Genomic DNA, 70,893 nt, shown 5'->3' with positions numbered 1-70,893 from the left:
TACTCAGCTAACCCAGGATCACCTCTCTATTTTAAGGTCAGCCTGTTAGTAACCACAATTCCATCTGCAAATTCCTTACTTAGAATTCTGCTCAGTACCAGCGGTCAGGCCCAGCTCGGCTATTCCTGCCCCACAACGGCCACTGCTTAGCAAGAGCTGAGCTGGGTCTCCAGGGAGAGCGAACCCTTGCCTGGCACCCTCCACAGCAGACCAGGGTGACAGTAACACCTGGGCATGGTCCCAGTCAGAGCATCTGGAAGCTGGTGGGAGTTAGGTTTCCCCTGTAGCCCTCTGGCTGCAGGACATGGGATGCTCTTGTTGAATGTCCTCTGAGGGCCTGGCTTGGGACAGGGGGATGACCTGCGCAGAAAGCCCAGGGAAATTTTCCCTTTTGGCCGGATTCGTGGATTTGCTCACGTCAGCTTCTTCACAAGGAAGCCACAGCCCACCTGGCCCTTGTGCCAGCCTCATTGCCCACCATTACCCCTTGGTCCCAGTCTCTAAATGAAGAGCACGCTGTCACCTCTACAATAGCCTCCTCCCATCTCCCTGCTTCCCCCACTGCCAGCACACACACACCAGTGTGGTAGTGTGCCCGTGGGCATGGACTTGAGTCACCCCAGCCCCAGGTGCGAGTCCAGGCTCTGTGACCTTGACAGATGACTTAGTTTCCAGCCCCGATCTGTGAAATGGAGATAACTTCCCAAAACTGTGACGGCAAAAGGAAACAATGAAGGAAACGTACAATGCCTCCATTATTTTCCCCCAGTGGTGGCAGTTAACTGCCTCTCAGCAGCAGATTGTGTGTCCCCTCCCTCGGGTCCCACAGGGTATCATCCTGTTTGCTCATCTGACTCTCTGGACTCCCTGTGACTTTCTCAAGGACAGGGACCCATCTCTTATCTCTGTGTTAGCAGTTTCCAGCACAGGTTCGTACTCGGTAAGTGATTCTGGAAAGTGCATGCGGGCAGGAAGACAGGAGCTGATGTGACATCTCCTGTGGGCTGAGCAGCAGAGCATGGGAACCTTCCTGAGACAAAGCAGCTTGTCTGAAGCTCACAGGTCCCAGTGTTACAGGGAGGTGCTGCTGGGCTCGCATGAGGACCTTCTGGAGCGTGACAGCCCCTCACGCTCGCACATGGCTTAATATTTCAAAGCACGATATCATCTGGAGCTCACTTCAGAGACAGAGGTGGCAAAGCACTAACCTCATTTGACAGATGGGGAAACAGGCCCAAGACCCACAACCGTGGTTCTCTGCTAACTCTGCAGCTGCAGACTTTCCACAGGGCCCTGCTGTTGGCCAGGTGGGCGTCTCTGCCCTGTTTATCAGCTCAGTCCAGTGAGAATGGCTCCCTGAAGAGCCAGACTCTGGCTGGGACCCCTTGAGACTTAGGCTCCTGTTTTAGCAGCTTTTTCCTTCCTTAACCCGTGTATTAATTTAACAAATACATATTAGGCATCTTCCCTGTGCCCCAGGCCCTTGTCCTGGGTACACACGTAGCAGTGAACTCTTCAGGTGGCTTCTCCTGTGCTGGTCCCTTCTCAGTTCAGGTATCACCCCCTTCAGGGTCACCTCTCTGACCACCCCACCCAAAGTCATTGTCTCACTTGCGTCTCATTTCTCCTTTTCTTATATGGTCACTTTAGAAAAAGCTGGAAAACGCAGACTCATTTAAAGAAAGACAATGCTGTAGTCTAGCACCTACAGAAGATCACTGTGAACATTTTACTGTGTTTTTCCTTCCAGTTGGTCTACTCAGCAAAGAGTTGTCATCCTCCACATACCCATTTGATTCTGCTTTTTTACTTATGGTTAATTCTAAAACTCACTTCACATTTTAACGTCTCTGGATCCTGCACTGTACAGTGGCTGATGTTTTACAGGCACTGTCAGCTGGTGTTAACATTCATCTCTTTCTAGAGGAGGTTGTATTCGTTTCTGCCAGTCACCTGGGGCACTGCCAACTTGACATAACCTTAAACAAATTCAGTTACAGCATTTGCTTGAGGTGTTTCCAGACCATATGTTTGTGCAAATTCAGACTCAAACCAGCGTGAGTACTGGCTTGTGCACGTCCTCAGGGGCAGTTTTGTTCCCTCCCTGCATCCGGGTCCGTGGTTGGGACACTGGCTCTTTCTGCCTGACGAGGCTGCTTATCATTCTCCTCACACCAAAGAAATAGCCCTTTAGGATCCCAGCTTTACTTAGACGTCCCTTATTAGACAACCATTCTGAGTATTTTTTTCTTCCTTAAAGGTACGTGAAATGGTGGTGTGTTCTCTAATCAACAGTGTCTTAAATGTGATGAAATGCCATAGATAGAAACACTTCTCAGATTTCCATAAACATGTGAGCATCTTTTCAATGGCCCCACAATATTACATTGAAAGTAGTGCAATACTTTACTCACCCATTGCCTTGTGTATTTGAGTTAGTTTCGTTCTTTTATGAAATGAAGGGACTGTGCTCTATCTCACGGCTTCTTTGCATCCAGATTGTTTTTAAGGGTAGATTCTCAGATACAGACACGCCATGGTGAAGGAATGAATACAGTAGTCCCCCCTTATCTGAGGTTTATCTTTCCAAGTTTTCATTTACCTGCAGTACACCAAGGTTTGAAAATATTAAATGGAAAATTTCAGAAATAACTCCTAAATTTTAAATGGCACTCTGTTCTGAGTAGCGTGACAAAATCTTGCTCCATCTAGCCTGGGACGCGACCCCTCTCTTTGTCCAGCATCTTCACACCGGGCGTGCTCCCTGGGCGATCACATCAGCTGCCGCCAGATCGCTGTTCTTCTGTTCAGGTCACCCTTGTTGACTTAATAATGGCTCCAAAGCACAAGAGTACTGTGCCTAATTTACAAATTAAACTCTATCGTAGGTGTGTATGCACAGGGAAATACATAGTGTATATAGGGGTTTGGTACTATCTGTGGCTTTGGGCATCTACTGGGGGTCTTGGAACATATCCCCTATGGATAAGGGGGGACAACTTCATTCTAAAGACCCTTGACACATAAAGCCTAGTGTATCTTTTTTTTTTTTTTTTTTTTTGAGATGGAGTCGCTCTGTCACCCAGGCTGGAGTGCTGTGGCCCGATCTTGGCTCACTGCAACCTCCACTTCCTGAGTTCAAGCAATTCTCCTGCCTCAGCCTCCTGAGTAGCTGGGTGGTACAGGTGCACCACTATGCCTAGCTAATTTTTGTATTTTTAGTAGAGATGGGGTTTCACCATCTTGGCCAGGCTGGTCTCAAACTCCTGACCTCAGGTGATCTGCCGGCCTCGGCTTCCCAAAGTGCTGAGATTCCAGGTGTGAGCCACTGTGCCCGGCCTTTTATTCTGTTTTCTGTGTTATCTTTGAGGAAATGGAGTCAGTGCCACCCCGAGTTGGGGTGTGAATCTGCCTGTATTGATAGCAGCTGGCAGAGCTTATTTAGAAAACTCCACAGGGTTGAAGAATTAAAGAGGCTGCAATCAAAGGTAGACTCAAGTATAGGGCTGTATAATATTAAAAGTCAACTAAAAATAGGGCCAGTGTTGACCTGTTTGTGAGTGTGCACATGCAGAGGTCGGGGTTTTCCGGGTCAGATCACAGCCTTCAAATGTTATGAACAACACAGTGAGCACTGGGATCATTTAATTTGAGGCATTCAAATATAATTTAATTAATTCAAACTAATATTTTGTGGAGGTGAGTGGGAAGCTTCCTGAATTATGGAATTAGGCAATCCAGGTATCAATTGTACTTAAGTTGACATTACTAAAATATTTTCAGAAGTTTTCATGTACAATTTAAGTTTTTTCCCCAGTCTCATTTGCACTCAATTTACTCAGCAAAACATTTTTTTTCTTGGACAAAGGTCATTCCCAGCCCGGCTCTCACCTGGCTTTGTCATAAATTCCAAGAGAGTGTGATGTGGACAAATGATGTGCTTCCTGCGTCAGAAACAGACGTTTGTAAAATTGTAATCCTAATTTCACTCTGGGTTGCCTTTCATTCTTCCATTGCCTGGTGCAAAGCAGCAAAAAAATAAAATAAATGCCTCTGCACGCCACTGAGAGCCAGGCACTGGAGTTACCCCATGAACAGTGTGGGGTTCCTGACTTGAAGGAGCATCTAGCAGTAGAGGAAGCAGCACAGCCTGGTGACTCAGGGGCCACAGGAGCATGGCCCTCCCCTGTCAAAGCTGACTTCTCATTTCTCAGGACAAAATCCATACACTTTACCATGCCCTTCAAGGCCCTGGCTGACTGGCCGTGGCCCATCTCTCTGGCCTCACCTCACTGCCCGCTGGGCTCCTGTGGCCGCATCAGCTTCTTTCTGCTCCTCAGACTCCCAGACTAGAGCTGTTGCTGCCTCAGGGTGTTGTTTTATGTGTTTTCACAGATGCCTTTAGGGGAGATAGACTTAAAAGAGTCTGGGCAACATGCGCAGCCTCCAAGCAGTTCACTCATCACTCAGCTACTATGGCCAGATTGCCTGCTAGTGCCTGGTATGTGCCAGGCCCTGGGGAAGGAAGCAATGCCCTGTGGCCCTTGTTCCCAAGGACCAAGCACTTTTCCATGCAGTTAAGGTGCACAAACACGAAACACTGAATAACCCTGAAAGAGCCAAAGAGAGGACCAGAGGTCACTGGGCTGAATATGATGAAAAGTCAACTAAAAACCAGAAAAAAAAAACATCGAAAATAAGCTATAGGGCAGCGATCAGGGGAGAAGCTTGTGTTCTCGGCTGCAACAGAACCCCGAGGAGACCACTGCCGAGAAGGTGCCCTGGTGTAGTTAAGCATGGGCCAAAGAAGGGACCACCTGGGTTCAAACTTGGCCTCGTCATTTCAGCAGCTGTGTGTCCTTGACCAAATGGCTCAGCCTCTTTGAGTCTAGGTTTTCTCATCTGTACAATGGGGATAATAATATCTACTTCACAGGACAAAGGTGAGATAATAGAGATACAGGCCTGGCACATTCAGTAGATGCCCGCATGGACACGTACTCCCCTCCCACACCCCACCCTGTGCTGCTATAGAGGAGAGTGCCCAGGAAGATCTGTGCTCAAGTCAGCTGGGCATAACTAAGGACACCTTAAATTGTGTAACCAGGTGACAGGCACCTCATTCATTCTCCACCCTGGGGCTGTTTCTGCTTTATAAATTAAGGGGGCCAGGGTGGCCCAGAGGTCCCCAGATGCAGGTCCAAGTGCAGCATTGCTGGCTACACACAGGCAGATTCTGGGGCCTCACCCCGAGAATCTTGGTGATTCAGACTCACCAAGTCAGAATCCTTGCAGGTGAGGCTCAGAAACCATTTTTATAAGTCTTCCCAGGTGATTCCAAGTACAGCCAGGTCTTCGCACCCACACAGCCAGACGGCCCCTGAAAAGCTTTCTCAGCCTTTTTCTGGCCCCATCAAATGTGCTGAGCAGTGTGGGTTTGGTTCAGTGTTCATCCCCCACTTTCATCAGAGACAGGGGGGTTCTCTTGGTCCTCACTCATGGGAGGAAGCTGCAAGCGGAGACAACTAAGTGGAGAAATAAATCTCTAGCAGCTGCCTGCTGCCCTGCTCTGGAGGTTGTCTGCGAGGAAGGGAAACAGCTAACTTCCAAGAACTGGGGTGCTTTCTCCCCGCCTATCAGCTGAATCGAAACTGAAAATATGCGTCCGAGGCTGGAGATCCGTGACAGGATTGAAACCTTGACAAGCAATCCCTTCTCATGCGGCTGCTTTCCACATAAGAAAGAAAATGAAACTCCTCGGAGTTCCTGCTGGTCTTAGATTTTTCTCTGGTAAAAACAAAAATTATTTACTGTCACTGAGGTTCTTTCCAGATTACCCCAAACAGCCGTAACTTTCCCAGCTTTATCTGGGGGGATATTTGGGGTGGTGAATTGCTGTTCGCATAGTGAATTCCTAATGCAGATCCAGCGTTACTAGATTTCCCCCGTGAAGACAGGTCATCTCTTGAGCTCTGAGTGCTCTTACAGAGCAGGGGGGTTGAAGAAAGAGGTTCTCCCTGATGGTTTCTAAGTGGGTGCTTTAAAAAGCTCAGTAAGCGCCTGGCACAGTGGCTCACGCCTGTAATCCCAGCACTTTGGGAGGCCGAGGTGGGCAGATCACCTGAGGTCAGGAGTTCGAGACGAGCCTGGCCAACATGGTGAAACCCCGTCTCTACTAAAAATACAAAAACGAGTTTGGCGTGGTGGTGCATGCCTATAATGCCAGTTACTCAGGAGGCTGAGGCTGGAGAATCACTGGAACCTGGGAGGCAGAGGTTGCAGTGAGCCAAAATTGCGCCATTGTACTCCAGCATGAGCAAAAAGAGTGAAACACTATCTAAAACAAAAAAACAAAAAAACAAACAAAAAAAACACCTCAGTAAGAGTGGAAGTGGTTTACGACTATTGATGCCACAACAACAGATGCATCAGCAAAAGGGAACTTCAGGAACAATATGGTCGGGATGGAGGTGTTGGAGGTTGTTTTTCTTTTAATTAACAAAAAAACAGGAACACATTTAGAAGTAGAGGGCCCAATTTTCTCTTTTTGGTCTGAAAGGGGCTTCAAAAAATTGTTTTCAGTGTTAAATAGAATAACAATGGCAATGAAGATAGTGAGAAGCGCCACCATCTGTTTAGCATGATGTCCCCGTTGGGACTGGGGGAGAGATTTGCTCCCGTTACGGGGGAGACTGAGGCTCAGAAGGGTCAAGTGCCTGGCCCAGGCACCTCGTCCTGTTAGAGGAGGGCACAGCTGCCTGTCGCCGCTCCTTCCCCATCTCTGCCTCTCTAATCTTCCTTGAGGAAGATTCCATCAGAGGTTTTAGTTACATATTCCTACCCCATGCCTGGAACATAGTAGGTAGTCAATAAATCCAACTTTTCCTGAGTTAATGGTGAGGAAAAGCTGGACTCAGGATTAGGCTGCCTACGAAGCCTGGCCTGTAGCTTGCCAGCTGTCCCAGCCTCAGGGTCCTCACACCCAGACGTGTGCGCAGTAGCAGAGCACTTTTTGCCTGCAACAGGGCCTGGTTCCCAGTGTATGCCAGTTGAGTGATCCATATTATTATTTTATCTTAAGAGGACTTCCAGCCTCCAGAACTGTTGACAAATAAATGTTTGCTGTTTAAGCTACCAGTGTGTGATACTTTGTTATGGCAGCTTGAACAGACCAGGATATTCAGAAAATAATTATTTAAAAAGAACTTTTTTTTTTTGAGATGGAGTCTCGCTCTGTTGCCCAGGCTGGAGTGCAGTGGCGCAATCTCAGCTCACTGCAAGCTCTGCCTCCCTGGTTCACGCCATTCTCCTGTCTCAGCCTCCCAAGTGGCTGGGACTACAGGTGCATGCCACCACGCCCGGCTAATTTTGTTTTTGTATTTTTAGTAGAGACGGGGTTTCACTGTGTTAGCCAGGATGGTCTCGATCTCCTGACCTTGTGATCTGCCTGCCTCGGCCTCCCCAAAGTGCTGGGATTACAGGCGTGAGCCACCGCGCCCAGCCTAAAAAGAACTTCTAAGCAGACATTTGATAGAGCACTGACGTGGGTGGACACTCATTCTGTCCCATCCCTGCGCTGCGGTGGAGGCGGGCTGCTCCGGGAATGGCCATGTGCAGGATTGCTGATGCCCGGGGTGGAGTGCCCTCCTGTTTAGAGAGGGGTGGTGTTACAGCAGTCAGGCTGTCTTTGATCTTTACCCATTGGTTCTGCAGACTCCTTGTGAACCTTAGCAATGCTTCGGCATCTTATCTGCCCCCTTTCTTTCTTGGATTAAAAAAAGGCCGTAGGCAATACCATTCAGGACATAGGCATGGGCAAAGACTTCATGACTAAAACACCAAAAGCAATGGCCACAAAAGCCAAAATTGACAAATGGGATCTAATTAAACTAAAGAGCTTCTGCACAGCAAAAGAAACTATCATCAGAGTGAACAGGCAACATACAGAATGGGAGAAAATTTTTGCAATCTATCCATCTGACAAAGGGCTAATATCCAGAATCTATAAGGAACTTAAGTTTATAAGAAGAAAGCAACCCCACTCAAAAAATGGGCAAAAGATATGAATGGACACTTCTCAAAAGAAGACATTTATGCAGCCAACAAACATATGAAAAAAAGCTCATCATTAGAGAAATGGTCATCAGAGAAATGCAAATCAAAACCACAATGAGATACCATCTCATGCTAGTTAGAATGGTGATCATTAAAAAGTCAGGAAACAACAGATGCTGGAGAGGATGTGGAAAAATAGGAATGCTTTTACACTGTTGGTGGGAGTGTAAACTAGTTCAGCCATTGTGGAAGACAGTGTGGCGATTCCTCAAGGATCTAGAACAAGAAATACCATTTGACCCAGCAATGCCATTACTGGGTATATAACAAAAGGATTATAAATTATTCTACTATAAAGACACATGCACACGTATGTTTATTGCAGCACTGTTCACAATAACAAAGACTTGGAACCAACCCAAATGCCCATCAATGATAGACTGGATAAAGAAAACATGGCACATATACACCATGGAATACTATACAGCCATCAAAAAGGATGACTTCATGTCCTTTGCAGGGACATGGATGAAGCTGGAAACCATTCTCAGCAAACTAACACAGGAACAGAAAACCAAACACTGCTTGTTCTCCTTCATAAGTGGGAGTTGAACAGTGAGAGCACATGAACACAGGGAGGGGAACATCACACACTGGGGCCTGCCCGGGGGTTGGGGGTTGGGGAGGGATAGCATTAGGAGAAATATGTAATGTAGATGACGGGTTGATGGGTGCAGCAAACCACCATGGCTCTTGTATACCTATGTAACAAACCTGCATGTTCTGCATATGTATCCCGGAACTTAAAGTATAATAATAAAAAAAAAAAAAGAAGGGAGGAAAAAAAAAAAAGAAAGAGGCCTTCTGGAAGTTGTGTTCTAACCCCTGTCAAGATCAGTGTTTTGCATGTAGCTTTGGAGATGGGATGGGAGTGTGAAAAATCACTTACTGTTTGGGTCTGTGCTAAGAGCCCACCCACTTCGTGCCAGTGGAGCACCTCCTGCAGTGTTCCACAAGGAGTGCCATCTCTAGATAGCATGTGAGAGGGTGGGCAGCACACATCAGGGTGGAGAACCAGGTGCCATGTCCCCACCTGCAAGACTGAATTCTAGCTTTTATTTTGTCCCAACCCCTCATTTGGACACAGCTGGATTCCTCTCTTAAGATAAAATAATACGGATCACTTAACTGGCATACACTGTGAACCAGGCACTGTTGCAGGCGAGAAGTGCTCTGTTGCTGCACACACGTCTGGGTGTGAGGACCCTGAGGCTGGGACAGCTGGCAGGCTACAGGCCAGACTTCACAGGCAGCCTGATCCTGAGTCCAGCTTTCCCTCACCACTAACTCAGGAAAAGTTGGATTTATTGAGTACCTACTATGTTCCAGGCATGGTGTAGGAATATGTAACTAAAACCTCTGATGGAATCTTCCTCAAGGAAGATTAGAGAGGCAGAGATGGGGAAGGAGGGGCGGCAGGCAGCTGTGCCCTCTCTATCAGAACGAGGGGCTGTCGGGCCAGGTTGAGGAGGACAGAGGCTGCAGAACCCCAGAGAGTCTTGGCACTCCAGCTCAAGTGCAGCTGCCCCTTGGGCAGACAGCCTGGAACACATCCGCTCATTAGTGGCCTACCCAGGCAGCTGGCCGAGCGCCTGTCCCTGAAGGCCTCCCTGAGCTCAGAGGCTCACCAGCCCTGGCACCGAGGGTGCAATCCCCAGAGCTGCTTTCCCAGGCTTGTTGCACAGGCAGGTGCAGCCCAGGTGTCTGACAACTTTGGCTTCAGCGTCATGGCCTCCACATCTAAGCCCTTGTGGGACACCCAGGAGTTTGAGCTCAGCAGTGAGCTCGGAGCTTGAGCTTGGGTTGCAGAATCCAAAAATCAATTAATGTGGGGCTTGGGGGGAAATCTGTCTGACTGGTGGTTTGGCAAAATCTTCAATCACTGTGAGACAGAAGATGTGTGCTGCATGCTGTGGCTATGGCGTGCATGGCTGCAGCTCCTGCCAAATAGAAAAGGCCCCCACAGTGTCTCCATCCCCCAGCCCTGCCTTTCCTCCCAAGTGCAGTGCAGGTGTCTTGAGTCAAGGGGCTCTCTAGGCACTCTGCCTCCTCCATAGTCCTCCAGACCCCGTTTACTTGAAGACTAAGCAACTAGCCCTTTGGCGGTCGGTTCTAAGGGTGAGGGGCCTGAAGTGTCAGGAAGGGTCAGAGCCAGGCGCCTGGCAGAGGCTTGAGGGGCAGAGGCAATGGTGATGGGAGCCAGTGAGGCCAGAGCATGAGCCAAATCTCCCCTCTGATCATTTTGGACCAAGTGCAGTGAGCATGAGTTGGAGGTGTCCCCAAATTGCAATCATCTGGGGTCTTCCTCTGTCTCTTCTTTTCGGGTTAGTTTGGCAGTGGATGTGAGGAAGGTGCTCTTCATCAGTCACTGGGTTCATGAATGATCCTCATTTCCTGAATCCTTCTGGATCGTTCTCTGACTTCAGCAGGGGCATGTCTCCCTGGGCTGACGGGTGGGGCTCCAGGTGCATCTGGCTGTAGCAGTCTGGGAGGGGGCCCGAGGTGCATGCAGATCTTGAGTGAGTCTCAGAGAAAGAGACACATAGGCCCCACATGCGTGTGCACATGCACACATGGGCATGAATGTGGGTACGAGGCATGTGTGCTCCACACACTGACTTCACTGGGAACACTGACCCCAGCTGCAGAGAGACCAGAGCAAGGGTTGAGGGAGGCTGAGTGAAGGAGCGCTCAGCACTGGGAGGGCGCCTGGGAGGAGAAGTGAGTCATCGACCAGTGGTCATGGTGGGTTTGCTTTGCGGAGCCATCTCTGGAGTCTGAGGTCACAGGGTCTCTAGCGCTGGCCCTTCAAGTTCCTGGGAAGGGTTTTGACAGGGAAGTTGTCCTCAAGAGCTTTCCCCCGCTGGAACACTGCCTAGCCTGCTCAGAAACGCCCCATGTATGTGGCAGGCTTGGTGTTCCTCCTGCCATTCCAGACTTTCTGCTGCCCCTCCCCTCCCTTTCCTTTCCTTTCCTTTTTTTAAATAGAGGTGGGGTCTCCTTATGTTTTCCAAACTGGTTTCAAATTCCTGGGCTCAAGCAGTCGTCCCACCTTGGCCTCCCAAAGTGCTGGGATTACAGGTGTGAGTCACCGTGCCCAGTAATTTGTGTAAGCATACCTCGGATTCTCTACTAAACCGCCTATTCTTGCCAGTCACTTCCTGGTTTTTCCTGCCTCCTGGCCTTCCTTTATCTCAGTCCCCGGCTGCCTGGAATGCTCTAGTTCTCTCTCTTTCTCTCCCTCTTTTGTGTTTGTCAGAATCCTCATTGTTTTTTAAGCTCACTCAAGCTCCACCTCTCCCAGGAAACATGGGGGCCTACTTTACTCGAAGAAGACTCCTAGCTCTGAAGTTCTTTGAAATCATCTCTTCCCCTGAGGCTTCAGTTTCCTTACCTGTAAAAATGAGACAATACCATGTCATGGTTTGTTGTGAACATTCCCTGTGATGACCTTCATAACAGTGGCCAGCACGCAGTAGGTGTTCAGTGAAATCCTCATTCCTTTCCTGCTTTACGCCAGGCACAAAAATACAGATGTGAGATGCAGCTCTTGGCCTCTCAGGAGGGAGCAGGGCTGGGGTGGAGGAGGCCTGGGCGAGGGGTTCCATACCTACCCAGGGAAGGGAAGGGATGGCAGGAAGCCTTTGAGAGGAACTGCTACTGGGTTGGGTTTGAAGAACAGTTAGAGGCCATCGGGAGCACCCGAGGAGCAGGAGTACGGTGAGGCAGTGGGGCAGGAGGAGGACAGGCTGGGAGGATGGGAGACAGGTGGTGGGAAGGGCTGGGTGCGGGGCACTGTCGGGGGCAGCGGGAGAGAAGACGAGAGCCTGGACTTTATGAAGAGGTGAGGAAGTCACTGAAGGAGTTGAGGATGGGGGCAACAAGTGGGAGAGCCTGAGCCAGGAGAGGCGGCTCAGTGGCCTGCAAGGGTGGGTGTGGACCAGTGGAAGGCAGCCCTGACTCAGGCTTAGTCAGAGATCCTGGTCCAAGGTCCCCTGCCCGCTCCCCGCTGCAGCCTCACAGCGCCCTTCCTGGAATAAAAGGCGGAAAATGCGAGTTTGCTGTTTGGGGCTGCTGTTCAGCTTGCGTGGGCAGGGAGGATGGTGGCCCTTCCTGAGGGCCGCCCGTGTCCACGGCCCTGCTCAATCCCCATCTCCTTGCACCCACTGTGGTAACCAAGCTCTCCATCCTGACAGCTGGCTTGCCTTTCCTGGGGCGGTTTGTCCCTCAGGGACTTCGCTCCTCTGTTCAGCCTCTGCCGTTTGCACAGCCTCTCAGCTGAGTCGGTTTCAAGTAAGCAGAGCACACAGGGGATTCGAACACCAGCCATGCGGGGCTGGGGAGGAGGGCAAGGAGGAGGACCACGCGCTCCACGTGTTCCTCTGGATGCCCCCCCCACCCCCTCCTGGCGCCCTGTGAGGGTCTGTGTTGGTCCCTGTTGTGCCCTGATCCCCAGCACCATGCCTGGGGAACCGTTAAATGGATGCTTATTGAACGCCAGGGTCGCTGTCTCCAAGTCCCAGGTGTATCGCGGGTGCACAGTACCTGCCTCGGCCTTGGATGCCCCTCCCCCACCGCAGTAGTATAATTGCCCAGGATGTGGGGCAGGGACAGAGCGACAAGGGTGGGGGAGATGACCCTCTCCGCTCTCCCCTCAGCAAGGCCCTCTGCCAGAGTCTCACTCTGTCCTCCTCCGTGCATTCCGAGAGGTAAGCGCGACTGGGAGTGTGGGCCCAGGTGACCTACGACTGTTCGCGGGGCATGGGGCAGTCAGGAGGGGCGTGGCCTCCACTCCATGCCTCTGAAATGTGCTGGCCTCTGTCTGGAAATTGCTCATTTTTCTTACCACTGAGCTTGGCAGCCATTGGGGAATTTCTGGAGGGAGGGGGGATCCTGGAAGGAAACCACCTTGGGACCTGTTGTTTCCCCAGAAGCCCAAACACAAAGAGAGGATGGAGTGGAGGTGGTGCTGCAGAGGGGGCTGTTTTTTCCCTTAAGAACAAGCCGCCTCCTGTCGGAAAAAGGAAGGCAGTTATCCTTTCATCTCATGTTTTTTTCCTCCAACCCCGGGTCTCTGTGTGGGATTTCAGCAGCGGGAGAGCGGGTGGCAGGAGGAGGTCTCTGCATAAAACAGCGGCAGTCAGGTGGTTGCCAGCCCTCGGTGTGGATTGCACTTCGAAAGCCCCACAGTGACCTTGTAACTTGCCTGTTGTTATCCTCATTTGCCAAAGGAAGCTCAGAGAGGTAAACAGACTTGCCTGTGGTCACACAGCATGTACTCATGGAGCTGCTACTTTTTTTTTTTTTTTTTTGAGACAGGGTCTCCCTCTGTCACCCAGGCTGGAGTGCAGTGGCGTGATCTTGGTTCACTCCAACCTCCACCTCCCAGATTCAAGTGGTCCTCTCACCTCAGTCTCGTGAGTAGCTGGGACTACAGGTGCATGCCACCACATCTGGCTATTTTTGTGTGTGTGTGTGTATTTTGTAGACACAGGGTTTCACCATGTTGCTCAGGCTGGTCTCGAACTCCTGGGCTCAAGGATCCGCCTGCCTTGGCCTCCCAAAGTGCTGGGATCACAGGTGTGAGCCACTGCACCTGGCAGGAGCTGCTATTTGAACCCAGGTCTGTGTGGTGCCAAAGTCATGTTAAAGCTTCCCCCTGGATGAGAAGAATGGCAGGCCTACACAGGCCTGCTATCACCAGTCTTATTCTAGATCATTCCAGGCCTTCTCTCCATCAGAGCTTACTGTTTCCATGACCTCGTGGCTGTCTTTCCTGTCATGCCTTCTCCTGCATGTGCTGCTGAGTCAGTGTGAGGTTGGCTTCTGGGCACCTGGGTGAGTGTGTGGGGACTTGGGGAGACAGCATCTGGTGGGATTTCAGGCTGCCACACACTCACACTCAGCCTTTGGGTGGACAGAGACAGCTGGGTTTGGGGGGACAGGAAGCCTATTGCTAGGAACTGGGAACAGAAGCAAAGTCGGTGCCCACAGTTGGAAAGGAGGCAGCAGTCACAAGGACTCCAGATCCACTGTCACGGGGTGTGCGTTTGTCCTTAGTCTTGTGGGAGCTGACGGGCGGTTTAACTTGGATGCACCAGCAGAAAGCCACAAGTCTGAGACTGCCCAGTGGCGAGAATCATGCACCATGTGTCTGGGCCCCTGCCTCCCACTCTCCCAGAAGGGCTCATCCTCGAGCCTGCCCAAGGGGAGAACAGAGGTGGCCCTGGCTGTAAATAATCCCCAAGAGCCACAAGGCCCAAGGTCCCCTGCAGGGAGAGAAACAGCCTGTTTGCCTCCTAAGACCAGAAGACCAGGGGAGAAAGCTCAGGAATCTAGTTCACAGGGTGAAGATCCATGGAGTGCCTGCTATGAGCGGGGCTCAAAGGTGTGTGGGTCCAAAGAGGAAGGAAGCAGCCTCCTCACACCCTCAGGATGGCTGCTATTAAAAGAGCAGAAAGGGCCAGTCATGGTGGCTCATGCCTATAATCCCAGTACTTTGGGAGGCCAAGGTGGGCAGATCACCTGAGGTCAGGAGTTCGAGACCATCCTGGCCAACATGGCAAAACCCCACTGCTACTAAAATATAAAAATTAGCTGGGCGTGGTGGTGTGCACCTGTAATCCCAGCTACTTGGCAGGCTGAGGCAGGAGAATCGCTTGAACCCAGGAAGTGGAGGTTGCAGTGAGCTGAGATTGTGCCATTGTACTCCGGCCTGGGCAACAAGAGCGAAACTCCATCTCAAAAAAAAAAAAAAAAAAAAAAAAAGCAGAGAAAAAAGCAGAGAAGAGCAAGTGTTGGAGGACATGGAGAAATTGGAACCTTTGTGCACTGCGGGTGGGAATGTGTAATGGTGCAGTTGCTATGGAAAACAGTATGATGGTTCCTCAAAAAATGAAGCAGAATTAACATAAGATCTGGCAGTTCCACTTCTTAGTGTATACCCGACAGAATTGAAAGCAGGGTCTCAGAGATATTTGCACACCCACATTCACAGCAACATTCTCACACTAGGCCAGAGGTGGAAGCAACCCCAGTGTCCATGGGCAAGTGAGTGGATAAACAGAGTGTGGCACATGCGATGGAATGATCCCTCAGCTTCAACAAGGAAGGAAGGACAGGCCATGACACAGGTGAACCTTGAGGACATTATGCTAAGTGGAATAAGCCAGTCATGAAAAGACAAATACTGTATGATTCCACTGCAACCTGGTACCTGGAGTTGTCAAATTCACAGAGACAGAAAGTAGATTGGTGGTTGCCAGGGGCTGGGGGCACAGGAGGGAAGGGGAGTGAGTGTTCAATGGGTGTAGAGTTTAGAGTTCTGGGGATGGATGGTGACGATGGCTGCATGACACTGGAAATTTACTTCATACCACTGAACTATACACTTAACAGCTAAGATGGTGACTTTCATATCATGTATATTTTACCACAATTAAAAATAATTTTAGGCCAGGTGCGGTGGCTCACGCCAATAATCCCAGCACTTTGGGAGGCTGAAGCGGGTGGATCATGAGGTCAGGAGATCGAGACCATCCTGGTTAATGTGGTGAAACCCCGTCTCTACTAAAAATACAAAAACAAAATTAGCCGGGTGTGGTGGCGGGCGCCTGTTGTCCCAGCAACTTGGGAGGCTGAGTTGGGAGAATGGCCTGAACCTGGGAGGTGGAGCTTGCAGTGAGCTGAGATCGCACCACTGCACTCCAGCTTGGACGACAGAGCAAGACTCCATCTCAAAAAAATAATAATAATAATAATAATTTTAAAATTAAAACAAAACAAAAAATAAAGTGGCCTGGTGTAGTGGCTCATGCCTGTAATCCCAGCACTATGGGAGGCTGAGGTGGGAGGATCACTTGAGGCCATGAGTTCGACACTAGCCTGGGCAACACAGCAAGACCCCCATCTCTGTTTTTTTAAAAAGTAAATAAAAAAATAAACAAAATGGACGTAGACTAACTGGCTTCCAGGGGCCAAATTGGCATGGTGCCCTTGGCATCGTATTATGTAATCTTCCCATCAACCTCTGTGAGAGAGAGCTCCCTTCATTCAGATGCAGAAACCGACGCTCAGAGGCATGCCTTTTCTCGCCCAAGGCTTTCGCTGGTCTTTATGTCTCAGGTGAGTGCTGATTTGGTGCATTGTGCTGGGCTGTAGCATTGGCACTCCATCTGCCAGGGCTTCTGATTTCAGCTGGGGGCCCTCATGCACTCAAAACAAGAGAAGAGGACAAGGGCCAAGTAATTGGTTGTGAAAATGTGTGGACAGATCAGGGAGGCCTGAGTCATCAAGAAGGCTTCTTAGAGGAGGAAGTGGGAGAAGTCCAGAGGCTATGGCTGGGCCACCACTCTTGCCCTTACCAGGGCCACCACCCAGCCCTTACCAGGACTCTGCTGGGTGGGAACAGGCTGTGTGGGATTCCTCAGGAGAAGGGCACATGCCACTGGAGCCATGGGGAGGAGCAGGGCCTGGGGAGCACCTCCCTCCATCCTCCTGGTGCAGGAGAGCTGCCGCACACTGTCTTACTGGAGTCCCCAGCTGTCCTCACTGGGGGATCTTTTCATACCTGGGGAGGGAGTCCCTCTGCCTGAGAGCCGTTTCTTGGGCTTGCCACTCTGGCCTCCCCTCTCAGCAGCTGGGGGATTTGACGCTGTTGGTGGGTGTGGGCCCCTGAGATTTGCCCACCTGGAGATTCCTGGGCTTGGGTAGGGTTGTCAGATTTTGCAAATAAAAATACAACATGCCCAGTTAAATTTGAATTTCAGATATAAAAATGCATCATTCTTCATGTAAGTATGGCCCCTGTATTGCATGGGTGTTTCATGTGGCAACTCTAGTCTTAGGGCTGTGTCCACTAGAAAAGGGGCAGTGGATGATGCTCTGGGTGTTCCAGGGCCTGCCACAGACATTGGCTGTATTAGTCTGTTCTCACACTACTGTAAAGAACTACCCAAGACTGGGTAATTTATGAAGAAAAGAGGTTTAATTGACTTGCAGTTCCACAGGCTGTACAGGAGCTATGGCTGGGGAGGCCTTGGGAAACTTACAATCATGGCAGGAGGTGAAGGGGAAGCAGGCACATCTTCGCATGGCAACAGGAGAGAGAGAGAAAAGGGGGAAGAGACACACACTTGGAAACAACCAGATCTTGTGAGAACTCACTATCTTGAGAACAGCAAGGGGGAAATCTGCACCCATGATTCAATCACCTCCTACCAGATCCCAACCCCAATATTGGAGATTGCAATTCCACACGAGATTTGGGTGGGGACACAGAGCCAAACCATATCATTGGACATCCAGGCTCAGGCCCAGGCCCAGCCTGTCCCGGCTCTGCTGAGACACCTGAGGCAGCCTTGGTTGGAGCTGCCGCTCAGTGGGAGCTGACCAGGCAGGTAGCAGGGGCTCATCATTACCTGCCGTGATGGCTCTCAGCCTCTGTTCCTGCCAGTGTGCTGTGTGTCTCGCAGAGCCTCAGCAGGAGACTAGCACTGTCAGTAAGCTGGGGTCAGTAAGCTGAGCTCTGCATGGGCCTCCCCCATCTCCTGCCTGTGTCACCTAGCCCTCCTGAATAGCACCCCTTTATCCTTGAGTCTCCTAATCACCCTTCTAGCCATTCCCTCATCCATCCATCCATCCATCCATCCATCCATCCATTTATCTGTCCATCCGTCCATGGACAGATATTTGTTAAGACCTACTGTGGGCCAGATGCTGTGGCAGCCACTTTGATGTATAACACCCCAGCTGCTAGGAGGGATGAAAAGAATTCATAGATATGACCTCTGGTTAGCCAGAGGACCCAATTTCCCATGCTCAGGCATCAGGTGATCTGGGGAGAGATTGTCCAGAGGCAACCTTTAGACACCAGCCACTCTAGGAATGTTCCTGGAGGTGGCTTCAGGCTATGATCCAGTGGGAGCAGGAACACTGGGAGGCCAGGAGTCCCAAAAGTCAGGGAGCTGAGCTGGTTCTGCCAAAGGTGTGTGAAGTGCTTCCCCCGGTGTTCTCTGTCTCTTTCATGCGCCCTGGTGCCGAGCGCCCACTCAGGAAGAGGGAGAGCCGTGGGACCTTCAAGTCACACTTTTCTGGCCGCTGGTGCCTGGCACAGCTCATGCCGATAGCAGAGGCTCAGCATGGGCTTGTTGACTGATTGTCACTTTATAGATGAGAACACAAAGGTCCAGAGAGTGGAGGTCACCTGTTAGAGGTCACACAGCTTTGCAGCATGGGTGGGAAGGTGGTGGACTGGGGCAGGGAGCATGGATATGGTTGTCAGGCACGCTTGCTTTCAGGCTTGGTCTGCCTCTCACCAGCTGTGTGATTTTGGAAAGACATTGAACTCTCAACCTGATAGGCCTCACCTGTAAAGAGGACATCACAGCTCCCTCAGGCTGTGAGATCCTGAACTGCTGAGGGGAGGGGTGGAGTGCTCTGCAGTGTCACTTGAGAGAGTCCCCATGGCCACACCTGCCCTAAACAAGTCCCTCAGGGCCTGCCGAGCCCTGGGCCTCTTCTCCTACCTGTCTGGGGTCAAGGCAGGGAGCAGTGGGCCCCAGCAGCAGACAGCAGGAATTGGACCTCCTGCTAGTTGGCCTTCCTGGCGCCCTGCAGGAACCAGGAGGCCTTGCTCCAGGGTGTGCACAGCTGCCTGGAGAGCTTTCTGTGATTTATGGCCCAAGTGCCAAGACTGGATTTACTGCCTGCACGGGTTGTGCAAGGAGGCCCCTCCCCCGGGGCAGGGTGTGGAGGGGAGGGAGCCCTGAGCCCCTGCATCTGGAGCTTTCCCAGTGGGGACCAGGCCTTGGTGGGGACCTGCCAGAGGTGCTGCCTTCCCGCTGTGGAGCCCACCCCAATGTCATTGCTGCTTTATTTTTGTTCCTGTCTGCCAGAGTTCTTCTTAGCCATTGTGAAAAATTAAAACCCGATAGAAAATAGGGAATCACCCTTTGATCCCCACCCCAGAGATGTGCATTTTAATGGTTTGGTGGTCTTACCTCCTGGTGGAGCGAGGGTCTGGGGCCTTCTCAGGTATGTCCTTTTACCCCCCACACCACCCTGCACTCCTCAAGCCTCTGACCCTTTGGCCTTGCCCTGCTCTCGAGCAGATGCAGGGAGGGAATGGGGCTGTCTATAAAAAAAACCACAGTTTAAAAAATGCTGCTGATAAAAATTCACCAGGGCGGGGTTTGGCATTTGTGGGTGGGACAGAGTGACAGAGGCTGCATGGTGCTTTGGTGAGGGGCCAGTCCCAGTCCTGGGGTGGCCCATGGCACTGACCCTCCTGAGGGCTGGAGGAGGAAGGGGGATGGGCGTGGGAGACAGAGGGGCATCCACTTTCCCTTTGAAGTGCACGCCACCCCTCCCCCCATCCTAGAATCAGCCTCCAGCAGTAAGCAGTGACTAAAGGGCCCTGAGGCCTCTGTGACCTCTTGACTCTCTGAGACCCGGGGTCTCCTCTATGAAGTGAGGATTGCTGTGAGGGGCCAGGAGAGCACAGCTGAACGTCTAACAGTGCCAAGCCCAACACCAACATCCTTTCCTTCCTCCTCCCCCTTCCTAACTTGGGTCTTCATGTCCTCTTTGTCTGTCTGTCCAGCCGTCCAGAGCTGGTTGGCTGCTAGCGTCATGTGCATCTGCAGATCAGGAGCACCCCTGGGCCAAGGACCTGGATCCGCCTGGGTGCCGTCAGCATGTAGGATAGGTGGGCTGCAGGTGTGGCTGTGGTTCCCCAGGGAAGGGCAGGTGTCTGTGACTGGACCCTCAGGTGCTCTGACGTTTAAAGGGCAGCAGAGGTCACGGGGAGTGTGAGGGAGATCCTGTGGCTAAGTGCAGTCCCCGCTGCATCTGGTGTCGAGGCAGCATCCAGGGAAGCCCTTGTGATGCTGTCAAGAGGACAGCTTAGCTGGGGAGGGAGGGAGGGGCCGAGCAGGGTCCTGTCATGCTCTTGGATGAGGTTGGCTTCCTGGTAGGCTGCAAATCATATTTCACTTTGGAAAGAGCTCAGCACGGAATCTAGACACTTGAATCTCATTTTATCTCGCAATGGAGTACTTCGCAGCTGTCACCCCATGGCGGCTTTTATCTGGTTACCTGGAGGTCGGTACCAGATCTGCAGTGGTTGTTCCTGTGCAGGTTGTGGGAAGCGCATTGCATGCGTCTGCGGGAAGAGGGAAGGGGGAGGACACGAGAGGACATGCAGTGGGGATGAGCAACAGTGAGGAAGGCGTATGTCTCAGTTACAAGACAGACTTGACTTCACTTCTAGGAGATAAGTCTTTGTAAACTATGACAGCAGAAAGATAAGTCCAGCTAATTAAATAATTTAAAATTGAAATTGAAATGCATGAGTTTTTTTCCTAATGTGTTTCCCAAGTAGCTTTGTTCCTGTTGGAAGATGAAAGCTTCTCCTTTAGCAAATGACTTGGGCCTCTGACTTTCTAAGAGAGCAATTCCCAGGAACATCTGGTGAGTGCTTGCTGGCTGGTTGGGCTGTAGGGACCACCTTGAGAGATGGTGATGGGGAAAGAGAAGCCCACAATACCACACTTAGGGAAAAGTGGTTTTTAAAGTCCCTAATAAGTCTGTTATAGTGGCAATGACTAAACTGAGAAACAGAGTCAAGCATTTGAATATGTTTGGGAATCAGTAAAGGGCAAGAGCTTTTTTTGGTAGCTGCCTGCAAAAGGCTGCAAGGAAAGGAAGGCTCAGGACTACTGCTCAGGCTCTCCACGAGGGTTCCCGCGATGCATTGCCCTTACCTGGTGCTTTGCATGAGAACTCAGGAGTCTGAGCTTTTTTTGGATGAGGGGTAGATCCCTCCATCCTAGTGATGTGAATTAAAGATCTTAGGTCCTCCTCTAAAGACCTCCCACAGCCTAGAACTTCAGGTTTTCATCAAGTGCCCAGGACGGAGTGGGAATGGAGCTGTAACTAACCATTTATTCCTGCATGTGAATGAGCCTGTGCAACCCGTGCCTGAGAACGGACCAGACAGCAGGAAGTGAGGCGAGAACATCCGGGCACTGAGGGGTAGCGAAACACAGAGGGGAAAGCTGAGAGAAGGGACGAGGGCAAGCTCCTCTTCCTGTGGCTGCTTGGAATAGTGTCTGTCCAGAATCATCAGCAGGTGAGAATGGCTGTTCCCCCATCTGTAGATTGGCAGCCTTTTTTCTTTTCTAATTGATGCAGTCACCAAAGATCAAATACCCACAGGGATGCCCACAGAAGCTTGCCGGGCCTCTTTCTAATAATACCGTCTATGTATACACTCCTGCCAGCTCATGGAAGCAAGTCTCCACTGCTGGCTGATGTTCTGGGAAATCCATACCCTCCCCCATTTCCTTCCTGGCTTTTGAGTACCCATGTCCCTGGTGTCAAAGCACCTCTAGGGATCTAAACTTCAAAACTTGCCTCTGGTTCCTCTGGGGTTTGGCAGGAAGACTGTTCTGTTTGGTCTTCAGCTCTCTTCAGCTCTCTTGCTCCCTTCCTCCTGCAATCTCTCCAAATCTGTGATCTGAGAGCTGATTACCATGTCTAGCCCTCTGCACCCCACTGTGTGTGGACCCCCGGAACAGCATCCTAACCTTGGTTCCACATCCACCCCTCACAGCCCAATCTCCCCACCACAGCCAGAGTAATATTTTTTCTTTTTTCTGACAGCTTCTTGCTGGGTCGTCCAGGCTAGGGTGCAGTGGCACGATCTCAGCTCATTGCAACCTCTGCCTCCTGGGCTCAGCCTCCACCTCCTGGACTCACTCAACCTCCTACCTCAGCCTCCCTGGTAGCTGGCACCACAGGTGTTCACCACTGTCTGGCTAATTTTTTAATTTTTTTTAGAAATGGGGTCTCGCCATGTTGCCCAGGCTGTTCTTGAACTCCTAACCCCAGGAGATTCACCCTCCTTGGTCTCTCAAAATGCTGGGATTATAGGCATGAGTTACCATGCCTGACCCAGAGTAATCTTTTTAAAACCAAAATCAAAGCATGTCAGCCTCCTGGTTTCAACCTCGTGTTATCCTTTTTTTTTTTTTTTAAGACGGAGTCTTGCTCTGTTGCCCAGGCTGGAGTGCAGTGGCATGATCTTGGCTCACTGCAATTTCTGCCTCCTGGGTTCAAGCAATTCTGTCTCAGCCTCCTGAGTAGCTGGGATTACAGGCATCCGCCACCAGGCCTGGCTAATTTTTTTGTAATTTTAGTAGAGTTGGGGTTTCACCATGTTGGCCAGGCTGGTCTCGAACTCCTGACCTCATGATCCACCCACCTTGGCCTCCCAAAGTGCTGGGATTACAGGCGTGAGCCATTGCGCCTGTCCGTGTTAGTCCATTTTGTGTTGCTATAAAGAAATACCTGAGACTGGGTAATTGATAAAGAAAAGAGGCTTAATTATTAATTAGCTCATGTTTCTGCAGGCTGTACAGGAGGCACTGGCATCTGCTCCTGGGGAGGCTTCAGGAAGCTTCCAGTCATGGCAGAAGGCATAGTGGGAGCAGGCGCATCATATACTGAGAGCGGGGATGAGAATAGACAGGGAGGTGCCACGCACTCTTAAACAACCAGACCTCGTGTGAACTCAGAGCAAGAACTCACTCATTGCCAAGGGGTAGCACTAAGCCATTCATGAGGGATCTGTCCCCATGATCAAAACAGCCCCCCACCAGGCCCCGCCTCCAACAGTGGGGATTACATTTCAACATGAGGTTTGGAGGGGACACACATCCAAACCATATCAAACCTCTTCAGCAGTTTCTACCGCACTAGGAGTAAATTTCAAACCCCTCTGTATAACCAAGAAGCCCCTGCATCATCTGGCTCTTGCCTCCCCTTCCAGCCCTGTGTGACTCACTTTCCGCTGCTCACCATTCCAGGCCTCCTGGCCATTCTCAGCAGTACCAAGCTTTCTTCTGCCTCAGGACTTTGCACAGGCTTATGCCTCTGCCTGAATTACTCTCCTGTCCTTCCTCCCACCCCCACCTTTTGCTAAGATTGGTTTTTCTCATCCTTGAGGTCCTAGCTTAAATGTCACTTCCCAAGAGAGACCTTTTTGATCACCCAGTCTAAAATAATTTGTAATGACATAATTTGTAATTATCGGGGAGCTTGTCTGTTTACTGGCCTCTTCTCTGTCCTTTTGTGTGAGTTGTTCATCTTGCATCAGTCAGAGCAGGCTAAGCTATGTGCAGTAACAAACAACTCCCACATCGTAGTGTCTTCAAACCATAAGGGCTTATTTCTCAGTCATTCTAAATGTCCATCACAGGTTGGTAGGGGGCCTGTGCTCATTGTAGAAACCCTGGCTGATGGAGCAGTCACATTTCCTAACATTCTCAGTAGCCATACCAAGGACAAGAGACCTCTGGAGGGTCTTATATTGGCAATTAATTTCTCCAGCCTAGAAATGATTATGTGTCATTTCTGCTCACAAGTGATCGGTTAGAGCTAGTCACATGGCTCCACCCAACTACAGGGCTAGGAAGTTCCCAGTGCTCAGAAAAGAGGAGTAGAAATGTTTGTCAGACAGCACTAAAGACTCCCACAGTAATCAATAAATACTTTAGAAGGATGGAGTGTCTAGAATGCTCTTTCCATGGCTGCAGTCGTTTACAGCATCCTTAAGGAGTCCTGCTGGGGATCTTGTATTCCTGCTGCTTAAGCCCCTGGCTCTGCTGGGGGTCAGAGTTCTGGTAGGGAAACTCAGCAGACAAAAGGTCCCCTGAGACCTGGAGTGAACCACCTTAGAGGCAGCCGAGGCTGGTGGCCTCTTGGTTCCCTTCTCCCATTGGGACACGTTTCCCCTATTGGTGTCCTGTGTGAGACAGCCCCACCAAAAGGGTCCTGCCACTCCACTCTGAATATACTACACAGCTCAGGGTCTGGCATGTCCAGGATCTGAACAGATGATCCTGCTGGAGGAGTCCCAGTAGGACCCCTCCGAGTTCTAGGCAGGCAGAGAATGAATGCAGCATTTCTCAGGAAGCCCTGTGCATCCTGTTACCAATGCAAAGGAATGGCACTTCAGCACCCCAGAAAAGGTGGGGAAACCTCCTGCATCTGCTGTGGGTCCTAGGGGATGGGGGGCAGGTGGGAACAGGAGAATCCTGGCCTGTGGCCTGATTTCTGACCCTGTTCCCTCAACTACCATACCCTTTTCACTTGAGTAGGCTGCTGCAGCTTCTCTCCTCTCTATACTTGCATTTGACAAAGGCTACCACCACAGCAGGCCCTTTCCACCAGGCGGCACGCGGTCACACTTGATACAGATGGGCTTTGGGAGATAAGGCTGTGCCAGATTGGTGATCACGCACTTGACTGTACATCATGGCCTCTGGTGGCAATCACTATGTAAGCTCACATTCCTGAGGCACTCACCAAGTTCCTAGCACTGTACTGAGAGCTCTACGTGGACTTTCATGTACATCTTCATACCTATAGCATGGAGGTGCTGCTATTGGGCAGCTGGCGAAACTAAAGCCCACAGAAGTAGTTTCCTAATTAAGTAATTGCTAGTCATAAGGTAGAGCCCTCCTTTAATCCTATGCTTCCAGACTCCAAACCTGTGCACTTAATTGTTACTCCGTAAGAAAAGGTTTGGGTCTGATTCCTCTTCTAGGTTATAAATACTACGGAGCTTCCTCTTTGAGAAGCCTCCTACCCCATCTCCTTACTGTACCTAGCAAAGTGTCTGTCATACAATTAGCACTCAATAAAAGTTTTAAATGTGAATGAGAATGGTAAAAGCAGAATACTTAAAATAGTAGGCTAACACTAGGATATTCTTCTGATTGCACGTTTTTTGTTAAGTTGGTCACTTAAGACTAAGGTAAAGCTTCTGTGCTTTTTGATATAGATGCTGATGGAGGGACTGGATCTGGTAGATACATAGCAATCTAATCATGGCCCAAAGCCTCCAATATAGTACACATGCATCCTAACTTATAATGATCAACAATGAAAGAATTAATTACACTGTGCTAGCAGCCATGGATATCACATTGCATAAGAGATAGTTCCCTCCCTTAGAGATAAGAGAGGCAGACATTTAAACTGTCAGTTGCGATGGCTTGTGACTCTCCTGAGGTCTGCGTAAGGGTCAGCACGGTCACAAAACCTGTGGAGGCAGAGATGGTTAGGAAGGAAAAATCCACCGAGATGAAGCTGTATTGGATACAAAATCACACGTTCCTGGGCTTTGGCAGGAGAAAACCTGTTGGCCGGGAGCTTGCCCACTGCACTTCCTGCCTCGAAGGCTATGGCTGGGGTGGGATTCTGGCCCTTGTAGGCGGCCTGGGTCCAGTCACCGCGATGCACTCAGTAACTCCATTACTGCTAATGGGATGTCACCAGCGAAGCGAGTGGTGGCCGCAGGTGGAGTCCCGCCCCAAGACCCCCTGGCGGCGTCCCCATCGCCGCGCTCAAGCACTCTTCGCCACCTCGTAATTTTCTTCTGTTTCTGTATGATCAGGTCTGTCCTTCGCTTTTGCTTTCCATTACTTCGTCCTGGCCCTGGCCTGAATCCCACAACTGGCGCCCCACCTTGCGCGTCCGCACCCGCCCTCAGTACCGGCGGGCAACTCCTCCACCGCCGCAGGGTTACCAGCTGCGTGTCCGGGGGGCAGAAAAGGAAACAGAGGGGGGCGGGGCAGGCGTGCCGGGCCCGCCCCCCCGTGCCTGGGGCAGCTTCTCATTGGTGAAACCTCTTCCCCGGCCGCCCGCTGCTTGGAAAATCCGCCTCGGATTGGCTGACAGCCCCTCGACGGGCGTGGCTTCCGAGGAGACGGCAAGAACGGAAGCGAGGGCGCGCTCTCGAGAGGAGGGGTTGCCTAGGCGACGCCGTGGGCGCGCTCGGGGGGTGGGAAAGCGAGCCCAGCTGCTCAATGACAAATCGGCGGAGGACGGCTGGGGTCTGGCCCCGGGAGGGGGCGGGGCGCATTTAAGAGCTGCGGGCCGGGTGAGGACGGCGGAGGCGGCGGGACTGGTCCCTGGTAAGGGTGCGGCGCCCGCGGGCCCCGGGCGGGGTGGGGCGCGGGCTGGGGAGTGGGGTACGCCGCGCGCCCGCAGCCTCTTTCTCCGTGCCGGGCTGTGACCGGGTGGCGGCAGGACACGTCGCGCCCCGAGGCCGGCGGAGGGCGATGCCCCGGCAGCGGCCCCGCTTCGCTCGGGGGGACTCCCTGGGGGAGTCTCGGCCTCCCGGGCTGCCTGGGGCTGAGGAAGTGGGGGCGGCCTCCGCCTCTCCCTTGTCGCCGCGGTTCCTTCCCTATCCCGCAGATGGCTCTGCTTCCACTTCCTGCTGCGGGCCTCCCGCCCGGGACCGTCCACTTCCTCAGTCCTCTGGCCGCGGCTTGGGCAGGGTCAGGGCTTGGGAAGTGTTGCAAAAACTTACTGCCCTCGGAACTTGCGCGCGCCGTGAACTGGGCGGTGTTCCTAAAGGGCTTCGGTTTGCTGATTTTGTTTTGGTTCTGTCTTGCAAATGAGCATAAAGTTGTTTCTCCCCCAGCTTCCTCTCCTTTCCTTTCTGATAGGGACCAGCGGCGAAGGGGCTTCTAAGGGGAAGCGCCTGGACTGGGCATCGCCTCCCCGGTTCTCGCCGCCTGTGGGGGTGTGAGGTTAACCGTGCTTTGTGCAGGGTTGCGGGGCGCGGAGCTTGCTGCGTCCACACTGCTTGTGTGAGCAGTGTCCTCTCTGTGCTCATTTCCAACGAGAAACGTTGGAACTTTGGTGTTCTTATCAGGTGAGTCTTCGGGAGAGAAGTGCTTGTGCCTGGCGGACTGAGTGAATTGGCCGTGGAAGAGACTTGGCTGATTGCTCATCTGGGTTACCTGTGACTCGTCTTCAGCCCTTGTAGAACAGTGCACTTTCTGCTCTGTCCTGGTTTCCTAACCTCATTTCTTCTGAAGTTTTGGGGATGGATGGTGGGCATGGAGTATCAGAGGGGATAGTGAATCTTTTAGAGGTGCCAATGACTGATATTCCAAGCAGAGCCATAAGATTGTTGGATGTCAAAGCTCAGAACCGGTCAAGGCTCAGAATGCTCCTTAAACCTGGAGCAATAGAAGCACAGTATCGAAGTTCCCAGAAATGGGGCGACCATGAAAGGTAGCACTGCATATTGGGAAAAACAGGAGGGGTGAGTTTGAAGACCTGGGTTTGATGCAGGTTCTGAGAGTTTACCGATGTTGTGATGTGGAGCACGGTCTTTCCCCCTCTGAGCTCCTTAAACCTCAGAAATAGGAGCGGGGGAGAAGGCCAGGGAGACACATCCTTTGTGCGTGGCTTTAGTTGTCAGCCGGTCTGCTTTATTCTGACCACATCTGGGGCTTTCCTTCCTTGCCCATTCACATTGCTTCCCATTGGAAACAGCACTCTTATCGGAGATCTCAGCCAGATTTCCCTCTGCCCGAGGGGTAGAACATTTTCCCAGGATTGTGTGTGGAAAATAGTGTACGTTATTAGATATCTTTTGGGAACTTGGGACCTGGACCATAAGGATAAACAGGATTTAGAGTCTTTTACGGCATATGAAGAGATTTTGGTAGGAGATGAGAGTAGAAAAGTTCTAAATTCTTGCCTTGGCTGAAGATGGCTTGAGATTCCATGAAAAATTTTAAGCCTGAGAACTGAGATAATCCTTTTTTTTTTTTTTTTTTTTTTTGGAGGCAGGGTCTTGCGCTATTTCCCAGGCTGGAGTGGAGTGGTGTGATCACCGCTCACTGCAGCCCCCACCTCCCAGGCTCAGGTGATTCTCCCACCTCAGCCTCCCGAGTAGCTGGGACTACAGGCTTGAACCACCATGCCAAGCTAATTTTTGTATTTTTTGTAGAGATGGGGTTTCACCATGTTGCCCAGGCTGGTCTCGAACTCCTGGGCTCAAGCCATCCTCCCACCTTGGCCTCTCAAAGTGCTGGGGATCACAGGTGTGAGCCACCCCGTCTGGCAGGGATAATCCTTTGTTCCAAATCACGTAATCCTACTATGCCTCTTTGCATTTAGTTGCTAAATTCTTACCCCCCTCATGTAATTCATGGAAGTTAGAAACATCATTAGAGACCTTTCTTGAAAGCTAAATTTGGGGACAATGTAAGACTAGAGTGCGAAGAGATCTAGGTGAACTCTGTAGTTTTCCAGTGTAACTTGTCTCCAGATGGTATACAGGAGTCCCACTTTTCCTTGGCTCCAGTTACTGCTAAACAGTCCCTGCTCTAGACATGCAAGACACTTGGTTTTTTTTTCGTTTTGTTTTTTTAAATGAATGCATGTTGTTCTGAATGTTTTCGCAAAGAGAGCCGAGCACAGAGGAAAAGGAACTCTTTCTTCATCACATGGCGGAGTAGTTAAGGAGGAGAGAAACTAACAGTTAACTGAGCATCAGCTGTCTGCTTGGCACAGACCACTGATCCAAGCCATACCAGTTAAATATGTGGCCTTGGAGATTTGACCATGGGCTGTCTCCTTTAGCTCCTCAGTTCTTTTGGCACCTAGGAATATAAATATTGGTGTATGTGTACACATATTCTTAGATATTCCAAAAAGCAGAGGGGCCAGTAGGCAAGAGGGTTAATGAGCCTTGGATAGGTGACAGTGGAAAGAAAGATGAAGAGGATGTGGAAGTGAGTGTCAAAGAGGGACGGTATATGTGCTTACTACAGCAATTGCAAAATTCCAACCAGGTCTCAATTTCAAGTTTGTCACTTTAAAAAAAGTAGCTGCTTATAATTTTCCTTAGTGTTCTCCTGGCTGTTTTTGTTTTTGGTGGTGGTGGCTAGTTGTTTTTTAGTTGAAATCTAAATGCAGAAAAGTAAAATGCCATTAATTGATAATTACCAATATACTGTTTTCATTCTTGCTTTTGTCAGTGCTTTGTGGGCGTTTTTTATATATAGCATTGTTCCAAGCTATGTGATTTTACTGAGTATACGGCATGAGTTGAAGGAAATATAGTAGTTTGGTCCTGCATGCCTGGCTGCCTGTAAAGTTTGCCTACCTTTTGAATGAGTTTTCTGTTGCTGCATAACAAATTTCCCCAAACTTAGCAGCTTAAAACAACAGACATTTATGATCTCACACAGTTTCTGAAGTTCTGGAATCTGGGGACAGCTTGGCTGGGTGCTTCTGGCTCATGGTCTCTCCTGAGGTTGCAGTCATCTGAAGCTCGACTGGGACCAGAGGATCTGTTTCCAAAATGGCACACTCACATGGTTGTTGGCTGGAGGCCTCAGTTCTACACCATGTGGGCCTATCCACAGGGCTTTTCACAACATAGCTTTTCTCCCCAGAGCAAGTGATCTGAGCGGGGTGGGGAGAGAGGGAGAGAATGAATATGATAATGATCAAGATGGAAGCAGCAGTATATTCGTGGCTGATACGGTTTGGCTGTGTCCCCACCCAAATCTCACCTTGAATTGTAATCCCCATAATCCCCATACGTTGTGGGAGGGACTCGGTGGGAGGTAATTGAATCATGAGGGCAGTTTCCCCCATACTGTTCTCCTGATAGTGAGTTCTCACATGATCTGATGGTTTTACAAGCGTCTGGCATTTCCCCTGCTGGCACTCCTTCTCTCTCCTGCTGCCCTGTGAAGTGGTTCCTTCTGCCATGATTGTAAGTTTCCTGAGGCCTCCCCAGCCCTGCGGAACTGTGAGTCAATTAAATCCCTTTCCTTTATAAATTACCCAGTCTCGGATATTTCTTCATAGCAGCATGAGAACAGACTAATCCAGTGTCTCATCTTGGAGGTGGCATACCATCCCTTCTACCAGCATTCAGACCAGACCTGGCACAATGTGGGAAAGGACTACAAGAGGGGAGGTCAGGGCACATCAGTATTCTTGGAGGCTAGCCACCACAACTTTTTTAAGGTTTAGTCCAGACATCATTGAGAAAATCTTTCTTTCAGATGTTTACTGAAGGATACTGTAGGAGATGGAAACACAGCTGAGGTCTTTACTATTGTAGAAGCTTTAATACTATATGTGAAACTTTTATGTTCTTTCTTCTGGTTCTTTGTTAGATGCTGGAATTAGCCAAGTATACAGTAGCTTTGGAAATTAGAAATTCAGATCTTGCTGGTCCCTAAACCAAAAGGAACATCTGAATTTTTTTCTTTAACCCCAAAACAAGTTGGTAAAAAAATATTGCCAAAATAATCTCCTTTGATGAATGGCTTAAAATTAGTCGTCATTCATTATCTGTGTGTTTTTTTTTTTTTTTTTTTTTTTTTAATTTATGAAGTATTTATTGATGATTCTTGGGTGTTTCTCAGAGAGGGGGATATGGGAGGGTCATAGGATAATAGTGGAGAGAAGGTCAGGAGATAAACACATGAACAAAGGTCTCTGGTTTTCCTAGGCAGAGGACCCTGCGGCCTTCTGCAGTGTTTGTGCCCCTGGGTACTGGAGATCAGGGAGTGGTGATGACTCTTAAAGAGCATGCTGCCTTCAAGCATCTGTTTAACAAAGTACATCTTGCACCGCCCTTAATCCATTTAACCCTGAGTTGACACAGCATATGTTTCAGAGAGCATGGGGCTGGGGGAAAGGCCATAGATCAACAGCATCCCAAGGCAGAAGAATTTCTCCTAGTCAGAACAAAATGGAATCTCCTATGCCCACCCCTTTCTACACAGACACAGCAAGTTGGTAAAAAAATATTGCCAAAATAATCTCCTTTGATGAATGGCTTAAAATTAGTCGTCATTCATTATCTGTGTGTTCTTAAAAATAAAACTCATTGGCAAAGTAGCTGAAAAATTTTGGGGAACCTAAACCCTCTTACTCCTCCCCATTATTTTAAAACTTTGGATGCTGCTTGTTTGCCTAGCAGTTCTTCAGTTCACTTTTGAGACCCTTATACATTTTGATTATTCACTTGGATAGAAGGGTGCCATTCTTTTAGCTCCAGATGAAATCTTTCTGAAGTGCCTATAGGTGGGGAGAAGAGTTTCTGAATCCTGAGCCTGAGCCTGGCTAAGTGACCTCTAAGTCCCTTCCATCTCTAAAAATTCTATGATCCTTATTTTTTTTAATAACGAATATCCTTTGAGTTGTGCGTATTTATAACAAAATATTTCATTAATCATGTTAAATTGCAACCTGAGAAGACAAGCTTTTCTGAGAATAGCTTTTGTTCTTCCCAATCCAGTTGAAGGTTGTTAGAGTCACTGTTAGGCAGAGTTGAAAAGTCAGCACTATTTTCACTTCCTCTGCTTCCTATTTTTGGCCCCTTGCCCATCTTCTGCCCTAATTTATGAGCTAGTATCTTTCTTTTCTTTCATTCTACTTTCCATGTAATCCCCCTCCTTCCTCCCACAGGAAGGATTGGTGGCCAGTGCTTTACTGCTGATAGCTGATCCTATTGTTAGGAATGAATTTTAGCCAATGTGATACCTCTAGTAATACTTGCATGGCAAGGCTTTTAAAAATCTCAAATTATATCTGTTCACGTAGTAAACACTGCCATTTTTTAACATCCTAAGTAGGTCTAAAATTTAGTCACTTTCCTCATGTGCATTGTTGTCTCCTTGGTCCCAACTGTGTTGCCGGTCTGGCCTGGTGCATACCCACATCTGCTCTTGACCCGTTCTGTTTTCCTACTCTGTAGCCAGAATTACCTTTTCAACATTCAAGCTTAATTATGTTACCCATTGACTTGAAACACTTCAGTGGCTTTCCAGTGCTTTCAGTCAAAGGTCCCAAATGCCTCAACTTGGCCTACACTGGAGTCTTGATGATCCCGCCCTTCCTTACCTCCTCAGTGTCATCTTGTACTGGGCTCTGCCTCTTTCTCTCTGCTGCAGATAGCTGTGAAGGTCTTTCTTGAGTTTCTTGACTGGAACATGCATGGGGGTGGGGGGATGTGGGAGGAGTCCTGCTTCAGGCCTTCCTGAATGCAGTGTGTGTGCGTGTGTGTGTGCACACACGCGTGCGTGGGATTGGGGGGGTGTGGAGGAGTCCTAGGTAGGAAAGCGGTTGGCACATTCACAGGGCTGGAAGAAGGCAAGCAAAAGGCCACGGAGGCCGTGGCCAGTGGAGGGTTTAGCTGCTGCTCATGATGAGCCTTTAAGGAGCGTTAAGCACAGTTTCATGTGCAGTGTTAGAAGCCCCATTGGAAGGGCTGTGTGGAGAACAGATTGAAGAGGGGCTGGAGTGGTAGTGAGGGGTCACTTAGGAAGCTGGGGCTGTTGAATGAATGGTGGCAGAGAAGATGGAAGAAGTGCGTGGATTTGAAATGTATGTTGGAGATGGAATCGCTAGAAATGGTCATGAATTGAGCTGGGGAGAGGCAGTGGGAGTCAAAAATGACTTCCAGGTCCCTGGCTTTGGTAACGATATGGATACTAGTAGTGACTTCAGTAGGTAATAAATGGGGGATAGTGAAGGAGCAGATTTTAAGGGGGAAGAATCAAGAATTCTATTTTGGGAATAAGTTGAGAATCTTGTGGCAGCCCAGTGGGCAGGGGCAGCAGCAAGGCTGTGAGCCTGGGGCCAGGAGAGCGGTCAGGGCTGCACCCTCAGGTTCGTAAGTTGTCTGTATAGCCACTGGGCTGTATGTGGTGCAGATGAGGAGGGAGCAAGACTGAGCTCTGAGAAGTGCTGACATCTAGAGGGGGAGGAGGAGTGCCTGGCAAGTGGCGCCGAGAAAGGGCCCAGAGAGCCACCCGGGAAGCGCTCAGCCTGTGGGAGAATGTGGGCTGTGGAAGCCAGGAGGGATGGCCTCAGGAGGGGGACGCTGGGAGGGGCCCTATACCGGCCTGCTGCGGGCCTTCCCTTTCCAGGCAGCGTTTTATCACTCTTGCTACCTGCTCTTTTAAAGAGGAGGAGGGCATGGGAAGGAAGAAAGAAGAGTTTTTATTGGAGCTAGCTACGTGGAGTTTGTAGGTGATCTTGATCTCACAAATTTCTGTGAGCTTATGTTGGGAGGAAGTTGGATTGGAATGGTTTCCGTAAATAGTGAGGGAAGGAAACAGGCTTTTGCTACCCAGTGTGGGATCTGTGGGTCAGGAGCATGATTAGAGACTAGGTTAGTGGTGCCAGATCTTGAGCTCCACTCCAGACTTACTGAATCAGAATATGCGTTTTCACAAGATTCCCAGGTAAACTATGCCTTAAAGTTTGAGAAGCATTAGCATAGATAATTCCTATAGAGGAATTGTGTCATTAGCTAGAAGGATATATGGGGGTCAAAGGCAAGCACGCATGTCCGAATCTTTAGGGTGAAGATTCAGTAGAACGTTGTCTACATGCTGTTGGGGATGATCCTGTAGCAAAGTAAAGACTGACTGATGCTGCAGGAAAAAGGGTAGTGGTAGGAATTAAGTTCTTGGGCATGGTGGTGGTGGAGGGCTTGGCCTTTGCTAAGAGCAGGAATGTGCACTCCATGAGGCTGGAGACAAGGAGAAGAAGGGTGTGGAAGGTTTGCAGATCTGGTGAAGGAGCTCTCAGAGAGTTAGGGCTTGATGGCTTGGTGTTCTCTGGGACAAATGAGGTTAGGTTATCTGTCAAGAGTGAGCAGAGGGAAGGCACAGGGGAGAGTCACAGCGAGATTACTAGGAAGCGTGGGCAAATGCCCATAGGTGGTTTGTGATCATAAGTGCATTGAGAGTGGAGTGCTGGGAGGCTGCTTTCTTGAGTTTCTTTCCCTCGACAGCAGCATTTTCATGCCGGGTACAGGTGCTGAAAACAGTGAGTGAGATGGAGGGGAAGGGAGCAGGGAGATGAGGTATCTGCAAGAGAACTTTTCTCATGTCAGGCTTTGGGATCTAAGCTGGTGAAGGGAGGCAGTGCAGCCCAGAGGGTCTTGTTATGCAGGGAGAGAGTGCTGGAGGCCAATGCTTGCAGGTGTCAAGAGGGCAGAGAATTGTGTGTGGGGGTGGTATTTGAACAAGTGAGCAAGAAGGATGGAGGCTGAGGCTAGAGGGTTAGAGGAGATAACTGTTTCTGGTGACGGTGAAGTTCAGGTTACGACCATGATAATGTTAGATAGAAGGAAAGAAAGGGTTTTTGGAGAAGAGAGGATCAAGGACTTGAGAGGGGCCAAGGTTGGCTGGGACATCCATATGCACAGATGTCACTGGGGAAGACGACAGGAGTTGGGTAGAATGAAAGTCTGCAGACCAGAAGCAGATGTCCTCAATAAATGAGGGAAGTGACCAGGAGGTCTGTAGTGGATAGTAACAAGGTGAGGGACAGGCTATTATGGCTAGAAAGCCCGGGCCTCAAAGGTGTGGGGGCTTTTGTAAGACGGAGGGGGCTAACAGAGGTACTGAAGTGCAGGTGACATTGGGGAGGGAGGAAGGACACATATCTGGTCTGTCTGGCCCTGAAGCACATGGCATGGGAGGAGAAATAGCATCTGCTTGATGTGGTGTCCCCAGGGCACACCCAGGTCTCAGAGCTAGAAGGTAGAGGAACATTCTTAGAAGAGGTGGAGGCTCTCGAAGGGTTTGCTGGGGTGCCTGAGGTTGCAGGGACCAGGTGGGTTAGCCATTTCAGGAGATGGATGCAGTTCTGTTGGGTTGAGAGCCCTAGTCATAGGGAAGGGTGGTGACTGTTCAGGACAGATGTTCAGCAGTGTGCTCCCCTTAGGAGGAGGGTGGTCCTGTTCTAGCACTGTAGTTCCCAAACTTGGCTGGGGAGGTGGCAGCTTCCTTGGTGGTCCTCTCAGGCTTCATACACTGACACAGCAGGGAAGAGAAGGCAAGACTGTTTCTGTTAGAGCCGTTTCGGGAGTTGCTGGGGAGATTTAGGACAGGGACATCCTGAAATGCCCATTGGTTATGCCTCTAAGGCGAATTACATTGTGTTTTGGGTGATAAAGAAAGAAGGATGTGAAGGGCTTCTGTTGATGAGAATATGCCTGTGCTTGTTTCCGGGTGGAGTATGCCTTTGGTACGCGTTTTCCATGTGTCCCTCTCCACTGCCCTGAGACGTAGGCAGGGCAGATATTGTCAGTGAGCGGGAGTGACTTTCCTAATCCTCTAGTGAGTCAGTGGCTGAAGGAGGACTCGAAGCCAGGCCCCTTCATTCCTCGGGACAAGGGGGACTGCGTCTGAGCAAAAAGTCTCTTGGCTTATCTCTTTCTTATGGACTGGCAGCTTTTCCTGCCTTAGCATATATTTGGCTCTGAGGCCAGTTTCTTTCTCAAGACTTTCTAGAATATTAAGTGATATTTATTTATTTATTTTGAGGTAAGTTCTCACTGTTGCCCAGGCTAGAGTGCAGTGGTGAGATCACAGCTCACTGGAGCCTTGACCTCCCTGGGCTCAGTGGTCCTCCCACCTCAGCCTCCTGAGTAGCTGGGACTACAGACACATGCCACTACACCCAGCTAATTTTTGTAGAGATGGGTTTCGCCACGTTGCCCAGGCTGGTCTTAAACTCCTGGGCTCAAGCGATCTGCTTCTTTGGCCTCCCGAAATGTTGGGATTACAGGCATAAGCCACTGTGCCCAGGCTAGAATGATATTTAAAAAGCAGCTAAGTGCTTACTGAGAACTTCTTTTAATAGGTATTCCTTCGTTTAATCTTCATAACACTCCTAAGGATATTAGCCCTCCTGTATTTCATTTTATTTTTGAGACGAAGTCTCGCTCTGTCACCCAGGCTGGGGTGCAGTGGCGTGATCTTGGCTCACTGCAGCCTCTGCCTCCCAGGCTCAAGCAATCCTCCCACCTCAGCCTCCAAACCCAGCTAATTTTTTGTATTTTTGGTAGAGATGGGGTTTCACCATGTTGCTGAGGATGGTCTCGAACTCCTGAACTCAAGCAGTCTGCCCGCCTCAGCCTCCTAAAGTGCTGGGATTATAGGCATGAGCCACTGCGCCTAGCCTGTCCTATATTTTATTTTATTTTATTATTTATTTATTTTTTTGATACAGAGTCTTGCTCTGTCGCCCAGGCTGGAGTGCAATGGCATGATCTCGGCTCACTGCAACCTCTGCCTCCTGGGTTCTAGCGATTCTCCCTGCCTAAGCCTCCCTAGGAGCTGGGATTACAGGTGCACGCTACCACGCCCGGCTAATTTTTGTATTTTTAGTAGAGATGGGGTTTTACCATGTTGGCCAGGTTGGGCTCGAACTCCTGACCTCAGGTGATCCATCTGCCTCAGCCTCCCAAAGTGCTGGGATTACAGGCATGAGCCAATGTGCTAGCCTATTTATTTATTTATTTATTTGAGATGGAGTCTCACTCTGTTGCTCAGGCTGGAGTGCAGTGGTGTGATCTCGGCTCACTGCAAGCTCTGCCTTCTGGGTTCAAGCAATTCTCCCTGCCTGAGCCTCTTGAATAGCTTGGATTACAGGCGCCCACCATCACACCCGACTAATTTTTGTGTTTTTAGTAGAGACGGGGTTTCACCATGTTGGCCAGGCTGGTCTCGAACTCCTGACCTCAAGTGATCCATCCACCTCTGCCCCCCAAAGTGCTGGGATTACAGGCTTGAGCCACCACGCCTGGCCTTGTCCTGTATTTTGTAGATCAGACTGAGGACAAGAAATGTTAACTAAAGCCATTAGCTTCTTAATGGCAGAATTCAAGTCAAGGGTTTGTTTTCCTGTCCCACACTGTAGTTGGTATATAACTACTTTTAAAAAATTCTGGTAAAATGTACATAAGATAAAATTCAACACTTTACCTATTTTCGGGGGTACAGTTCAGTGACATTAAGCATATTTACTTTGTTGTGCGGCCATCACCACCATCCATCTCCAGAACTTCTTCTGCACTGAACCTCTGCACTCATTAAACACTGACTCCCCACTCCCCTCTTCCCCCACCCCCTGGCAGCCACCATTCTATCCTGCTTTCCGTCTCCCAATGTGATTGTTTTGGGTACCTCATATAAGTGGAATCATAGTATTTGTCCTTTTGTGTCTTGCTTATTTCACTTAGTATAACGTCTTCAAGGGTGATCCATGTTGTAGCATGTGTCAGTTTCCTTCCTTTTTAAGGCTGAATATTCTACATTTACACCACATCTGATTTATCTGTTTATCTATTGATGGACATTTGGGTTGTTTCCGCCTCTTGGTTATTGTGAATAATGCTGATGTGAACATGGGTGTATAAATATCTGTTCAAGTCCTTGCTTTCAGTTCTTTTGTATATACAGCCACGCATCACTTAATGACACAGACGTTCTGAGAAATGCTTTTAAGCAATGTCATTGTTTTGCAAACGTGAGGGTATACTTACACAAGCCTAGATGGTGTAGCTTACTACTCACCTAGCCCGTATGGTTACAGCCTTTTGCTCATGGGCTGCAAATCTGCACGTCATGTTACTGTACTGAATACCGTGGGCAATTGTAACACAATGGGGAAGTATTTGTGTAAACATATGTAAACGTAGGAAGGGCCCAGTAACAGTACAGTACTATAATCTTATGGGACCACCGTTGTATTATGTGGTCTGTCATTGACTGAAACGTCTTTATTTGGTGCTTGACTGTATTAACAACTATTTTTGTTGTATATTTTCTCTCAGGTCTTTGTTTTAGAGCTTGTGCTCTGTGTTGCCTGCCTATGCATTTTTATCCCTCTTTAGTGAGCTTTCTGACCCATAGATCTGTGTCCTTGAAATAAGTTTCAACATTTCACATCATACTTGAAGCTCTTCCCCACCCCACTCTAATCCACTCATAGAGCACAGACCATGTAGTGGCTCAGAGTGTGGACTGCTAGGGCTCCAGTCCCAGCCCTGCCATCCACTAGTTAAGTGACCCTGGACAAATCATACAAACTCTGTTTGAGAGTATGCAATATACTAGAGATGCTATAGAAGTAGAAGTAGTAGTAGAATCTGTTTAAGTCTCTAAATAGGATTTTATTTGAATAAGTAATTCAGGATAGGGACATGTATGCTAATTCCAAATTTGCCTTCAGCTGTTAGGAGTCCAGTAGCTCTGATGTCTCCACGGCTGCCTCTTCAGGTAGCAGGAACTTCAGAGTGAATCTGTATAAATTGGTAACCGTCTCTAAGGCTAGCAGAATCCCAGATTCCATGGGTGGGTGGAGGAGGACTTTATTTCAGAAATAATTATATTAAAATAAGCTTCCAAATTACTCCCACCATTTATTGTTGCTTTATAGTTCAAGAAAGTTATCAGATAAATGAATTAATGTTTCAGAGCTTACTAATCCGCACAGTGGCTCATGCCTGTAATCCCAACACTTTGGGAGGCTGAGGCAGGAGAGTCACTTGAGGCTAGGAGTTTGAGACCAGCCTGGACAACATAGTCTCTACAAAATTTTTATTTTATTTTATTTTATTGTTATGTTATGTTATGTTATGTTATTTTTTGAGATGGAGTCTTGCTCTGTCGCCTGGGCTGGAGTGCAGTGGTGCGATCTCAGCTCACTGCAACCTCCACCTCCTGGGTTCAAGCAATTATCCTGCCTCAGCCTCCCAAGTAGCTGGGACTACAGGTGTGTTTCACTACGCCCAGCTAATTTTTATATTTTTAGTAGAGACGGAATTTCACCATGTTGGTTGGCCAGGATGGTGTCAATCTCTTGACCTCATGATCCGCCCACCTCGGCCTCCCAAAGTGCTGGGATTACAGGCGTGAGCCACTGTGCCCTGCCAAAAAATTTTTTAAATTAGCTGGGCATGGTGGTGTGTGCCTGTGGTCCCAGTTATTTGGGAAGCTGAGGTGGGAGGGTTGCTCGAGTCCCAAAGGTTGAGGCTGTAGTGAGTCATGATCACGCCACTGTATTCCAGTCTGGGCGACAGAATGAGACCTTGTTTCAAAAAAGAAAATAAATAAATAAAAAGCTTACCAGTTACCATTTATCCTTTTGAGGCCTCACAACCCAGGTGGAGAACACCAGCTCTGGTGTTTTATCTACCAAATGTTGAGCGTCCCCTAAGTACCAGGCACGCTGGGCACACAAAGATGAATGGGCTTGAAGTGTGGTGGGAGAAACAGACCTCATCTTGGGGGAAATCACCACTTTCCCTAGGTGAAATGGTAGACAATATTGACAGGCATGGGGGCCCCCTGAGACTGGGAGGATGAGCTGGCTGAGGATATCTAGGAAGGTGAGGAGGAAATATTGCAGCTGAGTCTTAAATTATAGGCGATCCTCCTCCATCAGGAGGAAGGGCAGTCCTGGCAGAAGGACTAGCATGTACACAGAGGTACAGACCAGAAGCAGCCTCCTGCTTACCAGAAGGGACTCCAAAGCCTTCTAGTTTTTGTTTTAGTTAATTTCATTTGTTTTTGTTAATTTAGTTTTTCTTTTTTTGGAGGAGGAGCATGGGAAGGGACAGGTAAAGAGGTATCCATTAGGGAATAGAAATACCTAAAACAAATTTCCTTAGGCATACAGGAGGGCTAATTAGAGTTGTTTTGCATATCTAATGTCAGAAAAAAAACAGTCAAAAATTGAAAGATAATTTAGATCACTTAATTCAACTTTCTGATTTTTATAGACATGGAAAGTGAGTCATAATGTGTATGAGCATATAAACATTTTCCATCCCCTGGTGCTAATTAGAATAGCAGCTACACAAGGGAAGGGGAACTTGACCCAGGAGGTCACTTGACTCAGGCCAGGGTCTGGGTATGAGATCGGGAGGGCTGGGCCCATCATGTCTGAAGCAGGGTCAGGGAGCCAGGCAAACGGGTGAGGCAGGTGGAAGTAAGAGTGTAGCAGGCTTACGCTGGCTTTCAGATAGTGTATGTCCCTTCCAGAAGCGGCAGCTGCTCCACAGCACCAGCCGAGTGGGACTTACGAATGTCAGACTTCTTGATTTTTTTAAGAGATGCCAAAAATTTGGACTTTTACGTGAAATCGTTCTTTAAAAAATGTAAGTAAATGAATATATATATATTTTTTTCCAGATGGAGTCTCACTCGGTTTGCCAGGTTGGAGTGCAGTGGCGTGATCTGGGGTCACTGCAACTTCCGCCTCCTGGGTTCAAGTGATTCTCCTGCCTCAGCCTCCCAAGTAGCTGGGATTACAGGCATGAGCCACCATGCCCAGCTAATTTTTGTATTTTTAGTAGAGATGGGGTTTCACCATGTGGGCCAGGATGGTCTTGAGCTCCTGACCTCGTGATCCGCCCGCCTTAGCCTCCCAAAGTGCTGGGATGACAGGCATGAGCCACCGCACCTGGCCTAAATGAATTTTTAAAAGCACTGTATGAGCAAACAAAGCATGTCTGCAGGCCACCACATTTTACAAATTGGCATCTCTGCTTTTGCCAAGTGGTGAAAGCTGATCCACAGCAAGGAAGAGAGAGAGCCAGCACGTGGCGAGAATCACGGATGGTCTGGCAGCTTTCAGGGCCCTGTGTCCAGTTGCTCCTGAGTCCCAGCCCTATCCTCGGCCTCCTTCCTGTAGCATAGTTTTTCGTTTTGAGTCAGTGACATACGTTAGTAATCTGCTAGTAAATCCCCCTTTGTGGTATAAATTAATTTACCTTATGTTTGTTTTTAGTGGAAATTTTCAAACATATACGAATATGTTTGAAACAGAGAATAGTACATAATGCACTACCTTGTCACCATCAGTCAATGAATGGCTAATCCGACCAGATGCCACGGCTTACGCCTGTAATCCCAGCTACTCTGGAGTTGGGGGCAGAGGGCCCAGGACGGGAGTGTGTGTGGGGGGTGTTGCTTGAGCCCAAGAGGTTGAGACTGTAGTGAGCCATGATCGCACCACTGCACTTCAGCCTAGGTGACAGAGCAAGAACCTGTCCTAAAATAAATAATTAAAATCCAATCAGTGTTCAGATTTCCTCAATTTACTTTGTTCAAATTAGGCAAAATAAGGAGTATGTGTTTTAAAAATTTTTTTTAAAGCAGAAGAAGAGACCAAGGCAAGTTTCAGAGCAGGAGTGAAAGTTTATCAGAAAGCTTTAGAACAGGAAGGAAAGGAAAGAAAAGAAGGAAAGTCCAACTTCATTGTTGCCAGTATCAACTGTGTATCCTACAATAATTCTTTGTTTATATATAAACAAACAATTTTTTTTAAACAAATGACATTATATGTTTTCTGCACATTTCTGATAGAATTTGGATCATTGCCATTTTGTACCTCCTCCTAAATGGATACATCTGGACATTGTTCCCGGTCAGTGCATATAGCACTTCCCCATTCTTTTCAATAGCTGGATAATCTAAAATTTGGTTCTAATTTGGTTTGTTCCTTCCGTGGGTTCATCGTCTCGCTGACTTCAAGAATGAAGCTGCGGACCTTTGTGGTGAATGTTACAGCTCTTAAACATGGTGTGTCTGGAGTTTGTTCCTTCTGGTGGGTTCGTGGTCTCGCTGACTTCAAGAATGAAGCTGCGGACCTTTGTGGTGAGTGTTACAGCTCTTAAACATGGTGTATCTAGAGTTTGTTCCCAAGATGTATCCAGAGTTTGTTCCTTCCGGTGGGTTCATGGTCGCTGACTTCAAGAATGAAGCTGCAAACCTTCGCAGTGAGTGTTACAGCTCTCAAAGGTGGCACAGACTGAGAGAGTGAACAGCAGCAAGATTTATTGTGAAGAGTGAAAGAACAAAGCTTCCACAGCGTGGAAGGTGACTGGAGCACGTTGCTGCTGCTGGCTGGGGTGGCCAGTTTTTATTCCCTTATTTGGCCATACCCATGTCTTGCTGATTGGTCCATTTTACAGAGTGCTGATTGGTCCATTTTAGAGAGCACTGATTGGTCCATTTTACATTGTGCTGATTGGTGCATTTTACAAACCTCTAGCCAGCCGCAGAGCGCTGATTGGTGCATTTTACAATCCTCTTGTAAGACAGAAAAGTTCTCCAAGTCTCCACTCGACCCAAGAAGTCCAGCTGGCTTCACCTTTCACTATCATAATTTATGCAAGAATTCCCCATTGATGGACATTTTAAAGATTATTATAGCATTCTTTGTAGTGACAAAAAATTATTCTTGTAATTATATCCTTATACTTTTGTAGAATAAGTTGCTGGAAGAGTTTTACATTCATATAATTCTTTTAGTAGTTGCTTATTTTTTCCCAAAAGGTTGTGGCAGTTAATATTATCAGTAGTATTCATTTACCCAAACTCTTGATGAACCCAATCTAATGTTTTATTTACATTTCCTTGACTACTAGAGAAGTTGAGTTTAGCTTCATATGTTTGTTATCTGTGCCCACTTTTCTGTGAAGTACTTCTTTATTTTTTGCCCATTTAAAAAACTAGGTTGTTTGACTTACTGCTTTGCAGGGGCTTTTTATATATTAGGGATATTACTTTGTTTTGTGTTGCAAATATTTTCTCCTTATCTGTTTGTCTTTCAGTTCTTCTTATAATTCTCCTTTGCTTTTCAAATTCTTTTCCCCTTTTTTAGCTGTTGAATTAAACATTTCTTACCATATTTTGATTCCCTGCATTTTTCCATTACTGCTTCCTGTTGGGAACGCTTGTTTGAAAAAAATAACAGGAAGTTGAATTTTAACTCTACTGTTGAGTTTGAGCTTTTGTAAAGTCAAAAGACAAAATTATCACAAATGTAGTTTCAAGATCTTAACTGGCTTTATTTGCAGTTCTAGTATCGGGCAGCATGTGATTCCATAAGATTGTGTTGGAGTGAGCTGAGGAGAGGAGGCTGGCTTTGTGGAAAGAAAAGGGCTGAAAAATGCAGAAACATAGAACCCAAAATAGGTCATTTCAAAGTTACTTTCTTTGTAAGGCCGGAACAGGGAGACAGAACAATGGAAAATAACTGGTTAAAATCAGGTTAGTTTTTGTTGTAAGGATTAAAACAAAGGAAAGGTCATTTCTGTGATTGTAGGAAAATGTGAATTTTCTGACTCAGGTGTGCCCTCCACTTTGACCAGTCTCCTCTTGGTGTTCTCCCGAAGCAGAGCCCTCCCTTCTCCCTTGTTTATTTAATATTTATTATAGTTATGGATTTCTGGATTCCTAATTTTTCAGGGGTTTGTTTTCAATACTGTTCTTGTTTTTGTCCCTGCATTGTCCCAGGTTTAGGATTGCCAGACTCAAATATTATGATTATGGCTTAGTAGGTGACCTTCAGTTCGTACTGTCTGGAGGAGTGCTGAATGCAGTTATTTGCAGGTGTGTAATGTTTGACTGCTTGCTGTGTGCTTCTGTTGCCATAATACTCAGGACACAGAATTTTAGGAAGGGGACTGAGAGATTAGGTTTCCCCTAGGTTTTCAGGTTCTCATTTGTGATTTTTATGACAACCCTATGATACTGCAAGGTGGCATTTGGACACGACTTACCAACGCATTTCCTCTTTGCTCAAGCTTAACAAAATACTGACTATATTAGCCTATGGGACTAAGGCTGGTAGAAACCACCTCTTCCTCCTAACATGTATGGTTTCATATACTGTGATTTGCTTTCAAAATACATTTTACTTCTCAAGTGAATATATGTTCTGGTATTTGGTTTTATGCTAAGTGGTAGAGAGCCCTATCTAATATTAGTGTTTCATATAACATTACATAGAAAAACCATTTCCCAGTGCTCTTGCCCCGCTTTCCCGACAAGTCATCTAAGTGGACATCCTTAGTTTGGAGTGTCTTGTTATTCTGTATCCTTGTTGATTCAGTGCCTTACAAGCTAAGATGGGCTGGAGGACCCGCCTAGCAATGACTCCCTGTTTTCTCTAGAATCAAAGTTTCTGAAGATGGCACTTTAGGCCCATTTGTAGACAGACAGAACTATCTTTGGAGACTCATTACTCAGGCACTTCCCCATCCCATACCTTATGCTTCAATATTATGTGACTCCTGAACCCACTGTGATGTTTCCTGCCTTTGTTGCTTTGCACGTGCTGTGTGTTAAGCTGGAATATGTTCTCACTCCCATCTGCTGAATGGCCTGTTACTAACCTTTGGAGCCTTTCTGATTCCCTTTTCCTGGAGTTCATTATGCTTTCCATTATATCTTTTACCATCTTTATCATTGCATGTGAGAAATTACATTAAAATGCTTTATTTATAGAAGTCTTTCATTGGGAAGACTGAATTTTCTAAGGGGAGAAACCCAAAACTTGGCACAAAGTAGAGCCCAAATGTTTTTTGAACAAACTTGAGTCAAACAACAGAGCTTTTGGGTGAGTAGATAGAAACATGTTGAAGGGTACCATCTTAACTCAGGCTGACATAACAAAATACCATAGACTGGGTGGCTTAAACAACAGGAATTTATTTTCCCACAGTTCTGAGGCTGGAAGTCTGAGACAGGGCACCAGCATGGTTGGGTTTTGGTGAGGGCTCTCTTCCTGCCTTATAAGAAGAGGAAGAGATACCTGAGCTGCCTTCTCAGTGTGTCCTCACATGGTGGAAAGAGCCCAGGTATTGCTTCCTCCTCTTATAAGTGCACCCATCGAATAGGATCAGGGCCCTACCCTTATGACCTTATGGTTTGCAAGTGGTCCCCGCCCCACAGATGTAGTTCTGAAATTGTTAGTGAATTCAGTGGGGGAAGTCTAATTGCTTTGGGGAAAATGAATGTCTGTGCTTCATGTTAGGGACAAAGTATACGGATACCTGCAATTTACACTGAAATACATCAGAAAATGGGATGCATTGATGGGTAGAGAGAGGGATGACAGATGAATGGATTTGTGATAAAGCAAATGGAGCAAAATGTTGATTGTAAAGTCCAGGCAGTGAGTGTATGGATTCACAGGACAGTTCTTTCAACTTTTCTTAGTGTTTGAAACTTTTTGGGATAAAATGTTGGGGAAGATATCTGTATTTTTTTAAGAACACATTTATTGGCTAGGCATTTCCATTATAGCTATTAAATCATTAACATGAGCTTCCTAAACTTAACTGATTTTTTTTTCCTTCCTGCTCTTTCTCCTCCTGTCTTTATCTAGTCAGTTCCTTCAGATCTTAGTTCATGTGATGTCCCTCCAGGAAATTTCCCCTGACCTTCCAGCCTGATACAGATACGTCTTTCCGTGTTCCCAGGGCACCACTTGCATACTTCTGCCATAGAATTTATTATCTTGTACTGTAATCATTTACTTACTAATCTGTCTGAACCACTGGTCTTTGAGTTTTTTCAGGGCAAAGACTATGTTCTGGAATGTTTTTGGTACAAGAAAAAGCAAACACAACAGTGGACTCTCTGTGGCTTAAACAGTTAGAAGTTTCTTATCTCTAATACCTTGTGTCATCGCCTGTTGGGTCTTCCTGCCCACTGCATAGACAAAACCAATTCACTGAGACCATGGTATTGCAGTAAAGAGAGTTCAGTGGACTCGAGGCTGGCCACATGGGAGAACTGGAATTATCAGTCAAATCAGTCTCCCTAAAGGCTCAGAGTTTAGAGTTTTTCAAGGATGTTTTGGTAGGCGGGGGGTTAGGGAATGGGTGCTGCTGGTTGGTTGGGGATGCAATTATAGGGGTGTGGAAAATGGTGCTTGTGCACTGAGTCCACCTCTGGATGGTGGCGAGGAACCACAGGACTGGTTGAGTCGTAAGTCCAGGTGGGGTCAGTCTGAAAAACATCTCAAAAGACCAATCTTAGGTTCTACAATACTGATGTTATCTATAGGAGCAACTGGGGTAGTCCAAATCTTGTGACCTCTGACCACATGACTCCTGAGCAGTAAGGGATTATAGAAAGGAGGCCTATATTTTAGCAGAACTCAGGCCCCTCCCATAATCCTAATCTCATGGCCTTTTACTAGTTTTGTAAAGGCAGTTTCAGTCCCTGAACAAGGAAAGGATCAATTTTAGGGAGAGACTATTATTATCCTTGTTAAACTAGAAATTCCTCTCAGGGTTGGTGTGGCCTATGCCCAGGAATAAGAGAAGATGCCAACCTGTGAGACCAGAGGCAAGATGGAGTCAGCACGTTGAGCTTCTTTCACTGTCAGAATCTTTGCAAAGGCAGTTTCACCCAAAGTCTGGAGGTTGCTGTTTCTAGGATTGGTTCAGTGAGGGGCATGTGGTCAGCACCTCCTCTACCTTCCCTGTTCTTTCCCTTAATTATGCCAAGTTGACTGAAGCAGTGATATAGGCTGGAAATATCCACCATGGTTATTTCAGTTTTTGAACTTTAAGCACAGATATTTTGGGAAGTATCTGGGTGTGTTGAATAGTTTTCAATTCATTTATTATTTCTGCTAGAGAAATTGACTTTGTTTTTGAAAATAGTTCAGAATTAGATAACTACATGTGTTTGAAAGGATCCCCCCCCAACCTGGAAAAATATCCTTTTCAGACAGCCATAATAATTCATAGAACCAGGATTGATTCAGAGACATTGTGTGACAGGTTGATGGTCTGGAGATTCCAACCTCATTCACAAACCTCAGCTCTGTAGGAAACAGTGTGGACCAGAAATGAGGCCAGAAGTAGTTTCACCTTCCTAAACTCAAGCCTTTTGGGGAGGTCTGCCTCTTATCCCATTTATTCTATTTTAGCCACATTTCAGATGTGCTTACTTATCTAGTTACTTGCTTAGCTCACTTATTTAAAACAAAAGCACGTAATTTGCAAAGGGGGAGTGGAAAGAACGCCTGGTGTAGGCAGGTGGTCAAGAGTAGGGGGGAGAAGAGCAAATGTGATCTGGACTCCTGGTAGCCAAGGCCTTTCACTAACTGATGAGTGCCGTGAGGTCGTCAAGAGAAAACTTGATTATGTTCAGTCTCTGCTATTTCAGAAGACAGGGAAATCTAATACATGAAAAGTAACTTGCAACACTACATAAATAATGGCCTCAAACAGGTTTTAAATATAGGAAGGTATAGATAAAATTCTGGTATGCACAGTTAATAGTGAGTATCTCTGGGTGGTAGGATCATAGGTGCTTTTTATGTGTATTCTGTAAATTTGCTATGAGCATCGTTACTTTTCATTTAAAATACTTAAAAAGTATTTTAAGCATTCAGAATGCTTCTTTTTCAACTCCATCTGGTCTTTCAATGATGTAATTTTTTTCACATTTTACTTTTGTCTTTGTTAAAATTGAACAACTAATACTTTTTATAATACTTGCCTGAAGAGTCCTGCTTGTTACTGCCATTGACTGTCAGGAATTGCGATTTGCTTGTGTTTTGTGAGCTGGAATTTTAGGCTTTAGCTGTGAGACTCCCGAACACTCTTCATTGCCCCTTGTTCCCCCAGAGAGGTTTCATTTAGCATTGCCTGGGGCTCCAGCACTATGAGCAGCCTGGGACCACTTTTCATGTTACTTTATTGGCTTTGGAGGAGTGTTATGGATATAGGTTTTCAGGGGGGAATTCCCTACAGCCAGAGCCCAGACAAGCTTCCTTGTCATTTTCCTCTGTTGGCGCATAGATGGTGTGCTCCTTCAAGGGTCTTGACTTCTCAGTTCTCAATTGAAAAGGTGTCTCAATTCTAACTGCTACCTTGTGTGTATGTCTGGTTTCCCAGCCATGTGAATGTGTGTGTGTGCATGCGCACACACGCACATGTACGTTAAATCCTAAATTACCAAGACCAGCAACCATCCAGAACTGCAGGAACTGCCGCTCGCTCTTACTGCTCTGATTCTCTCCTATTTGGGGATCCTTACTTTCTTTTGAGCTCAGCTGTGTGTTTAAGAGCAATTCTAAGCCTTGGCTGCTCATGAGGATCACCTGGGAATCTTTTAGAATTTCCCATGCCCAGGTTGCATCTCAGACCAGTTATTTCAGAATCTAGGGTGGGACCCAGGTGTAAGGATGTTTCTGGAGCTCCCTGCATGATTCTGTTGTGTAGCTAAGAATGGGAACCACTGATTTAAAATGATGTTGTTTTATTTCGCCCAATGATGTGTGTGTGTGTTGTGTGTGTTTATTTTTCCAGTGGGGATGTTTTCAGGCTATCTCGTCAGCAGTAAGGGAAATAGGAGTCCACCATGTTGTAGTTAGAACGAACACTCTCGTAAAGTGGCCTCACTCTCGTAAAGTGGCCTCGTTGTCGGGAGTGACACCCAGAGTTCTTGGTCTCATGGCCAAGGAAATCAAGGATGCAGACACACCAAGGGTGAGGTTTAGAGCAGAAATTGAATAGGAGAAAGAAAGAGAACGGTTCTCTGCTACAGAGAGTAGTCCTGGAAAAAGGGTTGCCATCCTGCAGTGAAATGAAGGGGTTTTTACAAATGTGCTAGTGGGGAGGCAGTATCTGACCTACATAGGGTGTGGAAAACCAGTTAGGACCAAGTGTGCCATCTGCATAAGGCATGAATCTCTGGCAGCACCCACCACAGTCTTTTATTATGCAGGCGAGTCCTCAGCCTGAGCTACTCTATGTTGCTTATTTCTTTCCTATTGCACATGTGCTAAAAACAGGGGAGGTGGAACCCCCATGGTGGACATGCCTGGCCCCAGGTAGCCCTTCTATTGGTGCAGCTGCTGGCATGCAGCTGTGCAAGCTTCCAGCTTCCTTATCTATGTTTGTAACCTGATCTTCCAGGCTGCTCTTTTTTAGAAAAGAAGTGATTTCTTGGGCTGCTTTTTGTTAGAAGGGAAGTTCTGGCCAGGTGCAGTGGCTTACACCTGTAGTCCCAACATTTTGGGAGGCTGAGTTGGGGGGAGGGGGGTGGATCACTTGAGATCAGGAGTTTGAGACCAGCCTGGCCAACATGGTGAAACCCCATCTCTACTAAAAATACAAAAATTAACCAGGCAGGGTGGTGCGTGCCTGTAATCCCAGCTACTCAGCAGGCTGAGGCAGGAGAATCACTTGAATCCAGGAGGCAGAGGTTGCAGTGAGCCAAGATCATTCCATTGCACTCCAGCCTGGGTGACACAGTGAGACTCTGTCTCAAAAAAAAAAAAAAAAAAAAAAAAAAGGAGGAAGTTCTGCCAAGGACTCTTTGCCCTCACTGTCTCCTTGGTCTCTTTCTACCTCCTGTATCACTCTTACAATTAGATGGGATGGAAAACAACATTGGTTTATTCCTACTGTGTGCTGGGTCTGTGCCTTGGTGTTTTCCATGTATATCCCATTTAGTCCTCAGAACATTCCTGCAAAGTAGGTGGTGGTTGGTTTTATGCACATAAGAAAACTGGCTTGGAGACATTGAACTAGTTCTAGGGTCACACAGCTCACAAATGGCAGAACCAAACTCAGGCCTGCCAGATGCCCAAGCCCTGCCCTTTCTTGTTGTGTTTTGGTATATGTGAAATAGATATTTCCATACAAATTGGTTAAAATAAAGATTGGCACTTGGGTTACGGTAGATTCCAGGTCCCTGTTAAATATACTTACTTGGGATGCTTTGTCGTCCCACAATACTGGAGTTGCTCTACTCATTTTATCTTCCTTCTGATGAGGGCAAATTGATTTTGAGATTTCTCCTTTTAACTCTCATGTGTCATGAAGGGGTATTTGTTCTTGAACTCATTTCTTTAATCAACCAGAGGGATGTGTGAGGCTGTGTAAGAGTGTGAGAGCATGTGTGTGTGTGAGAATGTGTATGAGAGCATAAGAGTGCGTGGGAGCGTGTGTGAGAGCATGTGTTCTGTGAACATGTATGTGTTAGAGCATGAGAGCATGTGTGGTATGAGCATGTGAACATGTATGTGTGAGAGCATGTGTGTGGCATGGGCATGAACATGTATGTGTGAGATCATGTATGAGCATGTGAACATGTATGTGTTAGAGCATGTGAGAGTATGTGGTGTGAGCATGAACATGTGTGTGGTATGAGCATGTGAACATGTTAGAGCATATGTGTGTAGTTTGTGTGTGTGAAAGCATGAGTGCACCTATGAGAGGACAAGTGTGTGATAGTGTATGGAGTGTGTGTGTTGTGAGAGCATGTGAGCTTGTGAGTGTACATGAGAGCACAAGTTTGAGAGTGTGTTGTGAGAGCATTGTGAACGCGTTATGAGAGTGAAAGTGTGTGTATGAGTGTGATCGTGTGTGATAGTGAGTGTGAGAGCTTGTGTGTGAATGAGCATGTATGACAGTGTGTATGCGAGCATGTGTGAGCGTGTGATAGTGTGTGAGAGCGTGTGAGAGCAAGTGTGTGAATGTGTGTGAATGTGAGAGTGAATGTGTGTGAATGAGAGCATGTGTGAATGTGAGAACATGTGAGCGTGAAAATGAGTGATAGTGTGTGAGCGTGTGTGTGAATGTGTGAGTTAATGTGAGCGTGTGTGAGTGTGAATGTGTGTGAATGTGAGAGTGAATGTGTGTGAATGAGAGCATGTGTGAATGTGTGTGTGAGCGTGTGTGAGTGAGCATGTGTGAATGTGAGCGTGTGAGCGTATGTGAATGTGAATGTGAGAGCGTGTGTGTGAATGTGAGCGTATGTGTGAGTGTGAGCATGTGTGTGAATGTGGGCATGTGCGAGTGTGTTAGTGACCGTTTGTGAGTGTGAATGTGAGAGCGTATGTGAGTGTGTTGTGTGTGCGTGTTGTAGGGTAGAGGGTAAGAGGGCAAAGCGAGGAGTGAAGCTAAAGAGCTGGGGATTGAGGTCCCGAGCTGTTCTCCGAGGCAGCCGAGAACCGAGCAGAGAGGTAGGAAACTGGAGCTAAGAGCAGTTTGGTCTCTGCCTCAGTGAGGCCCTGCTGAGGGTCTGATGATTTTTGGTGACTGGGTGTCGTCTTCACCCTGCCCAGTGAGGCGGGCGTGCGGTGTGTGCTCCCGTTTCTCCCCTCTAGCCTTGGCTTCGCCCCAGCTCTGCTGGGGTAAGTGACTTCCAGAGTTGTTGGAGGGCTCGCATCTCTGCCCTGAGCCTGGAAGGATTACTTTCCTGTTGGAATGTCTGGGTTAGTTAGGCTTTAATGGAGGATGTGAATGACATTTGGTTTTAGATAGTTTGAAAGTAAATCGCCTCTAAATCTTTGTCTTTGTCATCAGCAGCTCTTCACTGGGTCATCTGTGTGTCGCAGCCTCAGAAGACCAGCGAGATGGCTGCCAACAAGAGTAAGGGCCAGAGCTCCTTGGCCCTCCACAAGGTGATCATGGTTGGCAGCGGAGGCGTTGGCAAGTCAGCCCTGACGCTTCAGTTCATGTATGACGAGGTAAGCCCTGCTAGGCACAGACCACCTTCCCATGGCATTGGCCATAGCAGTGTCCCTGCTCCCGCTGTTTCTGTGCCGGTCCTCCCGTGCACAGGGGTTCACGGAGCAAGTCTGTGTTGAGGTGGCTTCTGAATAGCTTCCTAGGAAGGTCTGATCAGCGTAAGATCTGGATTGCTGATTCTAGGTAAATAATTTCAACTCCGGCAGGGATGTGAGAGATCTCTGCTTGCATCGTTTCCATTGTTACACTGCGAGCTTTCTTTCTGACAAAAGCCCAGGGGAGGAGAGAGAAGCCTTTGTACAGGTTTTCCAAACAACACAAGCATTTAGCCTTGCGATTGTCAGTCAATCGCAGAGTGAAAGAGAGTGAAAGGGGAGCTGAGCTGTCATACAACTTAATCCTTTCCCAAGTGATAGACATCAGATCCAGCTCTCCCGTGCGACAAGGTGAAGCTTGCACTATCCTTGCCTAAAATTTACGTCACCTACTTAATGTGGATAACATCACTGGTGTTGAGTTCAGTGTGACAACACAGCCTTGATCCCCGGAGCCACAAAGGCCCTGCTTGAGCTGTTTGCTAGGATACTCGGCCTACTGTGGGCTCTACATCTGCAGATTCAAGCAACGTAGAATGAAATGTTGCAGAATGAAAATATTCGGGAAAAAAAAACCCAATGAAAAATAACAATGCAATGATAAAAACAATACAAATTAAAGCATGCAGTGTAACAACTATTTGCCTAGCCTTTACACTGTATTATGTATTATAAGTAATCTAGAGATGATTTAAAGTGTACGGGAGGATGTTACATGTAAATGCTGTGCCATTTTAAGTAAGGGACTTGAGCATCTGCAGATTTTGGTATCTGGTGGTGGTCCTGGAACCATTTCTCTAAGGATACCGAGGGATGACGGTAGTACAGGCAGGAAGAGTGTTCCGAGCAGAGCTTAAACCTCAGGGCCTCTCACTTGGCATTGCGGCCACATGACTTTATGAGATTTGCGAAAGAAAGCTATCGCAACCACGTCAGTTAAGATCACTACCTCTTTCACTAGACTTTCCCGTTGTCCTGCTTCCTCTTATGCTGGGTGCAGCTGGAGTGGCCATGGGCATTTTCGGCCTCTAGCTGAGGGAAGTTGTGTTGGGCTGGGTTAGGTGGGAATAGTGGTATGTGTTGGTGTGGTTTGGAGTCACGCGGCGTGTGGCGATTATCGCTGGCTGCAGGAGTACTCCAGCCGCCCACTGTGCTGACGTGAGAGCATCGTGATGTGAGGTGCAGGGCCAGGGGTGGATCCCGATGTGAACCTGTCCTGTGGCACCTGACACAAGTGTGTGAGAGCTAGAAGCTAGAAACTGGGCCAGAAAAGTCTTTCAGATCTTACAGGTTGTACAGTGAAGCTCAATAGAGGTTTCCTAAATTTGGCAATAATCCCAAAACTTTCGTTACTAGAAATGCCATGTAGTCACATGCACACGTATGTTTATTGCAGCACTGTTTACAATAGCAAAGACATGGAACCAACCCAAATGCCCATCAAAGATAGACTGGATAAAGAAAATGTGGCACATATACACCATGGAATACTATACAGCCATAAAAAAGAATGAGTTCATGTCCTTTGCAGGGACATCGATGAAGCTGGAAACCATCACTCTCAGCAAACACAGGAACAGAAAACCAGACACCACGTATTCTCAGTCATAAGTGGGAGTTGAACAATGAGAACACATGGACACAGGGAGGGGAACATCACATACTGGGGCCTTTTGGGGGGCGGGGGACAAGGGGAGGGAGAGCATTAGGACAAATACCTAATGCATGTGGGGCTTAAAACCTAGATGATGGGTCGATAGGTGCAGCAAACCACCATGGCACATGTATACCTACGTAACCTGCATGTTCTGCACATGTATCCCAGAACTTGAAGTAAAAAGAAAAAAAAAAAGTCATGTAGTTGTGAAGCTGAAAGAACCTCTTCTAAGCTGTCAGTACAAAAGACATTTTCATTAACCATGCTAAAGGAAAGACTAAATTATTTTTTATTCTCTATAGGAATGTTTCAAAATCATTGGCATATGACAAGAAAAAGAGTATACAGCAAACAAAAAAGTAGAAGGTATTCTAGAGGTATGTCAGGCAGTCTAATTAATAAAAATATTGTTATTTTGCTGGATTTTGTCATGTCAGTGCTGTTTGTATTATTTTTTTATTACTGTATAATAATCACAAAGTTAGCAGGTTAAAACAACATACATTTATCATTCCATAGTTTCCACGGGTCCAGAATTGGAGCCTCAGCTGGGTCCTCTGCTCAGAGTCCCACAAGGCTCCAGTCAAGGTGTCAGCTGGGGCTCTGACCTCTTCTGAGGCTTGGGGGGTCCTCTTCCAGGCTCCCTAATTGTTGGTAGAATTTAGTTCCTTGTGGGTGTAGGACACAGGTGCTCAGATTCTACAAGTTGCCTGCAAGCGCCTGCCATGTGCCATCTCCATAGGCAGCTCATACCACAGTGGCTTGCTTCTCCAAGGCCAGCAGGACAGTCTCCAGTCTCCAGCCAGCCAAGACGGTCTTATAAAATGAAATGGAATCATGGGGGTATTCCCTTCGCCTCACTGAGAGTCACCTGGGGGTGAGATTGCTGGAGTACTCATCTTTAAAACTTTATAATGGATTATGATTTCTCATTCAATGTCAACATTTACTTTAATGTCCAGTATTACATGTGTAATTTTGTATCTTAAAGAAGGGCCCCCATAATGAATAAGCTTCAAACCCAAACCTGGATATCCTCCTGGGTCATGCTCCCCATGTCTTATAATGAGACACTTTTGTGTTTGATATCTGCTTTTCTTTATCTTATTCTGGGGGGTCAAACTGGATAAATCTAATGTAATCTGCTGAATTTCCCCAAAACATTTTTGCATAAGAGAAGCAGGTTGGGAGATCTGCATCTGCTTTGGAGGTCTTTTGTTTGTTTTTGCTCAAAAACTTATAATTTGCTTACTAAAGCTTTTTTTCCCCCCTATAACAGAGGTTGGGGAAGAGAGGGGGTGAGTAGGGGAATTAGGATTAGGGAGATAGGATTAGCGAAGTAGTTGTTAACAGAGGCGAGAGAGGGGGATTTTGCTTCCCCAGGGAATATTGGTAAGTGCCTGAAGACATTTTTGGCCGTCACAGCTTGGGGGAAGATGCTACCAGCATCTAGTGCGTGGAGGCCAAGGATGCGCTCAACATCCGACATCACACAGGACAGCCCCCAACAAAGTATTAACCAGCACAAAATATCCACAATGCCAATGTTGAGAAACTTGCATTAGAGGCAGAGCCATGGCAGATCCAAGGAGAGAAGATTCCCCTACAGTGTTAGTGATTGAGAGGCCCTGGGTTGCCAGTTCCAAGAGCAAGTTCAGATACAGAGCTGGGGCCAGGCGCAGTGGCTCATGCCTGTAATCTCAGCACTTTGGGAGGCCGAGGCAGGCAGATCACCTGAGGTCAGGAGTTCAAGACCAGCCTGACCAACATGGAGAAAACTCATCTCTACTAAAATTACAAAATTAGCCTGGTGTGGTGGCGCATGCCTGTAATCCCAGCTACTTGGGAGGCTGAGGCAGGAGAATCGCTTGAACCTGGGCGACGGAGGTTGCTGTGAGCCGAGATCGCACCATTGCATTCCAGCCTGGGGAACAAGAGCGAAACTCCATCTCAAAAAAAAAGATACAGAGCTAGCACTGCTGGGGAGACTAGGAGAGCCTGGTCTGGAGGTTTCCGGGTGTGTGTGTGTGGGGGGAGGGGGAGGCGGGGGTAGGTAAGAGGAAGGGGCAGATGCATGAAGAAGATTCGAGAGTTTTTTCTCTTCTTTCTGTTCTCTTCACAGAGACCAGGGAAAGCTGTGCCTGGCTTTAGTCTGTTTTTCTCATGGGCTAACATATTTGAGAACTGGAAAGTGGCAGTTATTGAAGAAATTGTAAAATAAAATTGGGGCAAGGAAGGAATAGAAATGAAGTGATGTATGTTTGGGGGAGGAGTTCTAATTGATTTTCTAAAACGGTGCTAATAGAAACTTCCATGATGATGAAAATGTTCTGTATCTATGCTGTCCAATACATGTGGCTATTGTGCATTTGAAATGTGGCTGGTGGCTACTATATTGGACAGAATGGTTCTAGAATCATAATTTTTTAGCTCGAAGAGACCTTAGCAGTAATTGTCAAACCTAGCTGATTATAGAATTTCCTGGGAGACTTAAAAAAAAAAACAAAAAACCTCCTGAATAATATTGGTGGAGTTGGAGAACTGGGACTCTTTCAGTGGTGCTCTCCTGGTGGTTCTGCCACGTGGCCAGGTGTGGCAGAACTGGGACTCTTTCAGTGGTGCTCTCCTGGTGGTTCTGCCGCGTGGCCAGGTGTGGCAACTCCTGCCTGAGAGATCATCTAGTCAGGAAATTGAGCTCTATGTTCAGGGAGGCCAGCTGTCTAAATCAAGCTTGTCCAGCCTGTGGCTCAGGGTGACTTTGAATGTGGCCCAACACAGATTTGTAAACTTTCTTAAAACATTCAGAGATTCTTTTTGCAATATATTTTTTTTTTTTTTTAGCTCATCAGCTATCGTTAGTGTTAGTGTATTTTATGCATGGCCCAAGACAATTCTTCCGACGTGGCCCAGGTAAGCCAAAAGATTGGACACCCCTGGTCTAAAGTCTCCTGCACCATTCAGACTCTTTGTTCATAGTGCATGCTTAACCCTTATTTAAAATTTTTTAGCTTATATGATGGAATTTTCATGAAGATTAGATTATGGAAGGAGCCATAGTCCCAGAGTCTTTATTCTTGTCCAAGTTCTGACTTTGAGAAAAATTGGAGGGAGCTGCCAGGGTGGCAGCAGTCAGATTTTAAGCTCCTTGTGCTCGGCCTAACATACTCGTTTTTGCCTTTTTTGGGAGAGTAAGATTGGGGATGGAGAGGCTTTGGCAGCAAGCGTTTCAGACTTTCAGTCTCTGGCAGCTTAGAGGAAAGTCAGCTTAGAAAGAAAGGGTCTGCGTGAAGTTTGTCTTAGACTCGTGTGTCTTGGGCATCTGAAACTGAGCCATGCAGAGCTCTGCAAGGCCAGTAGGGGATACATATGGTTCATGCTAATGGATACAAAGACTGTGATTTTCTGTTTCCAGCTGAGCAATGTAAACATCAGGGTTGTAATGGAATGTTGGGGTAATCAGCATACTTTTCATTGAGTACAGAGGTATGTAGGTACAGCAGGACATTCTGACTTCTGTGTCAAAGGAGCCAGTGGAACTCTGGCTGGCTTTATCCTTGGAAGCTCAGAAATATACAGTTGAAATAATTTATGGTAGAACTCAGAGATTTTCAGGGGACAGTCGTGTTTTGGATTTTTTTGGCATGTATTTTTCTTTTTGGAAAGGAGTTAAAAGACGGACACTTGAAAGCATAGGCAAGTTTTCACATCTCTGTTTGGAGATAATTTATTAGTACACATTGAAGAGAACCTAATACTAAACATGTCTTAATATTTTTATTTTTGAGTAGCTGTTAACTGACAATACAAGGCCCTTCTAAACAGTCTTCCTCAAATAACCTTTAATTCACTTGGACATTTTCAATTCCATTTTTAAGTTAAAAAATTTTAAATCACAGCCTTATTAAGAGGTAATGCACATGTGATGAAATTCGCTCTTTTTAAAGTGTACAATTTTTTTTTTTTGAGATGTAATTTTTCTCTTGTTGCCTAGGCTGGAGTGCAGTGGCACGATCTTGGCTCACTGCAACCTCCGCTTCCCAGGTTCAAGTGATTCTCCTGCCTCAGCCTCCTGAGCAGCTGGGATTACAGGCGTGTGCCACCATGCCCGGCTAATTTTTTGTATTTTTAGTAGAGATGGGGTTTTGCCATGTCAGCCAGGCTGGTCTCGAACTCCTGACCTCAGGTGATCCACCCGCCCCGGCCTAAAGTGTACAATTTAATAGTTTTTTTTTTTGTATATTCATACAGATGTGCAACCATCACCATTATCTAATTTTAGATCATTTTCGTCACTCCAAAAAAAACCAACCTACATATTAGTAGTCATTCCGCATTACTGCTTCCCCGTCCCACCCCTGGCCTCTGGCAACCGCTTTCTGTTTCTATGGATTTGCCTATTCTGGACATTTCATATAGATGGAATCATACAATATGTGGCCTTTATGTCTAACTTCTTTCACTCAGCATCATATTTTGAAAGTTCTTCCATGTTGCAGCGTGTGTTGGTACTTCATTCCTTTCTCAAAAACCCACACCACTGAAAGCCTCTTGGTACACTGTGTCAGTTCATTCTCTTGCTGCTGTGCAGAAATACCCAAGACTGGGTAGTTTATAAAGAAAAGAGGCATATAGCCTCTGTTCTTCCACAGGGCTGGGGAGGCCTCAGGAAACTTACAATCATGGCAGAAGGGGGAGCAAACATGTCCTTCTTCACAAGGCACCAGGAAGAAGTGCAGAGTGAAGTTGGGAAAAGCCCCTTATGAAACCATCAGGTGCTGTGAGAACGAACTCACTATCACAAGAACAGCATAGGGGTACCGCCCCCGTGATCTCATTGTCTCCCATAAGGTCACTCCCCCAACACATTGGGATTATAATTCGGATTACAACCTACATGATGAGATTTGGGTGGGGCTGCAGAACCAGACCATATCATACATCTTGCCAAATTACTTTTCAGATGAGTTTTATACTTCTGTTATGAATAAGAACTCCAGTTTCTTGATATACCTAATGTTAAATGACGAGTTAATGGGTGCAGCACACCAACATGGCACATGTATACATATGTAACAAACCTGCGTGTTGTGCACATGTACCCTAAAACTTAAAGTATAATAATAAAAAAAAACTCCAGTTTCTCATCCTTGCAGGTGTTTGTATTATAATTTTATACTGACAATAGTATTGCCAGGTGTTCTGCTCTGTGCCTGGTTTCCTCATGTGTAAACTGGGATATCTGCCCCTATTGTTTAAAAACAAAAAATGGCAAAACAGAGCTATGAAGAACAGAAGTGTTATGTAAAATGTTACTTCTGTGGTGTCCTGTTCATAGTGTGAAGTGCCCATATGTGGAATTTTGTTTTTTGGCAGATGTTATTCCCCTTAAGACTTTGTTAATTACCGATAATGTTTATTTCCTCAGTTTGTAGAAGACTATGAACCTACCAAAGCTGACAGTTATAGAAAGAAAGTGGTTCTTGATGGGGAAGAAGTTCAGATAGATATTCTGGACACCGCTGGGCAAGAGGACTACGCAGCCATTCGAGATAACTACTTTCGGAGTGGGGAAGGGTTTCTTCTTGTGTTCTCAATCACAGAACATGAATCGTTTACAGCAACTGCCGAATTCAGGTATGTCTGAAATGAAAGAAGCCCCTAGGAGACTTTTTGCCTTTTCTCATATGTCTTAGGCTTATAAGGAATTTGGGGCTGAGCTTACTAGGAGAGGGCTGAGCTTGTTCTCAGGAATAATTCTGTCTAGAGAATCTTCTGGGGCTTTCTAAATCTTGGCACATTATAGACCATGATGCTTATAATCTTTTTGGGCTTTCCTGATCTGTGATTTCTGAATAAAATAATTTTAAGAGTCTTATTGTCCCTGAAAACAATGAAGCTATTCCATATACTCAAGAACATATAATTTTGTTCCTATAAATCTTCAGAGATTTTCATTGATAAATTAACTATCCTTCAAAAATTTTACTAAAAAAAGTAGCAGGTTCAGTCTGTTTTGAAGGTTATGAAACAATGACCGGAGAGTGAAAGATGTGAGTCAAAATGACCATTTGCTGCTATTTAAGGACTTTTAGCACAGTGGAGGGGTGAGAACGAGGCTTTAGAGTCAGGAGACCTGGTTTGAAACCCTGCCTTGCCGCTCACTGACCATTGGGCAAGTTTACTTAGTGTCAGGATTTTGTTTCTTTCTCTGGAAATGCACTTGTGAGTTGAGAAATGAAATGAAAGGATGCATTAGACTGTGAATTTCATGTGGGCGAGAACCTGGCTACCCTCCATTGTCCCCTGTCACAATGTAGACACATGGTGCTTCCATAGTGAGTAGAATATCCATTGTTATTTATTTTAAAATATGGCAACTATTCTCCATGAAGGTGTTAGAGAAGAAAGAAAAAGAAAATATGGCAGTGAAAAATACCTGAAGTTCATTTTGTTATAAAGAATTAGCCTTTTGGGCATAATTCTTACGCTCTGTAAATGTCTCTTTACCCCATGCCCTTCCCATTTCTCCTACGTAATTGTATTTTAAAAAATCTATTCTTCTTATAAACATATCTATCTAGATGACTTTTTTTTTTTTTAGCAGTCAGAACTCACATATTTATCAATTAAGCCCACTGCCTTAAATGGGCATGGTTCATAGCACCTTAATTATGACAGTAACATTGAAGATCACTGATCACAGATCACCATAAGATACATAATAATGAAAATTTAAAATATTGCAAGGATTACCAAAATGTGACAAACAGAGTGAGCACATGCTATTGGAAAAATGGTGCTGATACACTATGTATACATATGTAACTTACCTGCACATTGTGCACATGTACCATAAAACCTAAAGTATAATAATAATAATAATAATAATAAAAGAAAAAAAAAAGCAAAAAAAAAAAAAAAGAAAAGCGGGAAAACATTTACAGTGCATACAACAAAGATCTAGTCTCCTTTGTATCTAGATGACTTTTTAAGAAGCAGATCTAGAGTTTAGTAGGGAACTGAAGAGAAAAAACCCAAAAATCAAATCAGTTTTTTTCATTCTTTAGCAAGTTCTGGTCTGACAGTAAGGTGGTCAACCAGAGGAGAAAAGGAGAAAGCTAACTATCCTTCCAGGGCTTGGACGGACGCATCACTGCGCCAGGGAGGACTTGGGTGAGCTCAGGCCACCCAGCAGGGCGAGTGAAAGATAATAGGGAGGTGCTCAGTGATGCTTCATAGCTCCAGGCTTCAGAGTCGAAGACCTACTTTTCTGGAAGCAGAGTGCGTGTGGTGCGGTGACCAGTTAAATGACTAGGACTCATTATGAGAAGTCCTGTTAATTTTTAGACATTTCAGACCTTCCTAAGGGCTGCTCTGTTTGAATGTAGCCCATGTATTTATAATTGTTTGCATCTGCGTGGTCCTGTTTTTAATGCCTCATAGAGGGTAAAACAGGACAGATGCACACACTCTTTTCTTTTCTTCCCTGTCCTGAGCCTTTTGATTTCCTGTGACTTACTTAGAAGGGAAGTGGGCAGGAGAGTCCTCTGCAGAGGATATGGAGAAATACAGGTATTTCAAGTGCCCCTTGTCCTCTCCTCAGTCACCACACATGCATAGATAGCACTCGCGTGTTCTCGCAGAGTTGGAGCAGGGCTCCCCTCATCGTGGAAAAGGGTTTTAGTTGTTAGGTGGAAAGAGGGATCCTTAGAAGAAAAAGGACAGATGAATACCTAAAACCAGAAAGAAGGGGAAGTTAGTTCTTCTGACTTGACCTCTGTTTAGGTTTCTCACGTTGTTGAGAACAGAAGAATGCAGGTCGATTATCTGAGCCCTGTGGCTAAACTCAGTCACTTTACTTCATGTCTGTTAGCAGTTTTAAAACAGCATTTCTGTATTATCTTCCAAATAGAAAGTCCCCAATATAAAATGACATGTGAATATGCTGTCTTCCTTGAAACTTTTCCTGGAAAATATTTTATGAACTAAGATAAATAGGCCTGTCATAAGAGACCAGAACTTGGTACTCCCATTTTTGGATCGATACGTTTATCAATGAGGTAATTTTGTGTGCCCCTGCAAGACTAATGAGCCAGAAAGCTATCAGTTTTTATTGTTCATAGTTTATAATGATCACATGACTTTAAATGTATCATGTTCTTTGACCCCAGTTCAAATGTAGGGTATAACAAGGCTACACAAAGCCAATTTCAAGCATCTTTTCATCTTTTTTTAGTTTGTTTTAAAATATTTGATATCTGGCACTTAAATTGACTACATGGAAATTTTAGTTTTTTTTTTTTTTTTGTAGATACAAGGTCTCCCTGTGTTGCCCAGGCTGGTCTTGAACTCCTGGGCTCAAGTGATCCTCCCTCCTCAGGCTCCCAGAGTGCTGGCATTACAGATATGAGCCACCACGCCTAGAAAATATTTTTATTATTGTGAAATGTTACCCTATACCATATAGAAATCAATGCAGATCTCTACAAAATACATTTTTGAAGGGGACTCTTTTTAGAATGTATTGGAATATAAAAGTAGAAATATTCTTATTGGTCCAAAATAATGGAAATGGGATATTTAATTTTTTTAAATATTTAGTTTTGATTAGTACTTTCAGATAGCTGATAATTTTTAGTAGACGTAAAATTTAATGTGCTATGAGTAATGGTATTTTTATAGAAGGCACTTTTGAAGTAGTTTTCCATAGGGCTTGTAGTATTTCCTTTCGTTTTTTTCACTTTGTAGTAGAAAAATGGTACATATTGGAATGTGATTACTGCCTAACGTATCTGTCTTGATTCTGTGGCCTGTAACATTACTGTGTCTGCATAGAAACTGGGGATGGGATGACATACTTGTTGTGTACATATTGCAGATCTAATCAAAGCTGAAGTTTCAAAACAAAACAATATTCACCTTTCCTACTTGAGATTCCCTTGGATATTTCTGATCTGTTCAGTTCTATTCTATAATCTATTTCATTGGGGGCGGGGGGAAACTGCTGGTTGTGACCCACTAGATTGGTTTTGTGATCTACTAATAGGCTGCCATCTTCCATATAGAAAACACTGGATTTCATAGCTTTTATGTCACAAACAAATGTTTTCAGGGGAATTAAGCATTTTATGGAGATAGTTCCCTTAGCTTGTTTTTATTGCAGAGATTGACCATTTTTCTTCTTTTTTTTTTTTTTTTTTGTGCATAAGTTGGGGACCCTGTTGTGATGCAAAATCCTGGGCTCCTATCCAGACACCTACTTCTGTAAGACTGAGCCCAGAAATCTGCATTTGTGATGAGCATCCCAGGGGATTCTGATGCGGGCAAACTGAGAAGCAGACTTGGAAAACACTTGTCTCGCTCATGACTGCCTCTAGGGAGTGCTTTCTCAGAACATGTCCTAAATCTAGTGATTTTTCTTTCCTTCTGCCTTAGGAAAGCCTTTTATTTTAGATGGGTTCACAAAACCGGGGTTCGTTCTTTAGTTTTTTTAGCTGCTGTATTTTTGGTTTAACACCTTAGGGAACAGATTCTCCGTGTGAAGGCTGAAGAAGATAAAATTCCATTGCTCGTCGTGGGAAACAAGTCTGACTTAGAGGAGCGGAGGCAGGTGCCTGTGGAGGAGGCCAGGAGTAAAGCCGAAGAGTGGGGTGTGCAGTATGTGGAGACGTCGGCGAAGACCCGGGCCAACGTGGACAAGGTAGGCGTGCACTCTGTGTGTTTCTCAGAAACATACCTGAGAAACAGCAGAATGGAGGCATCTCATCTGCTGGGTTTTAGGGAATCATTTATGAAAACTAGGTGAAGATTCTGATTCCTATGAATGTCTAAGCCATCATCATGATTATAATGAGAAACATTGAGAGGATGTCACCCTGTATTTCAGACAACTCACAGAACCTTTCACTTTGTCTTGAGGCTTCATTAGAGTATGCTTAATGTGTTATTTTGGGTTTTTCTTTTTTGAGACAAAGTCTCACTGTGACATCAGGCTGGAGTGGTGTGATCTCAGTTCACTGCAACCTCTGCCTCCTGGGCTCAAGCAATCCTCCTACCTCAGCCTCCCAAGTAGCTGGGACTACAGGTGTGCACCACCACACTGGCTGTTTTTTGTGGAGATGGGGTTTCACCATGTTGCCCAGCGTGGTCTCAAATTCCTGGGCTCAAGTGATCTGCCTGCCTCAGCCTCCCAAAGTGCTGGGATTACAGGTGTGAGCCACCACACCCAGCTGACTATGCTTACTGTTGGTGTGGTCCTGGGAAGGATGGTGGGATGAGGCCATTGGTTCGTGAAGGCTGGGCTGGAGGGATGGACATCATTAGCTTCTGTGTGTGCTCTCACCTTCCACAGCCTTGCTCTTCAGGAGCAGGGTGGGCGGGCCTGGCTGCTTCTAGGAGGTTCCCCTGGAGGTGCCCTTGAAAGATACGTGGAGCTTCTTGATTTTGCTCTCATTGAGTTATTGGTCAGATTTGTTCTTTTCACCTTACTGTTCACTGACAGAGCCACGGTGTTCCGTCTTTGTAGTGTAGTCTCTAAACAGTATTTGCTCTCAGAAATCAACTCTCTGGGATCTCTTTTTTTTAATCTCTTATCCCATCCCAGCATACTTTCTCATTCAAATCTCTGAAGCTAATAAAAGGGTGACCTTGAGTGACAATGATGAATGCTGACAATTTGAAAATCCACCTATCAGGGATTGCTATTGTTAGGCCTTTTTTCTTTTTAAAATTAAGGTTCAAGATAGTTGCCACACAGCTAAAATCTTAACGCTGTACCTTAAAGATGAGGCTTTCCTTCTGCCTTGACCTCATTCACTAGCTCTCACTGCATATCCATGTGCTTGTAGAATCTAAGCACATAGCACTTTGGCGGCCGCACAGTGGACACGTCTGCTTTTTGTTCTGTGGCATCAGCATCTGAATTCCCCATATCCTGTCTTCTGTTTCTCTTTCTTGTGCAGAAACATTCCCCTTTGCTTCATTACCTGACAAGGGAGAGATTTTTATCCAAGCTTTATTTTCACTTGAAGTGATGCTAGAAGAACATTGGTATTTAGAATGTTGGTATTAGAAGGGGTTTGCTTTAGACTCACTTTGGCAAGATACATCTATTTGTATGTATCGTACATAAAAACATGTATCTTAGACATATACATGTAGGATAGATATACATATAGGATACATATATTCTACAACCTAAGTCCATTTAGTTGTAATCTGCAGTGGGAAGCACGTGTTCCATCATCAGCTTTTCTTTATATTGTCATCTCTCAAATCTTATACTCTTATATTATTGTGCTACTTAAAATATTTTTATTAAATTATTTTCCAGCTGTGGAAACCACACAGGAAATCCAGAAATATGGCTCATTTTAAAAAAATCGGGGAGACTCTCTCAGCTTGGAACTGTGGATGTGTATTTCCTGGATGGGTTGTCGTGTGGGGGGTCTGTGTTGTCATCTCCCCTCGTCTGCTGGACCAGCTTGACCTGCCAAACAGGAACCAGCAGAGACTTATGACTGGCAGCATTGTATTCACTTGTAAAGAATTTATATGAAAGATGTGATAAGATCAGCCCATGAACAAATTTGTCATCATTTTAAGTTGGATGCACTCCATTCCCCTCCTCTTGTCTTTTGCTGTTAGGACAAAAAGACAAGCCTGTAGCATTTGAAGCTGTTCACTGTTGCTGTCTTGGGCAGTGCTTTTCTGAGAGGCTGGCAAGAAGGGGTGTTTGAGTTGGCCTGATCTAGCGGGGGGCTGGGGTTGGGGATGCTTTTCTGTGCCTGGAGCTAGTGGTAAATGCATGTGGAACCCCGCACTCCAGAGGCCTGATCTTGCTTTTCGCCAAGAAGAAGGTGTGGCCATGAAGGAGCTTGTGGTTTTGTGTGAATGTCTGAAGATAAGGGCTGTGCTCAGTCCCACACTGGCAGTCTCCGTCATTCTCTATGAGAAATCTCAAATGTCTCTTCGTAGGGATTCATATTTTGTCTGCTTGGGTATAATCAGTCCTCTGGCATGATTGCTGGTAGCAGAGGGAAAAACCCAAACTACTATGACAAAAGGATAAACCATATCTAAATAACACACTGACCTTCAAAGGCCAAGTCTCATCAGTTCTTGATAAAGTTCCTCTCAGCTGACATCACAAGGGTCGGAGGAATGGTTGTCCTGAGATTGAGGGTGAGGGAGTGTGCGTGGGGAGGGATAGGGTGGCCAGAAGGACATCTCGCATCCCCCGTCTTCTCAGTCCCCTAGTGCAGGAGCTTTAGTTGTTGATGCTTTACGCCCTCCTATTCCCATCCTACTGCCTCCCCAGGGCGGCTGTTGTGGAGTTAGCTGGGAAAGCTGTCATCCATAATGATGTTCCAACCTCCGTGGGGTCCTTGGAAGGATTAAATCAGATGCAGGGGTGTCAAGAGCACCTGGGAGCAGGGACTCATTATGGCATTCTTCCCTTCCCTGGTAGTTGGAAATGCTAGAAAGTCTGCTTGCTGTTATTATTCTCAATATTTGTAAATTTTATAAATGTATAGATCTGTTATATGCAAAAGTACATCTTACCCTTCATCACACTTATTTTAAGATTTTATCATTTTGAAAGCAGCTGTTAGGCCGGGTGCAGTGGCTGACGCCTGTAATCCCAGCACTTGGAAGGCTGAGGTGGGCCAATTGCTTGAGCTCAGGAGTTCAAGACCGGCCTGGGCAATATGGGGAGACCCTGTCTGAATTAAAAAAAAAAAAAAAAAAAGAAAGAAAAAGCTGCTGTTGCATGGCAGTGACAGTATGATGATTCTGTCCTTGGCTTGAGCAGTTGTGTGATATGAGCAGTTGTATGAGAGATGTTTGCTTTGTATAATTAGAATTTTTTAAGGTTAATTTTTCTTATTTGCCCCAGAGCTATTGTTTCTGTTGACATATGGTTTATAAAAATCAGTTTGACTTTATGCTTTAAAATATAACTACATATCCTGCTTAGTCAAATTACTTCATTGAATCCTTAAATGCTGTGTTCACAGTGTCAGGTTAACAAAAGAAAAAAGTCATTAAATGGCTCTTTCTTCACTGTTCTTTTTACTCTTTCCTCCTCACCCCCAGGTGTTCTTTGACCTAATGAGAGAAATCAGAACAAAGAAGATGTCAGAAAACAAAGACAAGAATGGCAAGAAAAGCAGCAAGAACAAGAAAAGTTTTAAAGAAAGATGTTGCTTACTATGAATGTCAAGGTGACGGATGAAGCCAGCTGCTCCTAAGGACACAGGGCTGGGTTGGTAAAGAGAAGGCTATGGTTGACTTCTTGCTTGTGCTTCCCGCTCTCCCCAACTTCATTCACTCAAACTTCTTTAAATGGGGAAAAATATTTGTGACTCAGTGGCTGGCAGAAGAATAAGCCCATGCAGGTGGAAGGGCTGCTTTGTCAGGAGGTTGTGGAGTTTCTTTCTTCTCCCCTTCTTCCCTCCCAAAAGCTTAGCTATGCATAAAGTGCCACAGATAGGAAACAGCTATTAATTACAAAGAGAAAGAATTGTCATAGCATCTTATTTTGTTCCTAGTTTTATAACATTACGATCCTTTGTTTCGAACTACAAATGTTGTAGTGGGTTTTGGAGGAGGGAGTGGAGTAAGATGCCCTCCCACTTTTATCAGTTTAGTAGTAGTACTGAGAAAAATCCCTTCAGCTCTAAGAACACTGAAAAATCCACCGATTTTTTGGGTAAGTTTCTTGGCAATACCCTGTGGATCTGAAACAGCTAAAAAAAATGAATTTGAATTGCGCCAAATAGGTCAATAACAAGCTTCTGAATCCTCCTCACATATGAAAAGTGAAAGTTGTGAGTTGTTTTCCTCTTATTTAAATATTGGCCTATTATAATCTGTGTTGGTTATTTTTCTCCTGTAAGCATCCTGATTTTTATGTAGGAACTTTTCTTTGGCAGATCAAGTGAAGACTCAGGAATGGTGTGCATTATAAATGACACACGTTTCCAGTCATGTAGATATTTTTAAGTTCTTTGGCTAAGTCCTCTCCTAACCGCCTGTCCTCTGGTTAGGCCCCTCCCTCTCCACTAGTGGTGAATGCATGTGTCTCTCTGATCAGCATCACTGCACACGGAGGTCTAGTGAGCCTCTTGCTAAGTGTCACATACACTCTTCCCAAAGACGTGATGAGTTAAAGTTGTATTCTGAAATCATGAAGCCAGAGCCTGTGCCAGACCTTCAGACCTTCTGCTACCTCTCATAGAATTGCTCTGTAATTCTAAATTTAAAATTAGAAGTGGAGAGAGATAAGCCATTGCCCGTTTGCCTCTGAGAATTGGCTGCTGTTTCTAATATAATTATTTTCTAAGATAGCCAGATAGTTAGAAAAAGATTTTCATTGATGAGATATTTTTAAACTTTCTTGCATCAGTATTCTAAGTTGAGCAAACTGAAAGATTTTCATCAGGAAAGGAGCACTGTGGTAAAAGCCCAGTATTCACATTTTTTCCCATTTTTCAGAAGTGACATTTCATATATAGGTGCCAAAAGTGAATCGGGGTGCGGAGAGCGGGAACCTTTTGAATTTATGATTATCACAGAGATTGTAGAAATTATGATCTGACTGGAAAACAATCCTGTATCCCCTCCCAAAGAATCATGGGCTTTTTTTTGAATAAAAATGTAGACAAATAGACTTTCTCGGGATTTCAGCCTTTTTATTTTATCCTTTTGTCATACATGTGAAATGCAAGTACTGAAGGAATGGCCAGTTATTCATTATTCTTGTCAGGCGTTCTTCAATATCTGACAAACTATTTCAATTAATACTTGAGTTGAGGGAAATAAAATGATAAGTATCAACAGTCATTTAAACTTCATCTTTCCTCCATCTCTTCTTAAAATTTAAAAAGTTGAGGGTAATGACACTCTTGAATTTTTGAAACAAGCTTTTTGTTTTCATCCTAGTTTGCCTTCCATTTGATACCAGTTCTAGTCAAGAGTGGGTAAGTTTGAGCCGATCACAGTGGCTCATGCCTGTAATCCCAGCACTTTGAGAGGCTGAGGTGGGCAGATCACCTGAGGTCAGGAGTTTGTGACCAGCCTGAGGGAAACCCCATCTCTACTAAAAATATACAAAAATTAGCCGGGCGTGGTGTCGGGTGCCTGTAATCCCACCTACTTGGGAGACTGAGGCAGGAGAATCGCTTGAACCCCGGAGACAGAGGTTGAAGTGAGCCGAGGTCGCGCCATTGCACTCCAGCCTGGGCAACAGAGCAAGACTCTGTCTCAAAAAAAAAAAAAAAAAAGTAAATTTGGAATATGTACAAATGAATTAAAGATGTTATGACTTGTTTCATGCTATAGAAATTATACTTGATATATTCTATTAGTATATTTCTAAAATTTAATTGGCTAGCCATTAGAAATGGATCTTCTAACAAAATAACATACATATGAGATTCTTAGCTATTGAAAAATAATGAAGCCGTGCTGCTTATAAATTTGAAACACACTCACTGAATGTTTAGATATTATGTCCATAGCTTAGTGCTGTTTTAAAAAATATTTATTTTAGAACTATTTGAGCACCTACTTGGTGTCAAGCTCTATTCTAGGTGCTGGGGATGTGGTGTTGAACAAGATAGGCAAGATCTCCACTCTCCTGGAGCTTAAGCTTTAGTAAGGAAAGAGAAACGAAAACATCAGGATAACTGCTTTGATGAAAGTTGGGTAATATGACAGAAAATGTGTCTAAGGTATAGAGCTGATTTAGATTGGGTGGCCAACAGGCTTCTCCGAGAGAGTGATGTGTAAACAGAGACTTGGTGACCAGAAGCAGCCAGCGCTGTGAGGAATGGGTGGGCTGGGTGCAGGAGCTTTCCAGACTAGGAGACAGTTAGTCCCAGGGTCCTGGAGCGTTCAGAAAGAAACCAACAACCAGGATACAGCTGGAGTACAAGGGAGCCGGAGCAGAGTATTAGAAATAGATGTAACAATCTGGTTTCATCAAATAATGTGGGGAAAAGTATAGTATGTTGACATAATTTTCTACAAGTGCCCTATTAAATCTAAGGCACCCTGTTTACAAGATAACATAAACAATTTATGTACCACTGGGAACCCTGCCAATTAAATGAATTCATCTTGATTCCAATGACATAAAAATGTGGGAGAAAAAGTGTTTTTTAGATTAGGTCAATTGTGGCATATAATTTAAATGACAACTGAAATACAAAACTCACCTCTGTTGGTCTATGAGCTACTTTCTAGTAAAGCACCATAGAAGCTTGACAGTGTTTGAAAAGTACTAATATGTTAATGTTATAGCAGTAAACTTGACCTTGATATTTTCATTTTAAAAGTTTATTATTATTACTATTTTTCGAGATGGAGTCTCGCTCTGTCGCCCAGGCTGGAGTGCAGTGGCACGATCTCGGCTCACTGCAAGCTCCACCTCCTGGGTTCATGCCATTCTCCCGCCTCAGCCTCCCAAGTAGCTGGGAGTACAGGTGCCCACCACCATGCCCGGCTAATTTTGTTTTTGTATTTTTTTTTAGTAGAGACGGGGTTTCACTGTGTTAGCCAGGATGGTCTCGATCTCCTGACCTCATGATCCGCCTGCCTTGGCCTCCAGAAGTTCTGGGATTACAGGCATGAGCCACCACGCCTGGCCAAAATTGTTATTTAATGTTTGTTTGAGATGGAGTTTTGCTCTTGTTGCCCAGGCTGGAGTGCAATGGCGTGATTTTGGCTCACTGCAACCTCTGCCTCCCGGGTTCAAGCGATTCTCCTGCCACAGCCTCCCAAGTAGCTGGGATTACAGGCATGCGCCACCACACCTGGCTAATTTTGTATTTTTAGTAGAGGCAGGGTTTCACCATGTTGGTCAGGCTGGTCTCGAACTCCTGACCTCAGGTGATCCACCTACCTTGGCCTCCCAAAGTGCCGGGATTACAGGCATGTGCCACCACGCCCGGCCTAAAATTATTTTATCAAAATTCTAACCGCATGGGCTTTAAAGTCCAGTGGCCTGGAAGTTGTTGTGATGGAAGGTCTTCAGTTTCACTCTTCCCTGCTCCAGCTTCAAAGCTCACATCTAACCCTTCCTACTCTCAGCTCATTCATTGGGTACTCCTGTATTTCTAAATAATCATCTTATGCCATTATTTCTTTTCAACCTCAGACCTTTCCAGTAAGGATTTGACATAACAGACAAGGATTTAGCTCACCTGTTCCCCTCACCCCCAGTTATGACCATCAGCAGTAATTTCAGTTTTAATTCCTTTCTTGGTGACTGCTATACCTTTAAAACTGTATATTTAAACTTCTGTTTTCTTATTTGGTCAACTCTCAAAAGCATTGTGAGGTTCCCCACTTGGAAAGGCGAGGGTGTGAGCAGTCCTGCCGCCATCTCTTGACCCCGTCTCCTTCCCAGCTCTTGTCAGTTCTTTCTTCTTTATTTACATTATCAGAATGGATGACATGGACATTCCATTCCGTGACCATAATTCAGGCGTTGGTGCTTCTCTGTAGATTAATTCTGAAAGTTGAACACCAATCGCGGATGATAGGTTATTCTCACGTGAACCTGGCTCATTGCCGAGCTGAGCATCGTGCAGCAATCACGTCTTTCACCGTGCCGTGCAGGCTGCCACTTGAAGGAGTATTCCTAGTGTCTGGTCCAGCGGACTGTTGTCAGCTGCCTGGATCACACCATGTGTGGGCTTCAGCTTTGGTTATTTCCTATGCAGTGCCTCTTCACCCCCTTGCCATTTTTCCTGATGTTGGGCTGCTTTTTTTCTTGAGAGAACACTCATGTGCTCTCTTCCCCCTCATGCCAGTTTCTTTCTCTATCGCTTGGAATCTGCTTCCATTCTTCTGAAGATATTCTGCTTAGAGCTCATGGATTGCCCGATCTCATTTGGACTGGTTACTTTGTAGGAGGTGAGATTTGTATTGGACACTTGGGTCAGTTCCACACTTTTCTGAATTTCACGTCTTCCTTTGTTGGTTTTCATCCTCGTTTTGCTGGAGTGCATTTTCGGGAAGGACGTGATGGAGAGCTTTCAGAGTCCCTCGGCATGTGTGACAGTGTTGGTACTTTT

At 46.4% G+C, this 70,893-nt stretch overlaps 1 protein-coding gene and 1 long non-coding RNA gene across 6 annotated transcripts; one reads left to right on the top strand and one right to left on the bottom strand.

The window, feature by feature from the left end:
* Positions 1-2,105: 2,105 nt before the first annotated feature.
* Positions 2,106-5,642, bottom strand: LOC129057955 (uncharacterized). Its single transcript, XR_008522726.2, has 3 exons — positions 5,277-5,642; positions 3,892-4,017; positions 2,106-2,602 (listed from the first exon to the last, which is right to left on the bottom strand). It is a non-coding gene; the product is annotated as an uncharacterized LOC129057955 (long non-coding RNA).
* A 20,313-nt stretch (positions 5,643-25,955) lies between these two features.
* RALB (RAS like proto-oncogene B) lies at positions 25,956-67,481 on the top strand. Of its 5 annotated transcripts, none has more exons than XM_054548768.2 (6): positions 26,014-26,099; positions 41,299-41,420; positions 50,894-51,054; positions 58,233-58,441; positions 62,330-62,507; positions 65,906-67,481. In XM_054548768.2, exons 2-6 carry the CDS (start codon positions 41,300-41,302, stop codon positions 66,023-66,025), a joined length of 789 nt encoding a protein of 262 aa, XP_054404743.2. In that variant the 5' UTR covers positions 26,014-26,099; position 41,299; the 3' UTR covers positions 66,026-67,481.
* The last annotated feature ends 3,412 nt before the right edge of the window (positions 67,482-70,893 follow it).

Source organism: Pongo abelii, chromosome 11 (genome assembly GCF_028885655.2).
Source record: "Pongo abelii isolate AG06213 chromosome 11, NHGRI_mPonAbe1-v2.0_pri, whole genome shotgun sequence".
NCBI lineage: Eukaryota > Metazoa > Chordata > Mammalia > Primates > Hominidae > Pongo > Pongo abelii.
The sequence above is the reverse complement of the archived record's forward strand: the minus strand, read 5'-3'. Positions and strand labels throughout refer to the sequence as shown.

Excerpts from the sequence above, each read along its gene's own strand:
- RALB (XM_063712545.1), top strand. The coding sequence starts at position 41,300 with ATGAAGCTGCGGACCTTTGTGGTGAATGTTACAGCTCTTAAACATGGT. Across the intron at positions 41,421-50,890 it reads TGAAGCTGCGGACCTTTGTG|CAGCTCTTCACTGGGTCATC; the intron begins GTGAGTGTTACA and ends CTTTGTCATCAG. Across the intron at positions 62,508-65,905 it reads CCCGGGCCAACGTGGACAAG|GTGTTCTTTGACCTAATGAG; the intron begins GTAGGCGTGCAC and ends CCTCACCCCCAG.